Source organism: Perca flavescens, chromosome 16 (genome assembly GCF_004354835.1).
Source record: "Perca flavescens isolate YP-PL-M2 chromosome 16, PFLA_1.0, whole genome shotgun sequence".
In the NCBI taxonomy this organism is placed as follows: Eukaryota; Metazoa; Chordata; class Actinopteri; order Perciformes; family Percidae; genus Perca; species Perca flavescens.
The window spans coordinates 24,696,505-24,768,593 of NC_041346.1; the positions used below are offsets into that span (position 1 = coordinate 24,696,505).

At 40.2% G+C, this 72,089-nt stretch overlaps 2 protein-coding genes and 1 long non-coding RNA gene across 4 annotated transcripts; 2 read left to right on the plus strand and 1 right to left on the minus strand.

Annotated features, from left to right (window-relative positions):
* Positions 1-1,581: 1,581 nt before the first annotated feature.
* hexb (hexosaminidase B (beta polypeptide)) lies at positions 1,582-11,945 on the minus strand. 2 transcript variants are annotated; one of them, XM_028601291.1, is made up of 14 exons: positions 11,607-11,945; positions 11,293-11,444; positions 10,144-10,209; positions 8,657-8,703; positions 8,430-8,540; positions 8,232-8,333; positions 7,398-7,530; positions 7,079-7,259; positions 6,887-6,973; positions 6,722-6,794; positions 5,065-5,245; positions 4,525-4,615; positions 4,313-4,417; positions 1,582-1,921 (listed from the first exon to the last, which is right to left on the minus strand). In XM_028601291.1, exons 1-14 carry the CDS (start codon positions 11,924-11,926, stop codon positions 1,858-1,860), a joined length of 1,713 nt encoding a protein of 570 aa, XP_028457092.1. In that variant the 5' UTR covers positions 11,927-11,945; the 3' UTR covers positions 1,582-1,857. The 2 variants fall into 2 exon arrangements, with proteins under 2 accessions (XP_028457092.1, XP_028457093.1); XM_028601292.1 differs by lacking the exon at positions 5,065-5,245 and adding an exon at positions 5,904-6,078.
* Positions 11,946-17,442: 5,497 nt separating this feature from the next.
* enc1 (ectodermal-neural cortex 1) lies at positions 17,443-30,322 on the plus strand. Its single transcript, XM_028601883.1, has 3 exons — positions 17,443-17,768; positions 22,503-24,318; positions 27,681-30,322. Exon 2 carries the CDS (start codon positions 22,509-22,511, stop codon positions 24,282-24,284), a length of 1,776 nt encoding a protein of 591 aa, XP_028457684.1. The 5' UTR covers positions 17,443-17,768; positions 22,503-22,508; the 3' UTR covers positions 24,285-24,318; positions 27,681-30,322.
* Positions 30,323-32,713: 2,391 nt separating this feature from the next.
* On the plus strand, positions 32,714-41,650 carry LOC114571552 (uncharacterized). The gene is made up of 3 exons (XR_003694666.1): positions 32,714-32,959; positions 33,083-33,137; positions 41,311-41,650. It is a non-coding gene; the product is annotated as an uncharacterized LOC114571552 (long non-coding RNA).
* The last annotated feature ends 30,439 nt before the right edge of the window (positions 41,651-72,089 follow it).

Consider the following 72,089-nt stretch of genomic DNA (forward strand, 5'->3'; position numbering starts at 1 on the left):
AGTATGTCGAAAAAAGCCATAGTATAATATTTTCAAAAAAGTCATAGTATAGTATGTCGATAAAAGTCAAAAAAGTCATATAGCATATCGAAAAAAGTCATAGTATAGCATGTCGTAAAAAGTCATAAAAAGTCATACTATAGTATGTCAAAAAAAGTCATTGTATAGTATGTTGCAAAAAATGTATAGTATGTCGGAAAAAGTCATAACAAATCATAGTATAGATTGTTGAAAGAAGTCATAAAAAAGTCATATTATAGCACGTCGAAAAAAAGTCATAATAGGCCATGTCGAAAAAAGTCATAGTATAGCATGTTGAATAAAGTCATAGTATAGTATGTTGAATAAAGTCATAGTATAGTATGTCGAAGGAAATCATAGTATAGTATGTCGAAAAAAGTCATAGTACAGTATGTTGAAAATAAATAAAAAGTCTTACTTGAAGAGGTACCCTGAACTGTTTGAGGTGGTTTAGTGCCTTGCTCAAGAGCTTCTTGGCAGTGCCGAGATGAGGTGATCTGGCATCTTTTCAGCTACCAATACGCACTCCATATTTTGGTCCATATGGGTACTTGAACCAGCAACCCTCTGGTTCCCAACCCAACACCTTATGGACTGAGCTACTGCTGTCATTGTTCAGTATGCTAAACAATGTTAACAGTATAGTATGTCACAAAAAGTATGTTGAAAAAAATCACAAAAAGCTTATAAATTAAGACATAATATACTATGTTGAAAATAGGCACAAAAAAACCTCATAGTAACATACTATACTACATAGTAAAAAAGTCATAGTTTAGTATATCAAAACAAGTCAAAAAACAGCAACAGAATAGTATGTCGAAGAAAGTCATAGTACATTATGCTAAAAAAATTCATAGTATAGTATGTCAAAAAAGTCAAGTTTAGCATGCTGAAAAAAAATCATAAAAAGTCATAGAATAGTATGTAGAAAAAAGTAATAGTATAGTAAGTCAGAAAAAGTCATAGAATGGTATGTTGAAAAAAAAAGTCATAGCATAGTATGTCGGAAAAGCTCAAAGTATATTTATGCTGAAGAAAGTCGTAGTATAGTAGGTCGAAAAAAGTCATAGTATAATATATTTGAAAAAGTCATAAAAAGCCATAGTATAGTATGTCGATAAAAGTAAAACAAGTCATAGTATAGCATGTCGAAAAGAAATCATAGTATTTCAAAAAAAGTTATAAAAAAACATGGTATAGTATGTTGAAAAAAGTCCTAGTATAGTATGTCGCAAAAGTTATATTATAGTATGTAGAAAAAAAGTCCTAATAAAGTCATAGTATAGTATGTCGCAAAAGTTATATTATAGTATGTAGAAAAAAAGTCATGGTATAGTATGTAGACAAAAGTAATAGCATAGTATGTCAAAAAAAGTCAAAAAAGCTTGTACTATATTATGCTAAAAAAGACAATATACTATGTTGAAAATAAGCACAAAAAGTCGTAGTATAGTATGTCGAAACAAGTCGCAAAACAGTAACAGAATAGTATGTTGAAGAAAGTCAGTACAGTATGCAGTTAAGTTTAGCATGCTTTTTTTCAAATAAACACCAGACTACAGAGAAAACTTTTATTAACAGTTTATTCACAGTCAATTGTACAAACATTCATTAAAAAACGAGTGCATTATAAATTCAAGATTGGTTTGTGACATTAGATGTGATCAAGAGTTCTGTAGAGCAGATTTAAAAAGAATTAACATCAGTCCAGGGACATCTCTACAAAGGCAATATAGCATTTGATTTCTCAGTTTGAAATACAAGCAAGGAATTGATTGTATATGGGATTTGCTTCCCTTTTGGATTCCCATGGCCGGCATTTTTCAGTTGTTTTCAGATACCTTTGTACTCGCGGGGACAGTAGCTGGAAAACAGCGGCTCAGCTGGGATCCCACGCCTTAGATAGGAAAAGATAGTTCAGATGATGAATAGGTTTCATATGAAATTAGTAGCCTTTAACAGGAGTGTGTCTGTTGGATTCCCACAGAAGGATTCACAAATGTATTTCTGATGTACATACTAATATTTCTAAATTAAAATAAATGTAATAGAAATCCACAAATACTCCCGTGGATGTGATAACCATTTTTTTTTAACATTAGTTTTTTATTGCATACTATAACTTTTGACGTTTTTGTCACAAAATGTCAAAACATGACATAAGGAAAAAGGTTTCCACTACATTTAAACCCCTGTGGGCCTATTTGAACTGGATTTTTTTTACTTGACGCTCTCTGCCAGACTGCTGCAGGTCCGATTATTTGAAGGTCCCATGACATGGTGCTCTCTGGATGATTTTATATAGACCTTAGTGGTCCCCTAATACTGTATCTGAAGTCTCTTTTATATAGACTTTAGTGGTCCCCTAATACTGTATCTAAAGTCTCTTTTATATAGACTTTAGTGGTCCCCTAATACTGTATCTAAAGTCTCTTTTATATAGACCTTAGTGGTCCCCTAATACTGTATCTAAAGTCTCTTTTATATAGACCTTAGTGGTCCCCTAATACTGTATCTAAAGTCTCTTTTATATAGACCTTAGTGGTCCCCTAATACTGTATCTAAAGTCTCTTTTATATAGACCTTAGTGGTCCCCTAATACTGTATCTAAAGTCTCTTTTATATAGACCTTAGTGGTCCCCTAATACTGTATCTGAAGTCTCTTTTATATAGACCTTAGTGGTCCCCTGATACTGTATCTGAAGTCTCTTTTATATAGACCTTAGTTGTCCCCTAATACTGTATCTGAAGTCTCTTTTATATAGACCTTAGTGGTCCCCTAATACTGTATCTAAAGTCTCTTTTATATAGACCTTAGTGGTCCCCTAATACTGTATCTAAAGTCTCTTTTATATAGACCTTATTGGTCCCCTAATACTGTATCTAAAGTCTCTTTTATATAGACCTTAGTGGTCCCCTAATACTGTATCTAAAGTCTCTTTTATATAGACCTTAGTGGTCCCCTAATACTGTATCTAAAGTCTCTTTTATATAGACCTTAGTGGTCCCCTAATACTGTATCTGAAGTCTCTTTTATATAGACCTTAGTGGTCCCCTAATACTGTATCTAAAGTCTCTTTTATATAGACCTTAGTGGTCCCCTAATACTGTATCTAAAGTCTCTTTTATATAGACCTTAGTGGTCCCCTAATACTGTATCTAAAGTCTCTTTTATATAGACCTTAGTGGTCCCCTAATACTGTATCTGAAGTCTCTTTTATATAGACCTTAGTGGTCCCCTGATACTGTATCTGAAGTCTCTTTTATATAGACCTTAGTTGTCCCCTAATACTGTATCTGAAGTCTCTTTTATATAGACCTTAGTGGTCCCCTAATACTGTATCTGAAGTCTCTTTTATATAGACCTTAGTGGTCCCCTAATACTGTATCTAAAGTCTCTTTTATATAGGCCTTAGTGGTCCCCTAATACTGTATCTAAAGTCTCTTTTATATAGACCTTAGTGGTCCCCTAATACTGTATCTGAAGTCTCTTTTATATAGGCTTTAGTGGTCCCCTAATACTGTATCTGAAGTCTCTTTTATATAGACCTTAGTGGTCATCTAATACTGTATCTGAAGTCTCTTTTATATAGACCTTAGTGGTCCCCTAATACTGTATCTGAAGTCTCTTTTATATAGACCTTAGTGGTCCCCTAATACTGTATCTAAAGTCTCTTTTATATAGACCTTAGTGGTCCCCTAATACTGTATCTGAAGTCTTTTATATAGACCTTAGTGGTCCCCTAATACTGTATCTGAAGTCTCTTTTATATAGACCTTAGTGGTCCCCTAATACTGTATCTGAAGTCTCTTTTATATAGACCTTAGTGGTCCCCTAATACTTTACACCCATCACCATTTCTAGCCACTGGGGGACCATAGACAGGCTGGGGGAACTCATATTAATGTTAAAAAACCTCATAAAGTGAAATGTTCATGCCATGGGACCTTTAATCAATTGGATCACCCATGACGGAGCTCAGGCCATGTTCCTAAAATATATGCCTACTGGAATCCTCTTTGAAAGAACTGATGATGTGACAGAATCTAAGCTGATGTTTCTTCAAAGTAGCAAGTCCTAGTATAGCATGCCATACAATTGAAATAGAAATGCATAGTATGTCATAAAAAGTTTAAGTATAGTATGTAGTAAAAATCCATAGTATTGTCTTGTCATACAAAATGTCATAGTATAGTATGTCAGAAGAACTCAGTAAATAAGTCATAAAATATGTAGATAAGTGAGATAAACCTGAGATAATGAGATATACAGACTCTAGATACTTACGCCACCATGCGACAACGGTGCACAGACAGTCGGTTAAAAGCGTCACTAATGTCCGTCACTTCCTTGGCACTCCACAGACGCTCTGCCACAGCACTGGCACGGGGCCTGGGAGCGACAGAAGACAAGTAACCAAAACAAAATTATTTACGGGATGTGTCACGGTTCAAAATAAAATCACTGTCTGACAAAGAGTTTATTACAGAATAGCATACCAGAGTCTGGGTGTCAGGTTGGTTGCATCCACATACTCCCCCCACAAACAGGCTTCTCCACCAATCACAAGCTTCTTTTGTTCTTCAGTTCCTGTTTAAAAAAAAAATTTAATATACAATGAGATAGCAGCCCAAGCAACATCCAGGGAATCTACAACTCCACTGGACTAGAGTGATAAATGAAATAAAAAAAAATTGACTTTTTGACTGATCAAATGAATTATAATTACACTGTGATTTTGTCACCTCTGATAGCAAAATATTAAGATAATTTCCCTCTGTTCATTCAACAGGCTTACACATATTTGCACAGGAGTGACTAACAACTTTAACGACATTTCAGATATGTGTCAAGAGTCAAGCAATGCTCTACTAAAATCTGAGTCAGAACAATAAAACAGAATAATATGAGTGAGGCAAAGTCCTATAACCAGTATGTGAATACTGAAAAAAAGCAATAGTGCATAAACAGCAAATTACCCACTGTCAAGAGCAGGGGGAAAAGGTCTTGCTAAATAAATCATTCATGCAGACACGAACCATTGAAATCCTGTGGGTCGGCCTTGTAATGGCCACGCCAGTCCTGGCCGTAGGAGATACGGTTTAGGTACCAGGGAGTGGACAGCAGGGTCTGGTACCCTGCTGATGTAACATTTGCCATCTCACTCTGGTATTGCTCCTGGTTTCCTTTCCAAACGTGGATAAGTGTGTCTGGTTTCAGCTACACAGCACACATACATAAAAGTATCAGTATTAGCAAGAGAAAGAAGAAAAATGGGGGGGGCCCCCTTCTCTTGATTGAAGACGAAAATGTCCGAGCCTTTGATTACTTCAAGTCCATTGAAGACATTTGTCTCTTGTGTTTTTACTTCTGCTTATATTCCATTTTAACTATGTGCAGAGCATTATATCACATAATCTGCATGGTCATATTTTTGTGTCTGGAAATCAGAGGTTCAGTCCACTCTCGTCTTGGTCCAGGTTTATGGAGGACCAAACCAGACTTCGATTTCCCTCGCTGGGGAATTTGAACCCAAGACACCAAAGAAGGGTGTGTACCATCTCACCATGCCACATTGTTTACTCATTTACTAGTATTTAGTTTATTGGTCATTGTATCAAATAAACCAGGTTTGGTCCTCCACAGCGGGGAACTACATCAACCCATGAAAAGAAACAACACGTGAAACCAACAACAAAGCCCCATCTTCACTTCATGTCTACCTGGCACTCACCCCTTGTCACAACTGTGCAGTTTTCAAGCGTAAGCCTGTTGAACAAAAGCCAAAATTCCCGTTTGCCTCAATAAGCAGGCCCAAATCAGAGTTTTCCATATCATGATTCCATATCAGACGCTGTTTTTATGAAGAAAAACTGACCGTCGAAGTCGAGCGGCTCAACCTTGTAGTACTTCTGCCAGTCCTGTGCGTAGCTAATGTAATCTAGGTACCATGGGGCGGAGAGGATGGTGGTGTACCCTGCAGCCGTGACCTTGTTCATCTCCTCATTCGCCCCGCCGCCGATCCACACATGTACTACGGTGTCTGGCTTCAACTGGAATAGTTACAGACCAAGCTACTGCACTTAGGTTAGTTACTACTTGAGGAGTTGGTTTTGTTTAAAGGAATAGTTTGAAATTTTTTGGAAAATGCGTTTATTTGCTTTCTATCTAGGAGTTAGATGAGAAGATTGATACCACTCTCATGTCTGTATGCCAAATTCCATGAGAAGCTAATTAGCTTAGCCTATAGACAGGAAAAGGGGAAAACTATAGCCTATGTCTTTCCAAAGGGAACAAAATCCACCTACCAGCACCTCTAAAACTCACTATTTAACAGGCTATATCTTATCTATATAAAAACTGTGGAACAGTCATCTTTAGAGGTGCTGGTAGGTGGATAGACTCACCGTTTACAGTTTACGGACTTTGCGATAAGCGAATAGGCTGCCGCTGACATATTTAGTGTTTGAACATAAGATTGGAATCTATCTTTTCATCTAACTTTAAACATTAAAGCACATAAGCTTATTTACCAAAATGTCAAAGAATTCATGTAATAACAGAATGAAAAACAAAAAGACTCATAAATGCTGATGAAGCATTTATCAAACCAAACTCTGGGTCTAGTTAGTACATAAAAATCCGGCATTTGAGAGTTAGAGTTAATTATAATATGGAAAAAAAGTCTTTAGTTACCTTGACACCATTATCAAAGACCTCCTGCCAGATTATGTAGCCCTTATGGGTAGTGGTGACGATATCCAAGAGTCTATCAGATCAAAAAAGGCACATATTAGGATTAGAGGTTAAAATGTGAAGTTTCAATGATAGCCAGTTTACTGTTGAACAAGTAAAACACACTTTTGGATATAGAATGATTCCAGTTTCTTGTAGTCGTCTCCGTAGCCTTGCTGATCCATGAACTTCTGAATGTCCGGGTTGGACTTCCTGCAGGGGTAAACGAAAAAGAAAACAGCAGCCGAAATATTAATATTAACCGCTGTCCAATCTTTCACGGTGAGAAGTTTTTCGACATTGTGTACACAGTCTCACCAGCAGGTGAAGTCCACCTCATCACCTCCCAGGTGGACGTAGGCGTCAGGGAACACGGTGCTGATCTCCTTGAAGAACTGACTCATAAAGTCATACGTGGTGTTCAGGATGGGGTTCACTGGTCCGAAGGAGCCGGAGGGTTTGGAGCCAGAGTAACAGGGTGTGAGCAGATCTTTCTGGCCTGAGAGGAAAAGTAGATTTGTCATGCTTTAATGTTTTCAGATATATCCTTGCTGAATGCTGATGTTTTAAAAAAAAAATAAAAAATAAATAAGATTTTTGTAAAAAAATAATACATAAAAAAAACTGCAAAATTCACCTTTCCCCCAAGACTGTGTGTGTCCTGGAGTGTCAAACTCGGGGATAACACGAATGCCTCGCAGGCGGCCAAACTCAATGACCATCTTCACGTCAGCGGGTGTATACACGTGTGTGTATGGGTGGTAAGCTCCCTGTGAACAATTTAATGAATTGTGAAAAATACAATGTCATGATATTAAAAACTTTGCTTGTCTTTGCGGAGATTCACCACCAATAACTAGAGTTTAGAGTCTCTTCCCGAGCCCTAGCCCGAACTTGACCCGCGGGCCGATATTTCCCGCCACTATCCTCGGGCCGGGCCCCTGATCAAGCATTTGTGTTTTTTTAAATCATTACTTTATTAGCCTAATTGGGTGGGGAGAAAGCTATGCCTCTCCAGCTTCTCCCGTAGCTCTGGGTATATGTCCGGCACTGACTTGAGTATGAGGTAAACTGTGCTAAATCGTGTCTCCCCCATCTGTAGCACTATCTTCCATAATCGTGAAACCAGGCCAGATTGTTTCAGATATGTCACGAGTCCTTTAGCAGCAGATACGGTCTCTCCTAAATCCGGCGCTTTGTCAGCCAGTGCGTCGGCATGCAGACCGTGGCGACCGTTTGAATAAACAAACAACGCAGTTTACATGCTTCGTCCTTGTTGCATTAATCATTAAGATAATTCTAAACAGATTTCTGTAGTTCAAACAATTTGGAATTGTAGTTGAGAACATCATTTTTTACGGCCCACGTATTAAAAAATTGTCGGGTTTAAATCGGGCTCATAATTACAGTTAATGTGTCAGGTCGGGCCGGGCTCGGACACAACGTGCACGGACCTAAAAACCTTACTGACCTGCTGGCTCAACTGTGGGAACGTTCGGCTCAGGTAGGGGAAGGATTGATCATCCACGATGTGCCAATGGAAAACATTGAATTTGTTCATCGCCATCGTTTCCTGTATGAATGCACAAAAAGGAAAATAATATTTAAGCAGTAAATAAAATGAAAAATTAGAAAAAATAAATGAATAAAAAAGGTCTTACTGACGCACCAGATTAGCCAAGATCACTTTAAGGGGCAGGAAATGCCGAGAGCTGTCCAGTAAGATGCCTCTATGTGCAAATCTAGGGAAGTCACTGATTGCTGTTGAATTGATGCTTTTCTGAAAAAGATACCAAGTGAAAATCAGCCTGAGTTAAATCCTGGCTCACATACGGTTGCCCCATGATCCTCATTATGAATAAAACATTTAATACAGTCATTTTGTCTTTTACTTACCGCTCCATATTCATCTTCATACACCAACTGGCTGAACGTTTCCAGACCTAAAAATGATGCAAAATAAACACACTGTATGTAATCATGCTGAGTTCTTAGAAGTTTTTTTTTTTTTTTTTTAAATGGTACAATAAAATTGAAAAGGTTACGGTCATTTGATAACGTTCCCTAGGTATGGGAGCAAAGTTCTACAGTAACAAAAACACACTGGACTTTTATGTTGTTGGAGTGACACCAGTTTTGCCACACAACATGTTATGTCACATCAGATTCAGCACTTTATCAACACAACAGCTTTTGATTGCACATATTTAATATACAAATACATGAGACATTCTTTACACCATCATTTTTCATCTGTGATCAAGTGTTTGCGAGGGTCCAGAGTGGAGCTGAGTATAATTATCTGATTGACAGAAAATAGATTTGGGAAATACTCTTATTTTGGGTTCTTGCTGAGAGTTAGCTATCACTCTCATGTCTGTCTGTTAAATATAAAGCTACAGAGAGGAGATATTATCTTAGTTTAGCATAAAAACAAAAAAACTAATTATAAATTGTAAATTTGTAAATTATAGAGTGTGGTCTAGACCTACTCTATCTGTAAAGTGTCTCGAGATAACTCTTGTTATGATTTGATACTATAAATAAAATTGAATTGAACTGAATTAAACAAACAAGATATAATGTGTTAGTGTGGTGGCAAATTTTATTTTAACCATTTGTTTAATGATATTGACCATTTGTTTAAAGATTGTTTTAAACCTCCACATAATCCTGTTCCTTCCTGTAGACTTAAAGGCACCAGTGAGAGAGCTGGCCTTGTAGACTGTGAGCAATAGAATAAGTTATTTTCGCTAAAGAATTGCAGCTCCTCATTTGTTTATTTCTCTCAGATAAAGTGAAGAAGGCTATAACACTGTGTGAAGCGTATCTCTTTCTGTCTCCTGAGATAAGCAGGTGTTTAGTCTAATGTAGGAGACACAGGAGCAGAATGGAAGGTTGTAAAATCATCTGACTGTCTATGGTATTTTTTAGAAAAGTGGCAGCATGCTAAAGATATTTGAAGAGGGGTGGCTTAATGGAGTTTCTTCACTATAAGATGTCTTGATTTTTAGGTTTCTAGTTAGGAAAGACATTTTCAGTTGTGCTGCGTGTACCTTTGAAACCGTTTTCTCCATTTGCAAATGTAAATAAATACTCAAAGACCAAACTTTGGTTTAATTCTCAAACAGTCGTTATTCGTTTTCATTTGATCATTGATATTTCTAAATGCTGCTGCTTCATAGGAAAACTTCCATCACATTAGTTATTGAGCTTTAGGAGGTGCTGGTAGGCAGATTTAGTTACCTTTGCATAAAGCCAGGCTAGCCGATTCCCCTTGTTTCCAGTTTTTATGCTGAACTACACTAAGCGTCTCCTGGCTGTGGTATTAGAATAGTATTGTTTGCTTTGAAACGGTGCAATAATGGGCAAAAAAAGCCTACCATGCAGGGCTCCCCAGACCTTTGGCGCTTTCAGGACAGCATATGGCAGATCCACTGACAGTTCATCTGTGGAAACAAACAGTTGGGAATTGCATGTCAGTGTTGTCAAAGCTTGGCAGGTGGTTATTACTGTACTAAAGTCAGGGTCTTAAACACTCAGGGAGGCTTTAACCAGATGTCTATACTGACCCGTTAATCCAAATTTTCTAAAATCCAGGTAATCTCTAATTCCACTGGTGAGTCATGAGTATAAGCCCTTTCTCTGGTTGTAAAATGTAGTAGGAAGACTCAGATAGATGTGGCGATATCAAAGTATTCAGATGTTTTACTTTGAGTAAAAGTACCAATACAACAAACGTAAAAATACTCTCTTACAAGTAAAAGTCATTAATATTATCAACAAAATGTAATTCAAGCAGGGCTCAACACCAACTTTTCAAAGTCATCCGCTTTTAGTTTGGAAATTGAATATGGTTGCCATTTATAGTCACCTTATATTTTGAGTAATTAAGATACTATGCAGTTATACATCAGCTTAATAATAAAAATGTGACCTAAAATGATAACACCTTAACTACAGTAACCAACAAATTAATTGTAGATTGTGTTTATACCTTGAACTGCAAACAGCAATGGATACATATTATAATTCATCAGCAGAGGCTTTCAGATAACAGCATTGACATACTTTAACTTAAATGACACATTTTAGTTAAAGTATGTAGGCCTGAGTACTGTTAGTTAAATGTGAACAGGTTACAAAATTAGCACCATCCACCAGCGCTTAACTTTATCCACCAAGTTAATGTTGCACCCTGATTGTAAAGTATCAGTTAAAGTATTTGTAATGCAGAAATATAGTCCATGTAGAGATCATTTTAACTACTTTATATAGCCTACAGTTGGGCAGTTTATTCTTTAACAATGCATCATATTTATGTCTGTAAAATCGTAATCTGTAAATTAACTAGTAACTTTAGCGGTCACATTAATGTAAACACCCCATTTTCTTTCTAAAATGTGGTGGAGTAGAAGTATTTAAGTAGCAGAAAATATACTTAGTTACATCCCCCCACTGCACAGAAGCACAACAGTTAATATCATGATTATGTGATTATGTGACATCAATAAGGAAGAGAAGAGACTCACATGACTCGTCAGAAGTCACACTGGGGTAACCGTCACATTCAGAGTCAGGTGATGTGATCCACACCTGCAGTTTTGTCAGCTCAGAGGGGCCTGTTCGCCTGCTTTTTCTCGGCCCCTGCCTTTTAGCGCTGCCAAACATGTACTCATAATACCTGTCGAGAGAGGCAGAGAAGGGAAGACTTGATTGTCATGTAGGTGTGGGGTCCCTGAACGCAGCACGGCGCTGTATTTCCTTATAACAAACCGAAAAAGAAACGGAAAACAAGAGCTCAACAAAAACAAACAAACCAGTTACATAAAATAGAGCTTCTTACCTCCTGTAAGCATCCTGCAGGAGGCTGCAGCTCGGCCCGGCGGATGACTCCTTGGCGTCAACTATGTTAAAGCTGGTTAACTTGAATGAAATGTCTGAGATTTTCACTTTCTGCGGCAGCGGCCACAGAGAGACATATTGTGAAGCCTGAACAGCGCGCACAGTCCCGGCCTCTTCGTCCAATTCATCGATGTAGTTGTGCTGCTGCCCCTGGGAAAAGGCAAGAGCCAGCAACAATAGCGTTAACTTCAGAGCAGCGATCATGTCGGTAGTAGACAGACGGTAAAGTCCCAAGACTGGCGGGCGACCAGCAAGCAGCATAATGTGGAGGGCGGGAGATGGGCGGGGCATCACATGCGGAAGTCTATGCTGTGTAAAGATTTAAAGAGGAACCACAACCGAGCCTACTGCTTAGAGAAATGTAATAATTTCCTTCCTTAAACTCATGAAGTTAAATGCGAAGTGCAAAAGAAGCCAATGCAACAGAAAACAGTACATCTTAAGTTAGCTATATGTAGACCTTTGTTGACATTTGATTGATGTAAAGGCCATACACTATTACTAGCTACTGTCACAACAAAGTTATTTGATCATATTGCCAAAATGTGTTTTATCTTGATGTTATCTGTCGGAAATAAGTAAGTAGGCTAAACGTTCTATTGCACAACACATGCAAAACAATTCTATTTAACAAATTAAAATAAAGTAGGAACGATGCATTTGAAATTTAAAAAGACATGGTAAAATATGTGGTAGATAAACACTTTCAGACACTCTAGGAGAAAGCAAGGTTAAAAAGTTGTATCTTCAGATGTCCTAGAAATAATAAATAATAAAAACACCATGACCATTGGCAAACATGGTTTCCATTAGGGCTGCAGCAACATGCTTCAACACTACTTCAGCAACTGTGCTCAACCTGCTTCTGAGTGTGTAGAGTGGTGTGTGGTTTACAGTTAAAGCTCAGGACAGGATAAACCAGAGAGTCATACAAAACATATGGTACATCACCGTGTCCAAAAGGTTTCAGTTTGGGATATCTGCCTGTATCTGTGCCACAGATCTCAACTGACTTTTCACCAGAGGAGGAACAAAACTACATTTGTACATTACATTTGTGTTACTAGAGTAAACCTGAACCTTTACTTTAGTACAGCGTGTTTACTTACATTTTAGTGACTAACAGTTTATTCCGTTGTGGTGGCAAATTTTATTTTAACCATTTGTTTAATGATATTGACCATTTATTTAAAGATTGTTTTAAACCTCCACATAATCCTGTTCCTTCCTGTAGACTTAAAGGTGCCAGTGAGAGAGCTGGCCTTGTAGACTGTGAGCAATAGCATAAGTTATTTTCGCTAAAGAAATTGCAGCTCCTCATTTGTTTATTTCTCTCAGATAAAGTGAAGAAGGCTATAACACTGTGTGAAGCGTATCTCTTTCTGTCTCCTGAGATAAGCAGGTGTTTAGTCTAATGTAGGAGACACAGGAGCAGAATGGAAGGTTGTAAAATCATCTGACTGTCTATGGTATTTTTTAGAAAAGTGGCAGCATGCTAAAGATATTTGAAGAGGGGTGGCTTAACAAGAGTTTCTTCACTATAAGATGTTTTGATTTTTAGGTTTCTAGTTAGGAAAGACATTTTCAGTTGTGCTGCGTGTACCTTTGAAACTGTGTTTTCTCCATTTGCAAATGTAAATAAATACTCAAAGACCAAACTTTGGTTTAATTCTCAAACGTTATTCGTTTTCATTTGATCATTGATATTTCTAAACGCTGCTGCTTCATAGGAAACTTCCATCACACCGTGCACTATACCTAATCTACAACAAATAGTCATTCTTGACATTTTCCCCACAAGATAGAATAAACAAAATCATGAGATAAATTAAAGCTGAAATAATACTTCAAACTCCAGTTTCATTATTAGAATTGTTATTATTGTTGTTTTTTAATTAAGTTATTGTTTTTTGTTTTGAGTTTATGAAATGTTTTCTTTCCTCGTTTATTTCCTCTTTTTTGTAAATAATTGATGTAAATTTGAAATTGATTTTGGGTATGAGGGAGGGAGTTCACATTCACATTTGGTACACGCGGGGTGGGATTAAATAAATGTATACTTCTTCCCACTCCCCTTTGGATATGTAAACAGATCGTCGAGTGTTCACAAGTTGTCATTATTAATTTATTGTCTTGTTATTTACTGTTATTGATTTGTTTTGTTTTTATTTATTGTCTGCTGTTCTGTTCTTTACATGTTCAAAATAAAATAAATAAATCAATCATCTTACATAAAGTAGAAATATCTTAATGCAATAAAAAGGGACAAAGAAAAATTGGTGTGGTCTTCTACTCTTAAACTAACAAATGCACCATCATATGTCTGTTCATACTGTGTCAATAATATATATACAGTACAGGCCAAAAGTTTGGACACACCTTCTCATTCAATGAGTTTCCTTTATTTTCATGACTATTTACATTGTAGATTCTCACTGAAGGCATCAAAACTATGAATGAACACATATGGAATTATGTACTTAACAAAAAAGTGTGAAATAACTGAAAACATGTCTTATATTTTAGATTCCTCAAAGTAGCCACCCTTTGCTTTTTTGATAGCGCTGCCAACCCTTGGTGTTCTCTCAATGAGCTTCATGAGGTAGTCACCTGAAATGGTTTTCACTTCACAGGTGTGCCTTGTCAGGGTTAATTAGTGGAATTTTTTCCCTTATTAATGGGGTTGGGACCATCAGTGGTGTAGTGCAGAATTCAGGTTGATACACAGCCGACAGCCCTATTGGACAACTGTTAGAATTCCTATTATGGCAAGAACCAATCAGCTAAGTAAAGAGAAACGAGTGGCCATCATTACTTTAACAAATGAAGGTCAGTCACTCTGGAAAATTGCAAAAACTTTGAATGTGTCCCCAAGTGCAGTCGCAAAAACCATCAAGCGCTACAACGAAACTGGCTCACATGAGGACCGCCCCAGACCAAGACTCACCTCTGCTGCTGAGGATAAATTCATCCGAGTCACCAGCCTCAGAAATCGCAAGTTAACAGCAGCTCAGATTAGAGACCAGATGAATGCCACACAGAGTTCTAGCAGCAGACACATCTCTAGAACAACTGTTAAGAGGAGACTGCGCGAATCAGGCCTTCATGGTCAAGTAGCTGCTAGGAAACCACTGCTAAGGAGAGGCAACAAGCAGAAGAGATTTCTTTGGGCCAAGAAACACAAGGAATGGACATTAGACCAGTGGAAATCTGTGCTTTGGTCTGATGAGTCCAAATTTGAGATCTTTGGTTCCAACCGCTGTGTCTTTGTGCGACGCAGAAAAGGTGAACGGATGGATTCTACATGCCTGGTTCCCACCGTGAAGCATGGAGGAGGAGGTGTGATGGTGTGGGGGTGCTTTGCTGGTGACACTGTTGGGGATTTATTCAAAATTGAAGGCATACTGAACCAGCATGGCTACCACAGCATCCTGCAGCGACATGCCATCCCATCCGGTTTGCGTTTAGTTGGACCATCATTTATTTTTCAACAGGACAATGACTCCAAACACACCTCCAGGCTGTGTAAGGGCTATTTGACCAAGAAGGAGAGTGATGGAGTGCTGCGCCAGATGACCTGGCCTCCACAGTCACCGGACCTGAACCCAATCGAGATGGTTTGGGGTGAGCTGGACCGCAGAGTGAAGGCAAAAGGGCCAACAAGTGCTAAGCATCTCTGGGAACTCCTTCAAAACTGTTGGAAAACCATTTCAGGTGACTACCTCTTGAAGCTCATCAAGAGCATGCCAAGAGTGTAGAAGCAGTAATCAGAGCAAAGGGTGGCTACTTTGAAGAAACTAGAATATAAGACATGTTTTCAGTTATTTCACACTTTTTTATTAAGTACATAATTCCACATGTGTTCATTAATAGTTTTGATGCCTTCAGTCAGAATCTACAATGTAAATAGTCATGAAAATAAAGGAAACGCATTGAATGAGAAGGTGTGTCCAAACTTTTGGCCTGTACTGTAATATATATATATATATATGTGTATGTATGTGTGTATATATGTGTATGTGTGTGTGTGTGTGTGTGTGTGTGTGTGTATATATATATATATATATATATATATATATATGTGTGTGTGTGTGTATATATATATATATATATATATATGTATATGTATGTGTGTGTGTGTGTGTGTGTATATGTCCACAAGGTGTCTTTTGTGTCATGTATGAAGCATGTTTTACCATAAAGATTTGTTATGGTCAAATGGGGATTTAGAACATCGGTAACATCACTACGTAGCAAACCATACATTTCTTTATCCGTGAATTACTTTTTGGCAAACAAAAGTAACGTATATTTGTTCATGCATAGCCCCATACAACACAAAATATTTCCTTATTTAGTGAAATACAACGCTTTTTCGTCATTTCTTGTATTGTTTCACCTCAAATGTACAAGCCCAAAATGTGGCAAAGAGAGAGTTTTAATACGGTCAGAAGAAAAGAAAAATATATGAAAAAATATATTGCTATTTTACACATACAGCAGTTGAGTCTGTGAGCCCAAACAATGGGTAAGTTAAGCCAATGTCAATCAGACACAAGGGTTTATAATGAAACTAATTATTTCCTCAGTTCCAGACTTCAGTATTTGACACTCCACTTTGTCCACTAGATGTCTCTCCTGTCATATAAACATAAAGCATTTCCCATTATTTCTTCTTCACAACTAAATACACCTCTCCAAGGAACACTTTGCTTAACATCCTGGACATGAAGCTACAGTTATGGTGTAATTTCTGTCTTCATAAAAACAGTTGATGGGAAAAGAAACCGGATGCGAGTATGTAACGGCTCTAGCCACCACAACACAAGCACACAGAAAAACAAACCAAATAATAACATCATAGCCCTCGAGGGTCCACTGAAGAGTTTAGTCACAGCCAAAAGTCTTGTCAACAAGGACCACAGATGTGACTCACACAAGATGTCCAGGGATATAATTGGACTTCCCGTTCCCAGCTACCCCCAACCAAAAACCACAATGTCTTTATAATCCTATGGATTTATATTGGCCTATAGCAGTCAGTGGTGAGTTTGCTATAACTCAGTCAAACACTATGGTATTTTCTACATGCTATTGTTTTGAAATGTATCACTGTAGTTTTTCTTTTAGTTAAAAGCACAACACAAACAATACATTTAATTTAGGCTACTTTACTATAACTATAACCAACTGTACAGTGGCCAGTGGTCCATCATGTTTTGCAGTATAAAAGCTTCTCTCATTGTTGCATCAGTAACAGTCTGATAGGCTAATAGTAGCCTATATCACTCACAGGGGCCATTTTTTCTGTGGAACAAGTATTTTTACTTTGCTGCCAACCACCTACTTCTAGGAATTTGAATGCAGGTACTTAAGGTATTACTTCCTGCACTACTGCTAAAAGTAACCATTGTCAAATTGGAGAAGAAAGTAGCCTACCATATTTCCCCTCTGAAATATACTGGAGTAAAAGTATAAAGTAGGCTAGTTCAAAATGGAAATACAAAAATACTTCAACCTAAAGAAGACGGTGATGATGATGGTGTGTGTGTGTGTGTATGTGTGTGTGGGTGTGTGTGTGTGGGAGGAAACTCCTGCCTTGGGAGATCTTTTTGCATAGGCCTTCTCTCTCTCTCTCTCTCTCTATCTCTCTCTCTCTCTCTCTCTCTCTCTCTCTCTCTCTCTCTCTCTCTCTCCCCATTTCCTGCGCGCGGTGACGGTCCTCCCCCTCTCTCAGTGTAAACACACCCATTGATTCCAGTGAGAGAGGAGTGGGAGCGCAAGAGCAGGACCGTCACACAGGAGCAGAGCAGCAGCGCTGGAGGAACGCATCCAAACATCTCATCCTCTACACCAAAGCCCGTTTATTTTAAGCGAGGTCTTTGTATAGATACGTATATTGTTTCGGGATTTGCAGACAGTCTTGCGCGTTATCTGAGGAAAACGGCCTCATCCTCACCGATAATCCGCCAGCTTTTCGGGAAATAACCAAGGAGTTGTTTCACACAACCCCGAGCGCAAGGTTCGCATCGTGGCTCTTTCAGAAGTGGCATGTTCGAGGGATACCGCGGACACAATTGAACTCCTGCTTTCACCCAAAGAGGTAAATTTGACAATAAATCACATCCCTAGCCTATATAGAGGTGACATCTATTATAGCTTATTAACAGATCTTTATATTGTAACAGCATCCCTTTCTGATCACCTGCTGATGGAAAACTCCGGCGCAACAGAAAACAGGCTCATGTGGACAAAAGAAATAGTGTTATCATTCCATTATTGTTATCATTCCTTGATTGTGTCGATATTATGTTATCGCTTGGCTATACTCTACCCAGCGCATTGATTGTAGGCTACTATTTCTTTATTTTCATGAGATCTCCTCTCAGTCCTTTGTGGTCTCTTCGGCATCTTGTCCCTGCATACTCATGCATCCTCGAGATGTTTGACATGGTTTTAAAGGTGTGACACGCTCCTCTTGGTGATAAACGCTATTTTTAAGTGGCATGGCTTTGGTTTAAACACAGTAAAAGATCGCTCAGATGTGTGTGGACAGCTGGGGTGAGTGAGACTATAAATTAGAGATTAAGATGGATGCAGATCAATAGCTGCTGGTGTTTCCTCCTGTTTTGCGTCTTGTTTAATTTTTTTTTCTCTCTTCCCAAGTGGCAGACGCACAGAACTGGCCTATATAAGCCTGGTGTTTACTTTTGAAGTCTCTCCCACCATCCCTCTTCCTGAGTCCATGGTTGACTGTGAACACCTGGCAATGATTTTACACAGACTGCAGCCAGCCAGGCCTCTGATATAAAGTCCAGAGGCGGCATGTGCATGCCTTTTTACTGCGTGCTTTGTGAGTGTGGCATGTATGTGCTTTCCTGTTATGTGCCTATGGATCTGTTTTTCTGTAGAGGGGATGAGGATGACAACTCTCACAGCCATCCAGCCAATCACTCACTCTCCCACTGCTGGCATATTTTCTTCCTCTCAGGGCACGTTGGTGTGAATGTACTGACTCTGTAACTGTAACAGAAAATAGCCTGACAAGTTACAATACAATGAGCACATGATGAAAAATAATAACAATACTAGTTATTAATAAGTAATTGGTTTTAGGGCTGCAACTGAATTTAGTTTTCAATTAATCTAGTGATAATTATTTTGATTTAATAAAAAAAATGTAGCCTAAAGAATTGGGGGAAAATGTCCAATCGCGTCTTCAAACTGCTTGATTTATCCAACCAACAGTTCAAAACCTAAAGTTAGTCAGGTTGCTGTGAGACGTGATAAAGAAAAAGCAGCAAATCCTCACATTTGAGAAGCTGAAGCAGAATGTGAAGCATTTTTGAATAAATGACATGACTTATCAATGATCAAAACTATTTGACGGTTTCAGTGAAGTTATGCTCACAATGAATATGCAAATAACCTTCGCGGTGCTAAATAAACAGTCATGTAATAGATAACACCTATTATCACCAGTAGATGTCAAAGTGGATACATCATCTTATTAGTACTAAAAAATATATTGTATTTTTTTCATCATACAAGTTAAGTCACTTCTAAGTCAGTTCTAAAACCACTAGTAAACCAAGTTGTCATAGCGAAAATGTTGTTAGTTAGTTAGTTAGTTAGTATCTTTCATCTGGCAATAATACAAACTTGTAGTGAGGATTAAAAGAAAGCCATGTTTATTCTTATATAGTGCAGATATAAGACTGATAGTCAGTTACAACCAGTGTTCAAATTGATCATTTTGTCCAACTAAATCCAAAAATATTCAATTAACATTCACAGACCAATGTGATTACAATTATATAGTTGCTGATTAATTTCCTGATGATCAACATCTGATAATTGTTTCAGCAAAGAATGTTTTTAAAAATGTGACATTAATATCGGTCAGACAGTTTTAGTAGTATCAGGAATTTCACGGCAACTCGTCACACTGTAACAATGTCTACTGTGAACAACCAAATTGAAGTAATATGGGTTGCACTAACCTAACCTGTTTTTACATGTGTTGGGTTAATGAGCAGATGGACATTTAGTAGCTTGTAGAATATCATTTTAAACTTTGAAACTATCCAATCATAAAACATCCTTACTGGACAGATGTTGAGGACAAGTACATTTGTAACAAAGGGCACATTCACATTTAAATTACATATAGATGAACACAGGTTTTTCAGGACCTGCAGGTTTAGTTGATAATGCAGGCTTTTAATATGCAAATGATGCAAGTATCTGGTTTGCTGCTCTTCTCTTTGTTCAGCTCTCTCTCCTGCAGTCACTGTGTGTATGTGAACTTATTTTTATAAAATACACCTTAAGTGATGCAGAATTGTTTAAAAAAATTTATTCCTGCTATATGAGCAGATAATTATTATACTGCATAATCTGAAAAAATCACAACTGTCAATTTGTTTGATTGATTTCCTGAAGTGTTTTCTGCCTGTCAGCTACTGGAGGTTATGTTTATTAACATGCTAATTATTAGTATCTGCAAAACCTCTCCAATTTAGTGCCGGATTTATTAGGGCCACTTATTCAAATCAAGCCACTTACAACTCCCAATTAGACATTAAACATGAGCTGCAGTGTGTGTGCGCGTGTGTGTGTGTGTGTGTGTGTGTGTGTGTGTGTGTGTGTGTGTGGGAGGTGACATGCGCAGGTGAAAGAACAAGATATTCTCATTATAGAGTAGCTGAGCCAGAGGCTACAAGCTGACGAGTTGCTAGTTTTGTCAGTGCTGGAATGCAATAAATCCTGTTAAACCAAGGTTGGTTTTGTATTTAATCAGGTTGTGATAAATGAGATCTGAATTATTATGATGAAAAAATAACGTATTTCATAATATGTGAGAATACTTTCAAATGGAATACATTCCACAGGTTGTGTTTCCCCCAATGACAGCTGCAACAAAAAAGCCAACCTGGGGGTAGCAACTGGTTTGGGGAGTTAGTTGAACCGGAATTTAATCATGTCCCTGAAACTTATAAGATGTAATACAGTTCTGTTGAAGCCAAAGGCGTGAGTGACACCGTTTCCTGGAAAGCTGCATTGGTCTTTCCTTTGTACTTACAGGGTTCACATCTGATTGTCTATTCATGAAACAGCATTCTTAGGATTTTGAAACAGATGATGCAACTTAAGGATAATGGAAACTCTCCTCTCCGCAGCTGGGTTGCAGAGGAATCATTTATGACACCTGGGAACTTTTGAACTCTATAAGTCTTGAAGTGGTAATTCTCCAAAAAATCTTCGTCTTCAGAGTCAAACTCGCACCAGCTGTAGGTTTGTAAAACACGTTCTCACTGACAGAGAAACAAATGGCAGCTGTGGTCAGCTTGACTTCAGTCTGTTACAATAGATTACAATTGTGACAAGTTTTCATGGTGTAAAAAACAGTATTGTAGTTCCTCCAAAATAATGATAATAGACAAATACAAAATGTCCGTGTCATGTTATCACTCTCTTTTAAGCTGGTTTTCATACATTTCATACAGTCTTGAAAACTTGAACTTGCAGCTGTTTGCTGTCAATGAGAAAAACAACAAACAACCACCTAACTAAAAAGGCATATTGTGGGTATAAATACGCATTGTTGGTCTTAAGGTTTACTCTTTAGATTAAGCAATCTTCTATCACTCCTTAAATCATTTGGAGATACCTAGAAGATAACTTAAAATATCTGTAAATCTGGTCAAAGAATCTGACAGCTGTGGATTAACTAGGTCAGGGAGGGACTCAGTGCCTCTGAAAACAGCGTGTTGGAGGCTCTTGACATATCTGGAAATTGGGTGGAATGAATGTGAGCTCAGAGCGAGGACAGGGCAAGGACAGTGAAGATGGAAGCTGTGACTTTCTGGAGGGGAGTGGAGTAAATTATGTGCATTACCCAGTGGCTTAAAAGAGTCCTGCTGTCTCTTTCTTTTCTCTTTTCTGAAAGAGCTCTGCAAAGGGACTCTTATTTGTAAATCATGGCATCTTTAAAAGAGGGGGATTAGTGCTGCTTGGGGTTGAAGGTAGAAAAGCCTTGTGGTTTCTGTGAAAAGACAATTGTTATCTACTTGACCTTCATAACTCCCAGGCGTATGTTGTTTCGCGACTTGAAATCTCTGGATCTCTTGCTTAATGTCTCTCAATCTCTTGGGAAGGATTGCATCTTTCGTCATGGTATGAATATTAGGGCTGCAAAATGTCATATTCCAGCATCAAAATCACACCACGTGCCTTTACTGTAGTCATGGCTGAGAATTAGGCAAACTATAACACTTTTCAGTAAATTTAGATGGAGGTTAAATGATAGAAGATACATTCTTATAACACTTACATAATCTAATGTCTTCCCTTAACCTGTGTCTGAACAGCAACAGGCTCCCATATTACTGAAAGCTTGCCTCCTCTTTACGGGAAAGTCATTATTATGATGCTCTCAGGTCTCACAAAAAGTTATTCCCATCGCGAATATAATTGACGTGAGGGTTTAATTTAACAGAGGACTTGTCTCTTGTTGTCTCACTGGCACATCAAGGGCAACCATTTATTGAATTTCAAAAATGATTTGAAATTCTTTAGTTGACGCTGTTTACAAAAGCTGATGATTGTGAATTCATAGACTGAAATACACTAATAATCTAAAAACAACAACAACAACATTTATATTTCTACCCCATATGTGCGAATTTAAAGACAAAATTACTTAGACTAACAAATTACTATAACCCGCACCGTGACAAACTAATTTCCTCAGCAAAACATGTAGAACCTTGTGTAATGCACTTTAAATATAAAATGCACTAAAGAGAGATTTGTCTTGTCTTTACTTTTTCAGGATTCAATGAAAATGTCCGTGTGCGTCCATGAGAACCGAAAATCGCGAGCCAGCACTGGCTCGATGAACATCTACCTGTTCCACAAGTCCTCCTATGCCGATAGTGTCCTCATGCACCTCAACTCGCTGCGGCAGCAACAACTTTTCACAGACGTCCTGCTTCATGCAGGTAGCCGCTCCTTCCCCTGCCATCGGGCCGTGCTGGCTGCCTGCAGCCGCTACTTTGAGGCCATGTTCAGCGGCGGGCTGAGGGAGAGCCAGGCCAGTGAGGTCGACTTCCGTGACTCCATCCACCCGGAGGTTTTAGAGCTCCTGCTGGATTATGCGTACTCATCACGTGTGGTCATCAACGAGGAAAACGCAGAGTCACTATTGGAGGCTGGGGACATGCTAGAGTTTCAGGACATCCGGGATGCCTGTGCTGAATTCCTAGAGAGAAACCTTCACCCAACTAACTGCCTCGGCATGCTGTTGCTGTCTGACGCCCACCAGTGCACCAAGCTGTCAGAGCTCTCCTGGGGCATGTGCCTCAGCAACTTTCCCGCTATTTGCAAGACAGAGGACTTCCTCCAACTGCCCAAAGATATGGTGGTGCAGCTTTTGTCACATGAGGAGCTAGAGACAGAAGATGAGAGACTGGTTTATGAAGCTGCCCTTAACTGGATCAACTATGACCTGGACAAGAGACACTGCCACCTTCCAGAGCTCCTGAGAACGGTCCGCCTGGCCTTGCTGCCTGCCATCTTTCTCATGGAGAACGTTTCTACAGAAGAGCTGATCAACGCAAAGCCCAAGAGCAAGGAGCTCGTGGATGAAGCTATCCGCTGTAAGCTTAAGATCCTGCAAAACGATGGCGTCGTTAACAGCCCGTGTGCTCGACCAAGAAAGACCAGCCATGCCTTATTTCTTCTGGGAGGGCAGACTTTCATGTGCGACAAGTTGTACCTGGTGGACCAGAAAGCCAAAGAGATCATCCCCAAAGCAGACATTCCCAGCCCCAGGAAGGAGTTCAGCGCCTGCGCCATCGGATGTAAGGTGTACATCACTGGTGGGAGAGGCTCAGAGAATGGTGTGTCCAAAGATGTGTGGGTCTACGACACCGTCCAAGAGGAATGGTCAAAGGCAGCACCCATGCTCATTGCCAGGTTTGGCCATGGCTCTGCCGAGCTGAAACACTGCCTCTACGTGGTAGGAGGTCACACGGCAGCAACTGGCTGCCTCCCAGCTTCTCCGTCTGTATCGCTCAAACAGGTGGAACAGTTTGACCCAGTGGCAAACAAGTGGACCATGGTGGCTCCTTTGAGAGAGGGTGTGAGCAATGCAGCAGTGGTCAGCGTCAAGCTCAAGCTCTTTGCCTTTGGAGGAACCAGCGTCACCCACGACAAGCTGCCCAAGGTGCAGTGCTACGATCCGCAGGAGAACCGATGGTCTGTGCCCGCGTCCTGCCCGCAGCCGTGGCGCTACACAGCCGCCGCCGTGCTGGGAAACCAGATCTTCGTCATGGGCGGGGATACAGAGTTCTCAGCATGCTCGGCTTACAAGTTCAGCAGTGACACCTACCAGTGGACTAAAGTGGGCGACGTGACGGCCAAGCGGATGAGCTGCCAGGCTGTGGCATCGGGGAACAAACTGTATGTGGTGGGTGGGTACTTTGGCACACAGCGGTGTAAAACTCTTGACTGCTATGACCCCACGCTGGATGCTTGGAACAGCATCACTACTGTGCCATACTCGCTCATTCCCACTGCTTTCGTCAGCACCTGGAAACATCTGCCTGCTTGAGCCTAAAACCCTCTACCTATACCCTTTACATGAGGTACGTTTCATGTCTCTACAGGTCTTAAGAGTACCACTGCATATGTAAAAAAAGTTGTACAATAGATCTGAAGATCTAGGGCTGTGAATTTAGAACAAAATTAGCTTACCAGACCTCTGTAGCGTGCTCCTCATCACCGCATGAGGCTAGCATCTCACTGTTGGTGGTTTGGTTGCATTGTGGGTAATATAGGCGCCAGGTTATGACAAGGAAGAAGAATGGAATGAAATCTCTATTTCTGCTGCATCGATATCGATTTTTATCGCTAGTGAGTCCGACAATGTTATGGGAGGGTAATGCTAAATCGGTGGAGGTATATATAATGATATATTGGCTGATATTCCATTTGCACACTTCACTTTACATAAACATTGTAACATTTTGGCAGAGAAGCTTCAAATCTGGCAAAGATACAGAGCTCTTTTTTCTAAATACTGACAGTGAGTAAGGAAGAAGAGAGGAAGGAGAACAGAGGAGGGAGGGTGGGTGGGCTGGGGGGATTGATAGGGGCTTGTGTGCGTTAGTTAAGTGAGTTATGTGGCTGTGGGGATGGGCCGAAGGACAGAGAGGGTAATTGAAAGAGAATAGGATACTTTTATTGCTCCTGTGGGGGAAATCCTTCTAAGAGGGAAAAGGGGTCTGCCAATTAGGCAAGCCACACACCAGCAGGCTACACCCTGGCGAGGCTAATCCACTCTCAGTCGCCTTCCTTTTGACGAGGTTATGGTCTTTACGCTGGGTGAGAGGGAAGGCAGCGACTCACGCAGTGTCGGAAACCATTCATCACAGGTTGCAAGTAGAGGTGACTGAGAGAAGTGGCAGCAGAGGAAGTGAGGAGGGAGAGTTGCAGGGCTAGAGAGCCGCCCCTCTGCTCAGTCAGACACCCATTATCCTTGATAGGGGTGGTCTCGCTCTGAAAATGTCCCGTTGAACTCTACAGTCTCTAGCCTCCATCTACAGTATATATTCTTTACCTCATTCTAAGCCTGCTCTCCCGCTCTGATGATAAACAGGCCAGACGCATGTGGAGCATGGGTAGTCAGCTGGCAAAGCTGATCTTTCTGCATGCTGCAGGATCACGATCACATCACATCACACAATCGCTACACCCTACACTGATGCCCCCACACATTTCCTTTTCATTTTGCTGTATTTATTGAAATGGCTGGAGGGGCCACAGCTCCCGAGAAAGCCGAGGAGAGAATTAGAGTGACTCCCCAGCTGTCCAGCACAGCACAGTTTCCCATGTGATAATGCCAGGAAGCAGCTCAGAGCAGCTTCACTGCTGCAACACAGTGATGTTCCTCCTCTCCACAGGATGAAATATTTGTTAAGACTTATTATTCCCTTTCTTTTCAGTGACTCATCTCTGAAAAGGAGAGATTAGACTGAAGGTCTGAACTATCTCTAAGCCAATGCAACACAGTGCTCAGTGAAGTGAAATCCTGCCACTAATTTAATACAGAATTTGTTTTTGGTGTGCGCCTGCCTGTCATGGCAACTGACAGTCTCCTCACTGAGCGAGTTAAAAAGACGAAATGTGGAGGAATGGAAAAGAAAGCTGACTGTTTAGGGATAAAAGGGCAAGGAAGTATGTTAGACCTCACAGAAGGAGATTGTAGCTGTGAGAGAAAGACAAAGTTCCCTCTCAGTTTTTCCCTGGGGAACAAGTCTAACTTGTCTAAGATTTATTTTCCTTGGAAAGCTTTTAGTAGGTACTGACAAAGGATGAATGTTGGTGTTTTTAGATATTTAGAAGTTACTTACACACAAAATGTAACAGAAAACAAATGCAGGGTTTCATTGTTTGCTTGAATGATATAATTAATTGAACTGAGATGCAGCTTTATGGCCAGGAAAATGTTTTTAGGCTACGGGAATATAACTACATTACTAATTAATGAATAACCCAAATTGCAGAATATATGTTGTGTCATATCACAAATTAAGAATATGACTAAACTAGGGAGGCACTCAGAGAGCAGAGACCTCCGCCAAGCCATGCCCTTTCTCACAATGTTAATGCAATGTGAATTTTCCCCAGACTGGAACAAATTTTTCCGATTACTCTGACACCACATTAATGCAGCACAAATGCCCTATCTTGCAACAAAAGTGAAAAATAAGTTGTGTATCTGCCCTGTGATTCAGATCCGCTCCAAAACTGAATGGGTTTTTCCTTGGCCCACGGATGCTACACACTTCCACCAAGTTTAATGAAAATCGTGCCAGTAGTTTTCCGTAATCCATGACAGACATACAAACCAACAAAACCTTCCGGGTGGTAATAATAACTAATGTAGCATCACAACAAACAAAGCAGTCTCTACATACATTTTGGTCTAAAGTAACCTGATCAGCTTCATCGGATTTCCAATTCCCATGGCAATGTGGCAGTATCAATGGTTTCCAGTTAACGACGCATGACATGTGCATAGTGGTAGGGGAATCATTTGACATTTTGGGAAATACGCTTATTTGCTTTCTTGCTGAGAAGAATGCCTGAGAGTGGTGTCAATCTTCTCATCTAACTCTCTGCAAGAAAGCGCATAATCATATTTCCCAAAATGTATATCTACCAACCTTTTCCTTAAAAACATTGTATGTCATTTTTACAAAGTGTTAAGTGTCAGAGCATGTAGTTAAGTGCAGTGAATAAGAAGAGATAGAAAAACTACTCTGATTTATAAGTCCATAAATGTATTTCGCTAAATGCGAACTTGAAACAAACTGAAATCCAGTGCAAGACATTTCTCTCCTACCCAAACTGCTACTGGGTAAAAAGTGCTCGTCAAGGTTTACTTATTCCCTCATCACATGTACGTCCTCTGGCAACGACAGCAAAGTAAAGGACCCACATCCAAACAGAGATAGCTGATGATCTTACGTTCACATTAGACACTAAGGGCTGCCAAGTCTGTAACCATCTGTGCCGTACAGATAAGTACATATTAAGTAAAGGCTTTTAAAAACTGAAAAGGTCAGAGTGAAATTCTAAGAGTAAAACACACTTGGATGTGAAAAGTGTAGTAGGCTGAGGGGGAGGTAAGAAGTTTGACAGAGGGCTGTACTGAGGAAACAGAGTAGGTGGATTCACCAAATCTATTAGTCTAGCAGGAGATACAGAGCTAATACATCATCCATACCTTTACAATGTAAAGTAATGAAAGCAGGAATTAAAATTTCAAAAAGGGTTGTGATTGACCCAGCAGCTTTAAATCTGAGCCTTTTTTTCCTAGCGTATTATTTTCTGTTCCTTTATACTTTAAATAATTAAAAAGTCCCCTTTAAACTGTTGAGCGTTGTTTGCTTACAGGCATCTTATTTGCCTGTTTAACAAGTTATTCTTTTCCCTCCCTCAGATTTCCCTGTTTTGCATCATCTACTGGACTCCAACTGTGAAGAAGCACACGTTATCTTCCTCTAAAAGAGACGCAAAGCAGTGATGTACAGACACCCGCATTCATCTTGATGTTGCAAAGATGCAGAAACTGGACAAAAGCTGGATACTTTACTGGAATGATGTCTACTCTCATTTCCAAAAAGGACGCTGAGGCCTAACAGGGCAGTAGCTTACGCAAACAAACCAAACAAACTGCTGCTTGTTTTATGAGGCACAAACTCCAACCTTGTGTACATCTGGCATATGCTTTCATGCTGCCATACGAGGACTGCAAACATATCACACAACCTGCATTTTTCCCATTTAGTCATGACAGGCTTGTGAGAATGTGCATTGATGTTTTTCTCTATGATAAAAAAAAGTTAGAAAAAATATTCTCTTTTCATCGAGGCTGCAGTGTATAGCATGATGGATGTTCTATTTACATTGAGGAAGGGAGAATGCAATTGATTGGTGTGCTATAGGAAAAAAAAAACTCAGTTTAACTTAATATAGCCGATTTATAAAAGGCACAATGAAGGAGCAAATCACTTCTTTCTCTTCTCTAATAAGCTCTTTTGTTTTTTCCCCCTTGTATCTTTTATTTTCTTCTTTCAAAGCCGGGCTTCTAACAGCTCTGACACAGAAACAGACCTTTGAGTGTTCCTCTTATGAAGGCTTTGGCAGTTTGCCGTCACTGAATGCCACGAGGTGTTGACGAACCAACACCAGCTGAGGTTGAGGAGGATGGAGGGGATCTGTGCGTTGCCGGTGGGGGTCGAGGTGCCTCGGGGTCACAAACTTACATGTTTGCTGTTTCGCAGCTACGCATCAACACCCGCTGAACGCCGGTTAACTAACCCACTATACACAGGGGCGGTATTCAGAGTTAGGATCCATCCATCGCTTCAGAAAGAACACTGTCACATTCAGCTGTACACTTAATGCTGTAAAAGACCGGCTGTGCTTCTTTTATTCTGATAAAAGCAGTTGCTCGCTTGCTGAGTCATGGCTGAACCCTTTCTAGAGCATGTCCACTCATAGTGATTCAGTAAAACTGGCATGAACTCTTCTCTGTGGTCACAGAAATCTTGTCACCTTAACCTAAACTGAGAATGAATCAGTTTCGTTTTAAACTTGCTGCAATCTAGGCTTAATTTATATGACAATGATTACTCTGTTCTGTTAATATGTTTAATCCTATTTATTTCTTCTCTGCCTGCATTCTTATGTGAACGTATCTTTCGGGTTATGTCATGCATGGCCAGGTGTTGTGTTTTATCTGATCTCAGTTGGGCTACATTTTGCACAATTCAGTCTTTCCCAGGAGGAACTTTAAATTCTTTCAAAAGAGACAGAGGTTAACCTCTCACAGAGTATTGATGGAAGGGGAAGAATGGCTCGGATTACTGGTGATGTGAAGCATTTCAGGCCACAGGGTCGCTGTCCCGATAAAAAGACTGAATGGTGTTGAAAGAAATTCTATTTTGACCTCTGATAGATTCTCTTCAAGCTCTCACCTGGGTCCAGACCTGTCTTAAATAGACCCGTCAGGGTCCAAACTGTACTAACAAAACATGAAAATCTGAATGATAAAAACAGATAAGGCTGCTGGAACGGTGCGGTATGCGACCCAGTAACTAACCTTGACATGGTTAAGAATGCAACAGTCTTTGCAGCTGTCCTTGGGGCAGCTGGAGGACTGTCACATGTGCTATCTTGGCTCTTCGAGGTGTTAACCCACAGTCTTCTTTACCATTGGGTTGAGAAAGAGTTCCAGAGAATCCAGTAAGCTGTGCATTGATAAGGGCAGAAACCGCAGTGCTTTTCACCGTAGTGTCAATGATGCACCTAAAAAAAGGAAGAAAGAAAACCTTGCAAGTTCTGAAAGACCAAAAAGAGAGAATGTCTTAAACACTTGCATATGAAATCCTTGATAACTCTAATCAGTGTTTTGTCTGTATGTCTGTCTATGTGACCTGAACATTGACGTTTTACAACTGAATATTAATGAAATCATTGAATTTCAATGTGTTTTGGTGGAATATGTATATATTTTTTCAAATGTCCTCCCTTGTGGATTCATGAAACAAATCAAGTCTGTGGGGATCAATTGGTAAACAGCTTTGTAAATTCCTGCTCAGCTCCTTAAGCCACCCACAAGTTCATCCTTTTATTGGCAATTTTAAGGACTTCAGTGGAGAACCTTGGGGCTCCACGACCTCCTCCAAACACTGAACACAAAGCTTTTGGCCCCACCAATCAGATAGGAGCATTTTTTCCCCATAGAACGCAAGTTTCCCTGGCAACAGCGAGTAATGAATTCCCCTTCAATTTGCACCTAATTGCTGAGTGGCATTTCCCATTTCTACTCTTGCCCTCCGCTTTTCCTCTGTTTTGTCTGGATATCCAGCTGGCTCAGATAGGAGCACAGTATCTTGCTTCACATAATGATGTAAATTAGACAGAAAAAAGACACACTGTCAATGTGCATCGGTTTCATTTTTTCTTTGTCATGTAAGAGTTTAATTTCTATTTTTTATGGCATTATTTTGTACGTTTTTTTCACAATGTGAAATTCATGGCTAATAAACATAAGAGTTTTTTCCTCTTGACTGTAAAGCATTGTGTCTTTGTCTTCTTCAGTGTGGAGATCATTTAGAAGGGAAAAGCAGCTTCAGCACAGCATAAGGTGCCTTTTCATGACTGCATGTTTCGCATATTTAGGCAGCTTTGGAGTGAACACAGCAGCCAAAGTGTCCTGAGGTATTTAAGGCAGTATATCATGCGTGTAGCTTTTGTTCTGTGGAGGAGGGACTGAAATCATCTTATCTGTGCCTCTGGCTTCTAAGCTTCCCGCACAAGAACAGGCAAAACAGCCAGATACTTTCCCTTTTCTCTGTCAAGTCACCTTGGCAATGGCAACCTTTATCTGCAAACTGTGGGGGCTGGAGGAGAACATGAAATCTTAAAAAGCACCCCTCTCTCTATTCTCCTCCCTCCCTCCCTGACCTGCCTCCCCTCACACTTCCTGCGCCCCCTCTCATACTTTTCATCAGTGAAATGCATTGCAAAGTGGTTTGCCATATTTGCTCCTGCGTTCGACGCTCCCTGGTTTATAACAAGTCCAACATCCCATTAGTGAGTGACTGCAGAGCACACTGCCACTCGCTGCATTCCTTCAGCTCTCAGGAGTCTTTTCACTGTTTACATTCTTGCCTGACAAGACTGCTGACCGGTGACTTGAGGTTGAGTAACACCAGTTTTACTGGATCCAGACCCTCATGCATTTACAAACAACATACACCCATATACTGGGGAAAGCTTGATATATAAATAAGCTTTCTTTTCTCTGTCACAATATGCGCTGACATGTTGTTATGAGCTGGTGAATATCTTATCTACATCATTTCAAGATAACTTGTCACAAGATGATTTTTCTCAGACACTCTCTGGCTGAGAACCAGCCCAGAAAAAGAGGGGTTAACATTCAAGGTGAACTGTGGGAGCTCTGTGTGTGGGAGGCCCCTCAGTGCCCCTGTGTGATCCAACAGTCCCCCCATTAATCAAGACAGGAAGTTGAATTTCCTGTCCGCCAGGAAGTAGGTCCCCCCCCCCCCCAGAACATACCACTGATGGCTCAACCCTTCAACACTGTGAATCCTTTGGGTGCTGTTAGCTTATGCAGAGCTTGGCTGAACAGACTATGAAGTCTAGTATTTTGTGTGGGCAGTCTGTATGTGTGGCTGACTGTGATAAAAACAATGTACCTACATGTCACCGTCCCCTGGCAACACAGGCATTAGCCGCGACTCAGTCATGCAAGTGTGCACTCACACATTTTCCAATACATTTAAAATTAGTTCCAGATGTCCTTACGCTACACTGTCAGCATCAGTAGATGTCTAATTACAGTTATTCATGATCTAGATTTAGAGGAAATAAAAAGCTAGAAAAGATATAGGAAAAAAAGCAGTCCAGGCATTATTAGCTACCAAGATAAATTACAAAATAGTTTTATTATTTTATTCAACAACTTTTAAAGTAGAGAGCATTATTGGTATCCCTGAAGAAAGATTAAGGTTTTTCACAACAAATCATAGATAAATCTGGTGTTCTATGTTTTTCTTTTCTTTCTCTGTCAACAAATCCAATGAAAGACCAAACCCAGCAATACTTAATGACTTCCTTTCTCTGCCTGTGGCGCTCAGCACATAGCTCATTGGTTCCTACTGAGAATTCAAATATTTGAAATCATCGACACTACGACTTAAATTTATTTTTTTATATTATGACTATTCTCAAAACTTCCTTTGGCCATAATACTTGTACGACACACAGACAATACCTACTAGCAAGATCAGTTTATCTTTGGTTTTTATCTTTTCATAGGATTTGTTGAAGATAAGAATCTAGAATATCTTCACACTGTTTCTTTAATAAATTGAAGTTATCAGTTAGGTGCTTGGCTACTTGTGTTGAATGTGCAGAGCAAAAATTACACATTACTGAAGTATTTTGTCATTAGTTTGCATATAAATAAGATCACACAGATCTGGAAAAGAAGACCATATCCCTGAGGATTTCGGAGGATTTCATCAGCTGGGGGAAGGCGCAGGTAGGTTGATACAATGCTGAAGAAACCTCGTAAGTTTCTGAGCTTTCGACCGCCCACAAAAGAAATGCAGGGTGGAGCTGGTTTAAACCATTCCAGACACACACGCACAGACACTGTGATCATGTCAGGCATGTTTTCGAAATGAGAGAGCCGTCCACTGGGCTGAGCTCGCTCTGACCTCTGAGTTACATCAGCATTCAAGCGGGCAGCTGAGGACCGATGCACCTCAGGCAAGGGGGACTGTGTCAGGGGCCTGTCTATCCCTGTCAGATGTCCTGAAATGAAATTGAAAGCATTGATCTTCTCATGGCAAAGTTAACTTTAACTTTAAATTCAATTTGAAATGTCCTGTCAGTTGTTGATGCTACTTCCTGTTTCTCTCTTTCCTTTCAGAGTTCATTTGAATGTGTTGCTGTGCCTACTTTAAAGAAAGTTTACTGTCCTTTCAAAAGCCCTGCAGCCTGCTTATCTGGACCACAAGGCAGACTCAGGAGATAACACACTGAGGATAAAATAGCATCTGCTGGACTGCTAAAGAAAGAGGCACGCAAGGCTCACATCACACAAGATTTCCTTATCAGAGCTTCCTTCAACCTGCAGTGCAATACAGAGAGATGTCTGGCTGCAGGGATGTTTGGAAGGTGGAATACTTATTTTTGTTTGTTTCCAGTAGCTCAAATTTCTGTTGTATCTTGTAATGTCTTTAAATATGTTTTTTTGTGTGATTTGTGTGACTTCATTAGTCCTCTGTTTATCCTCCACAGCTTGCACCCTTCCCCCTGCCTTATCGTGAGAAGGCTGAATGAAAATGGATGAGAGGTACTTAAGTCTAAGGAGGCCTGCTCGAATGCACAATGGCTCCGCTCTTCTTTTCCTTCTCATTCTTTGCCTGTGCCTTTGTCTCTCACTTGTGTCATTACCTTAGCCTCCTCCTGGGATAATGCAGCTGACCCCATCCTTAAAATTTGTGGCTATCCAGATACCCTGCTGATTGGTTTGCTTTGCAGCCACCAGCTAATTTAATGCTTTAACATCACCTGAAGTGATTTTCCATCAGATGAGGACATTTAGAAAAGCGCTGTAATTAATGGAACACAGGGGAGCAACAAATACGTGACTGACCTTGACAGCGTTGGGAAGAACTCCAAAGACTTTTAAAGGCAACACACTTAAAATTAAACGAATAGTTTGACATTTTGGGAAATATGCTTACTGTATTTGCATTGGAGTTGAATAAAAAAAACATACATGTATCACCGTTGGACAGAGCCAGGCTAGCTGTTTCCCCTTGTTTTTAATCTTTGTGCTAAGCTTAGCTAACTGCCTGCCGGCTGAGGTTTCATATTTATTTAACACGAGAGTGGTAAGAAAGTGTGTTTATGTAGAACAGCAAATACGTTTTGTGGAAAATCTAATGCCACCAGGAATACCCTTTTTATCAACATAATGAGTTGTCACCATTACTAGCAAGTCACACAATGTTGATATGAGGTGTTTATGTAAAATGTAATCTGAAAACTGTCTTACTTTTGATGTAAACTAGTAAATTAAAAGTCGCCATGCTAGCTGCTCTGTGTAGCTGCACTTAAGCACCAGCGAGGCTTTGATCTAAATGCGAAGGTCTGTATGCTAACATGCGCACAATGACAATGCTAACATAGTCTACTGATGTTTAGCAGGTAGGCTACAATGTTCACTATCTTCAGCATCTTAGCTTAAGGTTTTGCATGCTAGCATTTGCTACTTAGCACTAAAGACAAAGTGCCGGAGGTAAGAGGGCAGATGTGTTTTGTTGTAGCTGGCTCAATACCTGCATGTTGCAACCATCCTGCAAACCTACTCTCATTTTTCTGACAGCTGCAGATTTATGAGCCTGTGAATCAAAACACCACTTCACCCTTTAGATATCCTGCAGCTTTATCAGGCTTTCATGTTGATAATATGTGTTTGGGGGTCATTAGTACATACTTATTAAATGCTTAGGGATGCTTTTAAGGCCACTTAGCTTACCTCAGCGATCTTGGGCTTATCTTATTGCTGAAAACCGCAGAAAGATGAAACGCTACGCGGCTTCATAGGTAGATGTAATAACAGTTTGGGGGAGTCACTGCAGGCATGTGTGCTCATAACATTGTTTACGTTCTCTTTGAAATGGGGTTGTTGGGCTTTTTAATCAGTGTGGCTCAAAGGCATTTGCCCTGCAATTTCTGCTGTTTATGGATTTTCACTGGGGTGTGGTTTGGGAAGGAGGGGGGAGGAGGGGGGGGGGGGTTAGGAAAGAGGGACGATGGGGTGAAATTACTCACTTCACTTTAAGGTACCTTAGCTCAAGTGAAGTCTGTTAAACAGTAAACATTAGTCTCTCCTGAAGTGAATGGGAAGCCAAAACAATCAATTAACTTCAGCCTTCTAATTAAGGAAGGGAAGTCACAGGGGAGGTGGTGGATGTAAGTGTGCGTTACTATCTTCTTCCTTGTCAGTTGCCCTTTTCAAACTGACAAAGGGATAATGTGATAGTATGTGAGCATTGACCTATATCATTCTGACATGATGTATGCTTTTAGAAATCCTTCAAAATGATCAGTGGTGGGAGAAGTATTCCGATAATTTCTTCAAGTAAACGTACAAATACAACAATCTATAAATACTCCATTACAAGTAAAAGTTCTGCATTCAAAATCCCACGTAAGTACTGTGAAGGTAGAGAAGACTTAGCAGCAAAATGTATGTATGTAATGTAAAATATCTAAAAAGGATTAGTATTATTTATGACATTATTTGATTGATTTTTAGATTGTTAATACTGATGCATAAATCCGTAAGTAGCATTTTACTGTAGTTGGTTGTTGGAGTTATAAATAGGCTACTTAGATAGTTTAGTCCGGTGATTCCCAAGATGGGGGCCGGGCCCCCTCCAAAGGGTCACAAGTTAAATCAGAGGGGTCGTGAGATGATTAATGGGACAGGAAAAAAGAAGAAAAAGTTCTGCTACAAAAATCGGTGTCTTTTCTCTAGTCTTTGCTTTTTTATTGGATCATTTTATCTATTTAGGCCTCCAACAGCTATTCAAATGAAACCATTACAGGAGTCTCTCTTTAGAGGAACTGCCAACAACTCATAGACATTTGAAATGTGACAAGGGGCCCCCATTAGACAGGTTGAGAAACAATGTGTTTTAGTATATGTTATAATGTGTTTTAATGTAAAATCTTAATCTGAAAAGTAACTGTAGCTGTCAGACAAATGTAGTTGAGTAAATAGTACAATATTTCCCTCTGAAATGCAGTGGAGTGGAAGTAAAAAGCAGCATAAAATGGAAATACTCAAGAACCTCAAAATTGCATTTAAATACAATACTTGAGCAAATGCAGTTAGTTACTTTCTACCACTAATAATAATAAATGTTGACTTCTTACTTTCCTAATTAACATAGATACTGGATTGCTTCGATCTCTCTGAGACACTGCAAATAATGAGAATTCTTTCAAGAGAGAGAGAGATAATCTAACTCTTTATTACCCATCATGCTCAGCAGGATGGCCCTCCCTGATCCCCTGAAACTACCTGTCAGTTAAACTTCTGCTCTGCTTTCACTCTGACAGAAATGTCTGTACAAACAACTCCAGGCTAAGACCTTAATCTGCAAACCAAAACAATAAAAAAAAAACATAGCCCATGTTTACTGAGGCATGCTCACATTGAGGCTGATAAATGAATGTGTGCTGATGTAAGGTAGCCTAGCCGCAGCTAATGAATGAGCGCGACGGGTGTGCAGAACTCCAATTTCTCAGGCATTTTTATGAGCACTTGAAGTCAGACTGTGGTTTGAAGTTGCATTTCTCGCTCTCTTTCATCAATTATGAGAGCCTTCTTAACTAAATGCCTGGCTTAAAGATGGAACCGAGGTGAGGCTGGGATGGCAGTAGGTGGTGAGGGGGGGAGCCCACTGAGTTTGTAATTAGCAGAATGTAGGATGTCTGACAGCTGGTTAGGATTTTGACTGTTTTATCCTTTGCCTGCCTTCCCCCGTGGCAGGTTGTTATCTGTGCCTTAGGGAGATTTCATTGGCTTCCACTGACCCCCCGATGGGGGCTCTGAAGCCGCATCTCAAGCCCTGACAGCGGGGGACCCCTAAACTTTTAGTATTAATCACACAAAAGGATTCCTTTCCTGACTCAGGCATGTGGTCCCCATTGGGGTCTCAGCAAGCATGAGTGAAGATGAAAGCCTCCCTCTCTTTCCTGCTCCGAATGTGTTGTGCACACGCCAACTCTGCTGATGAGTGTCCGCTTTTGTTCTGCAATGGACCACACACACGCACACACACACACACACACACACACACACACACACACACACACACACACACACGCGTACGTACATACATAAACACAGCAAACCACACATGCGCTTGAACACACTTCCAAACGCCCACAGACACATTCAGTTTGCCGCAGTCACTCAGACACCCGGTCCTCAATGTGCTGTGACGACTTTTCAAAAACAGCCAAAGCTCTGCGTCAGAACTGATGCAAAGGGGCTGAGATTTCAGAGGAGCTGTATCACGCAGATTTGCAGAAGGCTTTAGTTACCACATTAAACTTTGGTTCTCCTTACAGATGTTTTCCTCTCTATTTTGCTTCATATGGACCCAATGTTGTCATCCAGGCAGCGCTGCCTGGAAGGCACTAGGATTAGGCAATGGTTAGGGTTAGGGTTAAGGTTAGGGTTAGGTGCCTTGAAGTCGACGGTTGCAGCGCTGCCTTGAAGTCGATGTTGGGGGCTTAAAACACCATTGAGCGCTCTAATCGCTGGTGAAAAAGATATTTAGATGAAGTAAGTCGCTCTTACTCCAGTACGACACATTGCAGAAATTTAAACCTTTCAAGTGATCCTCAGAGGATTGAATTTTCCATTTTCATTAGATTTCCTATTCTTACTTTTGAACATGAATGCTGGGAATTTTCTAAAATGCATGATTTTAATGAATAACACTGGTATAGCAGATGTGGCCCACATATGGAATATGTTAGGGGAAATTACTGGTTAAGCACTGTAAACTACTCTTTGCAAGCAACCTGCATCTGGAAGGTCTACCACAACAATGGAAGAAGAGAGCAAACAGACCCACACTAAGGAAAACACTGGAAATGTGCAACTTCATCAGTTACCAAAGCTTCCTTGAGAATTTTAATGAGGAAATATAATCCATAGAACAATCTCAGTCCATTCAGGATCCTTAAATTGCACAGGATTTTAATTGCTACTGTGTGTGAGACGTTGACCAGTCAGCAAAAGCAGAACAAACTGAACAGTACTGTATCATGTATATTCTTTAAGGTACAGGCAGCTAAATAGCAGAGCAGATCCAAACACAAGCCCTCTAGGTTTAACCACAGTTAAAACATGGTATATCCAGCTCCTCACACTGCATACCAAGCTGCTGGGCAGGACAGGTTAAAAGAAGGTTTAGCCACAGTCCACTTTTCATTAGGGCAGTAATTATAATTGGCCTATGCCAGCTACTTCTCAATCCTCACACTTTGTCATCTTAATCTTTGCTAATCCTCCTTTGTGTTTTCAGAAATTAGTTTGTGAAGTGGGCTCAATCTAGGTCAATCCTTCAGGCACTTTGGAAAGAGTCTGATGGGGTTTGTGCGTGTGTGTGTGTGTGTGTGTGTGTGTGTGTGTGTGTGTTTGAATCCCCTGTGACAGATTTGATGGGAGTTCGCAAGGAGGGAGGACGGAGCAGGGGTGCAGTTGTGGGCACTGAGTTGGGCAAACACCTATTATCGCCATTTTAATTGGAGATTAGCGGGGGGGATTTAGCTGCAGAGTCTGCAGGGAGGCAGACGGCCTTGGGTGCTGGCATCACCCTCTGTGAGCATGACTCTGTGTACCCAATATAAGCCTTTTTATGCTCAATGTAGAAAAAAGGGAAGAGAGTTTATCCGTGAGGGGATGCTGAGAAGACTCTTCTTTTCTTCTTTCTCTGTCTCAAAACTTTGAAAAGATAGAATGAAATGACAATTTCAATTATGGTGCAAAATGAGTTTGCCCTTTGACAAAGTCACAGGCGATATTCTCTCAGTGGATTCCCGAGGCAGTGACGGAAATGGGTCATATTATGAGCAGAAAAATAAGACTGAATTAAAAAATGGCCAGCAGAGAGAGGTGAGAATTAAGCATTTGTGACAATATCTGGGAGAGGGAGAGTGCAATATACATATATTTACATGACACTCGTGCTTTTGACGGACCAGCACATAACCCCCCCGTAAAACCACAACTTGTCACTTTTACACTTTGGTTTTTGTATGTATTTAAACTAAATTGTTATAATGTGTTAAATAATGAGCTCCGGTGTGATGGTAGGCATATTTTGTTACCTTTGGACAGCAGCTACAGTAGCAGTTTCCCAGTTTCTGCTAAGCTAACCTGATGCCGGCACTTGGTTCATATTTACCGTACAGACATGAGAGTGGTATCGATCAATTTATCTTCAACTCTTGCGCATTCATAATAGTGTTAATAAAAGAAGCTATCTCATGAATTCTGCATGTAAAGTCAATGGTTTGTAAATTATAAACCTGCACCACATTCATTTCTCAAGTTTATATTCCAGCCAACAAACCAAAGATTATACAGAACCACTGAACAGCCAATAGTACCGTCTATCTGAGCCTGAGCACACGCAGGCTGAGTCAGCAGCCACAATGCAGGTGCAAACTGATAAGAATTTGTTTTTCTTCTTTTTTTGTTATCTCATAACCACAGGACCTTCGGGTGTTACCTTGTGTCTACTGTCATGTGGTTCCAAGGTGAAAAGTAAATCTTGCGTGTTTAAATCGCTGGAAAGTGCACTTCCATAAAAATGCAGGGACATAACCTTGGCCAGAGTGTGTTGGAATGTGATAACACACATGTCCCTCCGTGCTAATGGCTAATAGGCAGGGGTGCTGAGGGGGATTTAGCATGATATATTGTAGCTTAACAGAGTTAATGTGCTTGAAAGGATCTTTTTATCTTGCTTATTTTGCTCTTTTCCCACAACTGTCTGTCCTTTAGACCTCCCTGCTCATTCCTCACTGTCCTCCCAACGTTCTGTTTCTTAACTCCTGATGTTTGAAATGTTTAAGCCTGTTTTAAGCCAGAAATTGTAGGAAGGTCATGGCATTTCTGTTCATCAGGAGGCCATTTTTAAACACTACTCTAAATTTGTATAATTTAAAGCAAGTATGAGGACATCAATCAATCATCACTCTCATATCTGTACGCTAAATATGAAGCTGCAGCCAACAGATGATTAGCTTAGCTGATCATAAAGACTTGAAACTGGGAAACACCTAGCCCGGCTCTGTCCAAAGGTAACAACATTTTGTGGATCTTCTCTTCTAACTGCTAAAAAGTGTATTTCCCAAATTGTCAAACTATTGCTTTTAATATTGCATATGTTCTTTACATGACAAAGCCTTAAGTAAAACGGATTTCCTCTAAGAAAGGAGAATTGTCTTCACAGCCTCACATGTAAGTTGCAGAGGGATTCAGGTGAATGTTAGTAACTAACGTAAGTATTTTACTAGGTGTGTGGCTTCAGTATAACACCTTACCATGCCCAACAGCATTTAGAAATATGAGCATCTTATTTGAAATGGTTAAGGGCTGGAAGGCAGCAGAAGTAAAAATCTCCTTAGTAGGTACAAAAAGCGTTAGCCCATTGGCAAATCATCTCTCTGGCAGTTTGTGATTTTGTTAACATTTTATTTTGACGCACACCTCGTCTTCAGCGTTTCACAGAAACTAAATATGGATTAAACATAACAAGCACTCATGTTTCTTCCACTATCCATCTTCACTCTGTCCACCTCAAACTGATGTTTCCTTTCTGCATTTACATCCCCTGACCCCCTTTTCAACTTTCAACTCTTCTTGACTTTTGTGTGAGAACAGCAGCAACAGCAGCAGATCTATCAGATCACATGCAGGGAGCACATACAACCCCACTCCTCCCACATGACTAATCAGCTGGAACCGTTTTTTCTTCCCAAAAAGGCTGCACACCAGCCTCTCCCACAGACTGCGAACTCTTGACTCTACCTCACAATAAGCCCCCCATCTGGAATTGACCTACCCAAATGTCCTACATGGGAGTAGGACATTTGTACAAAGTACAAAATGTCACATCTGCATCATCGAACTTTGACAGAGTACCTACTCCACCAACTTAGCATTCCATTCCTACAACATTGTCGGATTCACAAGAGACAGTAAAAAAAAAAAAAAAAAAAAAAAATAGGAATTGATGCTGCAGAAATGGAGACACAATGCTATTCAACTACAAAGAGTTCTGTCCGAGATTCTAAAATCTTTGGATGGATTGGATCTTTGGGTGTTAGATGGTTATTCAGACAGACCAAGCAATTCAAAAAAATCATTTTGGAAACTATATGGCGGGCATTTTTTTTTTATTATTTCACTAAACATAAATTGAAAAATATACATTTCTTTAAAAATCACAAAAACAACAACTAGTTTTTCCAGGGCTTCAAAAATCTCCGTGTTCAAAATAAAAAATGGAGTTGTTTCCATGACAACTGAGCATGCTCCACCTGCTGAGGCAAAGGCCGTGAGATGTGATTGAAAGCTCTAGAAAAAGCGGCACTTCATTAAGCCTCGAGTTTTTTCATGTGTGTGTTTGTTTGTGTGAGTCAAACTACTAACTATTATTTTCAGTGGACATGAATCAACTTTCATGTTCAACAATCCATTGATCAATTGCAAAATAGCAGAGATTAATCCATAAAATAAATAATCGCTGGTAGAAACCCAAAATAATCATATCTTTGTAGAAGTGTTTGTCAATATATTAGTCACCAGTTTGAGTTATTTTCCTTGTTTACATTATTTTTCTTTCCCTTGTATATTTAAAAATTCACCAAAGATTTATTCCCCTCTCCTCTCCTCTCCTCTCCTCTCCTCTCCTCTCCATTAGCCAGCTCTAAGTAATGCTGACCTGCTGACAGAGTCACAACTTTGGCTCCGGTCCAGTCCAAATGAACCCACTTTGGCCCTTGTTCCAGCACGGATGGCTCACTATCTCGGCCTTCACTCAAGGTCACCGTTCAATACTTTACATTTCTGTTTCCTGAGGCGGGTCATGTACTGTGTTTTTTTTTCTTTCTCTCTATCTGACCATAGAGAGAATTGGACTTTTTCAGTGGCATTAAACGTCCTGGGGCTAAAGCCTGAAGCCTGACATTCTTGTGGGTTTCATCTTTAGGTTGTGTAGCCAGTTTAATATGGTATGGCTGTGTGTTGTGCGCATCTGTTATCCCAGAATGCCCCTGGGGCTCTCGGTCACTCTCTGTGAAATGACACTGGAATGTTAATTGACCTAGAAATCACTAGGTGTTTTTCATTTTCAGCTCCAGAGACCTAGAGAGACATAAATAGAGAACATACTGTACCCATACATTCGACTACTTTAAACATGGACAATGAAAAATCAAACTCTTTATCAAATAGAGCATCTGAAACGTGTCTCCAAATAAGTATTTATACAAACAGCTGCACCTCCTCTTAACATGGCAATTTAACATTTAGGCAAATAACCTGTACATAAGCCTGTACATAAATAGAGAAATAATGTAAACACCTGACATGGAAGTTATCTGAATGTCCCCAAAACTGATGGATTGATAGTTAAAGTTATTATTATTGTACAACAATAAGACAATGACAAACCTTGTCACAAAACCCACATGTCAGGAGGAGAAAAGAATGTCTTACAAAGGAGACACAAACTGCATCACGTAGAACTAGACCTGATGCATAATCTGATATCATTTCATCACATCATCTGACGACTCAATATAAAACATGGTGTAGAAAAAGCAAATGACCTCCGTCTGACCTATTTTCAAGTTTTTAGCATACACCATAATTTCATACAACAGTATTGTTCTGTTTACAGATGAGCCAAATGCGCAGAGTACCAATAATCGGAACTTGAATAAATAATTAAACAATGTTTTATGCAAGTTCATCAATTATAATAATATTTATTTTAGTCACAAATACTGCTATAAAGTTGGCTAAATGTGGATGAATCAATGCCAGATGATATTCTATACTTCTGTTATTGTCAACAAATCCCATGAAAAGATGTTAGATTGTTTTGAAAACCACAATAATCTGTGTTGTACTTGTGGCATTCCTGTCACCTTAAAGGGTAACTACCATTTTTTTTTCAACCTATTTTCCTATGTTTTTGTGTCTAAGTGACTGATGGGAACAATAATCTTTGAAATTAGTCCAGTATTAAGCAAGATCGCTGCAGTCGCAAGCGGTGAAATAAGCTACAACGTAAGTTATGGGGCAATTGTGCAGCTTATATTTAGCTTCACAAAAGTGCTTGTTTTGGCACTGACAGGCTCAGATTAATATTCTAAGTGTCTGACAAATTTTGGAAAGGATTTCTAAGGAGGTCGACCTTTCTGTTAAAGATCCTTTTTTTAAACGTAAAAACATCTGCGAAATTGGGTTTGCTAAACCCACCAGACTCCATGTAAATAAACAGTAATTTAAGCATCGTAAAATACACTTCATTCAAAGTCGACAGAAACAAAATAAAACTGTGCAAAACTGTTTTGTGTCATATTCCCACTTTTCCAACCATCACAAACTCTAGTTTTGGTTGAAATAAACACATAGTTTACCGATTTACATGTGAAAATATGTTGGCTCTATACATGCTAAAAGTATTGCTTTTTTAAATGGAGTCTGGTGGGTTTAGTGCTAGGGTCTTCAGAGATGTTTCTGGTTAAACAGAAAGGTCTCAAAGAGGTTTTAAAGGTCTATCTCTGAAGAGATCCTTTCCATAATGTTGTCAGACACTAAGAATATTAATGTGAGCCTGTCAGTGGCGAAATGAGCACTTGTGCTCTATTAACTTACATCGTAGCTTGTTTCGCCGCTGCCGACTGCAGCAATCATACTTAATACTGGACTAATTTCAAAGATTGCTGTTCTCATCAGTCACTTAGACACAAAAACATAGCAAAATAGGGTCCAGGTTGAAAAAAACTTTAGTTACCCTTTAACCATAGTCCTCATTAATCGGCCAGAGTTTAAAATGCCAACACAAAGAAAGCGGAAGGTAACGGACATTCGGTGGGATTTCCGGCGACACCTGAACAATCCCGGAAGTGTAAAGATTGTTGTTCCCCTCAGTCACTTAGACACAAAAACATAGGAAAATAGGCTTGAAAGAATCTGTAGTTACCCTTTAAGTCTTCTCACCAGAAGTGTTTTCCTCTTTTTCTTGTTGATCTATTATTGTGTCCAAGAGGTGCTGCTTTGATTTTATGGTAATTGTTGTTGCTGCAGAGTGTTCTTGTAATGATTGATTGTGGTATAATGCGTCACTGTTATTGTCCTAGCTTTCAGACTGTTTTCAGATTCAGGTTTTAGAGCTTCTTCCTTCAGACTACACCACATTTCTAATACAGCACACTGTGCAGCTCTTGTTAGCACTCAATAACATCTGGTCTATATGGTTAAACACTTGAAAATGCATCACATTGATTTTATTTGTCTGAACATGGTGGGCGTATCACAGGACTGTTGGTACATGACACAAGAATGGGAATTGACCCAAATATCAATGCTAAGCGATTATGACACATGCGCACACATCTGCCAATGTGCTTCAGGCTTCTGTTTTGTCCATAGATGGAAATTCCAGCAGTCACATCTCATGCAAATCAGCTTGTGTAGCTGTTGCTGAGAGGGTCACAGCAGTCCACAGGTTACAGTTTAACCCTGCTTGTTAGAGCAGTCAGCCTGGCAGAAGTGTTAGCCAGCCCACTTCTCTCCTCCCCTATGCAACATTTCCACACCAAAATCCTAACAAGCCTATTGCGATTCAGGAGAAGGCGTTTAATTTGCCCCGGAGCCAACATTTTTTCCAGCATGTGTACACTGTAATGAGATTTCCACTGCATCTCCCCGAGCTGTGAAACCATTCTCATCACATTTGAATAGAGAGCAACTGCTGCAATTCCCCAGAAATAAAACTTTATGGTGAATAACAATAAGTACTGTTGGTTGTCTGCTGGTTTTGCATTATTGTACTGCTCCTGGGTCTCAAGCTTTTGGAAATAAGACTCAGTAACATAATGCATTGTTTATTACTGGTAGTTTTGTGCTGAGGAGAAATAATTGGATAAAATAGCTCACACTGCAGAACTGTGGGCAGGGCAGCTTTTTGTCATTTGTTGTTTATTGGCCTTGTTTGGTCTCGAAACTATCACTAATTCCTGCTCGCGGTTCAATCATCAGTCGTGAAAGACAAACTATACGGACTGCAATGCCTCAATGGCAGAGGAGCAGTAAAAGAAAAAAACTATGATATGGCATTATTATGAAAAGTTTTCAAATATACCAAAAGATAACAGGAATAGGAAAAGGGGTGCCTGTGGGTTAAAGCGCATTATGATGTGCGAAACAAATAATCAATATGGCAGCAGAGTGAGATCCATGAGTTAATAGACATTAACGGTCAGTTGGTACATATAGGATAAGTATATTTCTCCAGTTTAGGCAAGGCAAGTTAATTTTGTTTAGATAGCACATTTCAGCAACAAGGCAATTCAAAGTGCTTTACACAAAACAACTCAAGCATCGAGACAAAGTGCAAAAGAAACACACTACAAAACGGCATTTACAGTAAATACAATTAAAACAGCCATTAAAGGGTCCAGAGAATAGAAAATAAAAACAAGCTAAAATAGAGCAAGCCAGGTATAAAATACAAGGAAATAATTGTTATGTTATGACCAGAATAATGTGATTTGCAATTTTTTCTCAACTGTTTTTTTAATTAATTAAACGTTTTAATGTAACATTTATCAAAACCTAGTCATAATGTCCATGTAAAATTTAATATCCAACATTTATTGTCTGCTGGAGAGTTCAACATTTTTAAGATTCAGTTTAATGTATCATCACAGCAACAAAAGCGAATGCCATGTCTCTAAATCTGTAGCTAAGTGGGGGCATTCAACAAATGAAGAAAATGATTTGACAAACTTAAGGTCCACTAGCTTTTTGACCTTTTAGCCTCAAGAGAACAAAAAGTCATAAATGGACTGTGTTTATATGTAGCGCCTTTCTACCTTACCGGACAAATCGCTTTACAATTTGCCTCTCATTTACACATTCATACGCTAATGGTGGCAGAGCTGCCAACTGGCCTGCCCATTGGGAGTAACTTGGGGTTAAAGGGCCAGATGTACTAACGCCTTTGTGCCCACTTCAGGCGTAACGTGCACGTAAAAGCATGGCGAGGTATGTACAAACAGGCTGCACTGAGGTAAAAGCGCAGACTGCCTGTCGCGGGGACTGAAAATGGCAAATTGCGCTTTTCCGTGTTATGCATATGCATTCATGGGAGGGTGAAGGGGAAAGTGGGAGTTTCCCATAAAAAGATGGGAGGAGAACCGTAAAGTGCACCTAATTATGTATTCCGCGGTATGTACAAAAACCACCCTTGAAAGCGTGCCTCTATTTTGCTGATTACCCAATGAACTGCAGGTTTGGTAAATATGACGTGAGCTGAAGTATCACAGCGTGCACTTTCTGCGGGTTGGCCATGGCGCTGATAACGCCACATTCGCAAATGTACGTACATCCGGCCCTCAGTGTCTTGCTCGAGGACACTTCGACATGCGGATAGGAGGAGCGGGGGAATTGAACGGCAATCTTGAGACTTAAGAACGAACGCCAACCTTGAGATTTAAAGACGACCCGCTCCACCTCCTGAGCCACAGCCTCTTCAAATGTAATATGGATGAAATCATAACAGCGACTGACCTTGCATCTCAACAGATCCATCTCCATGACGAGCAAACTCCACCTGATGAAGAAGTTAAAATGCCCTGGAAAAAGCTTCACTAAGGGGACCTTGAGTTAGGATGGTTTTGTGAAATAACTGGAGAACAACGTCAAAGTTTAGCGTCAGTAATCTTCACAAATTAATTATCAGCATCATGCAAACGGAAAATGTTGTACGGTTTCTTAAGATTCTAAGTAAATAATTGTTAAACGCAAGACAGTTGCAATCTACACTGAAAGCGACCATCTGGCTTTCGCCAAGTAGAAGTAAGGCTTGAGTGTGTCAATTTAAAATAACTAACTCTTTCATCTTGGTTCGACAACCCGTCTTATGTGCTACTTCTTTTCTTGCATAACCCCAATAAACACAGTGATAATCTGTACGCCAACGTGTTGTGATATAAGTCATCATGCAAGTGTTTACTAAGTTGTAATGCTGAAATGCAATCAGCTGTACTGTATAATGTCAGGATTTCGTATTTTATTTGCAATAAACAAGTGTTGAGCTGTCTGATTTTAACAGAAAACATCAGTCAAGGTTAATAGGCTAGTTATTGTGACTACTTTAAAGACTCGGATAAAACTGACTATTGAAAGTAGATTAGGAATATAATGTGCACATCATACACTAATGAGACTGCTGAGAAAGGCACAGAAGATTGAAAAAGATTGTAATAATAATCAGATAATGACACGGTTGAGTGATGGCTAAAATAAACAGTCCGTACTTAAGTAGGATTACAGTTGCACGCAGTAATATTATTAGAAAAACATTTGTCCCAGTCTCTTGCATGCATGCCCAGATGTAAAAGACCATAAAACTCTGAGTCAGAAAGAAAAAGGACTGTGTGGGGGCGTCTAGAGAGAAATGGACCGTAAGAGCTGATGTATTGTCAGAAAAACAGACTCCCCGAGCTGAATTACTCACACCAATACATCAGTAAAAAAAAAAGTAAAGTTTGAAGCACCCCCTCTAAAACCTGACATTACAGCCTTACATCACCCCAGTGTCCAGGGCCCCATCTGTCATAATTACTCACATATGTTTTGGGAAAAGGCCTGGGGCCGTCTTCTAAAGGCACCCAAACATAACCCTATCTCCCTTGATTAATCTCCCACAAAACAGACACACTGCACGATGCTTAACACACACTCTGCCATGACACTTCTGACTGGCCTAGAATGAGGAAAGAGGCCCTCTCACCCACAACCATATGACTCATTCATGATTTTTCAAAGGGGGCTGTGTGTGTGTGTGTGTGTGTGTGTGTGTGTGTGTGTGTGTGTGTGTGTGTGTGTGTGTGTGTGTGTTGTTGTGCAAGGTGTTTGGAATATCATTTTAAAGCTTCTCATATGATGCACTAAAGAATAAGGTGTGAAGAAAACCTCTGACTTCATGTTTTGATGCGACATTGTCAATGGGAGCTTCTGGCACCTGCGGCCTCTTAATTAGAAGAGGTTGAGTGTTTTGTTCGCTGCGCTCAGACCTGAGTGTTCTCTCACCTCTTCTGTCATTGATTCAGCCCTCCTCCTAACCTCTTTACCCCTTTGGTTTTGTTGCTGCCGGTGTCACCCACTGGGGGAATCATCTACTTGTCAGCTCCCTACCGGGCACCCATTTGGGGGACTATAGAAAACAACACAGGGGGATGGTACGCTGGAGTAGCTTTTGCAATTTAGAAAACAATGGAAGGAAGTAGATGAGTATCATTAACGTGTGATCAGTACATTGTTATTCATGTTTTTAGAGTCCTGTGTCTGTTATGGGGTGGATTTTGGCTGTAGGGCCGTTCCTGTTCATTATCTCTGTTAATCATCTTAATGTCTTGTGTTAAATCCTGCCAGCATGCCTTAATACAATGTCCACAGTGATGCGGAACATTTTGAAAATCCTGTTACATTTACAAAGTTTTCCATGCACTCTAGCTTTTGCTGTCAGAAGGTTCCAATCCTTTAATTATTTACGGATTTACTGTTGAGCAAGACTAAAAGTCCATAGCCAGGCCAGCGGCTCTGTGAGGCACAATAGTGCACTGAGCTAAATGCTAACACATCTTAGTTTAGCTTGTTAGCATGCTAATATTTTCTAGTTAGAACAAGGAATTACAGCCAACACTGATGGGAATGCCATTAGTTAACGGATATATATATATATATATATATATATATATATATATATATATATATATATATATTTTAATAGTGGACAAATTAAAAATTTGACCTAATAATGGTGATAGAGGAAAGGTTAAGGGATCACCAAATCATGGTAACATAACTTAAAAGAAATCAGATGGAGCATTCCGATGATTAGACATGTTTTAAGAAGCCAATATAGTTTAGCCAGATTATCTAAACTACTTTGGTGGTAAAAACCAAAGTAAGTGCAGCTAAAATGTCAGTCATAATCCAATGGATCAGAAATGAAGCTGGAAGTTGGTCTGTAAACTGCCGTTAATGTTTACAAACAATAGTTTGGATTATATTTTTATCGTTTTATTTTTCAAATTAGGTCAACGGCATACCATGTTCTGGCTTCATGTTTTTTGGGCCAATAGCCTGCTGGCTCCCCATACACCAATGTCACAAAAAAAAAAAAAATCAACTGATAAGGCTTATGAGACTTTTTCTTTTATTCATTATTGGATGTAATGAATAAAATCGGATACAAAGACTCATTTCAGAGAGTTTGTGATACTCAAAAAATGTATTCATGAGTTCAGAGACATTTCTTTGTAATGATTGTGTATGGGACAAGCGTTTTGGCCACTATACGCCAAAATCGCTCCACATAAGAGTCCTGCGCTTTTCCTGGGAGATTGTCAGCTGAAAGACAGACTTTCTGGTGCGTTCATTTTTGGTTGTGCCACTAAATAAAGCAGTTTAGATAATCAGTTGGTTAATTTACAATTTGTCTGATCATCTGACTGCTCACATGTTCACATTCTTTTGCCATTTGACAAGTACAATGTCATTATTATTGAGAGGAATGATGACCCAAACTAGTTAACCAGAATTACCACTAAAACCACTATCCTCTTGGCAGAAAGATGCAGTCATTCCTGACTTCTGCTAGGTATTTTATTCATGTACTTCCTGATGGATTCTCAAATGGAAGTGAGCTCGGAGTGAGACTACAGCTCTGATTACCTAACCTGCCCATCAGGTGCTGTGGGTGTACGTCAGTGGTTTTCAGTTGTATAGGTGCTGAAGAGTTTCAATTATTCACTGTACCGTACAGTATGTGTCAGGGCTCTGTTTTGTACAAGGAGGAGTTGTGGGTGTTAATATTTGATGTACTCCTTTCTATCTGTGAGCTGGTATGAAGCTGATGGATGCCCCCCGATGTTTGTGTGTGTCAGCGTTATTGATCAAACTAATGTGGGGGAGGGAAAGAAAGAGAGACACTCATTCAGGCCGTCTCGGGTCAGACAAGTTTTTCTTACTTTGTGTTACATCAGTGGTCTGCCAAGGTTCAGTTGTTGACGGACCGATCCGCCAGAGAAATCATGAATAAGTTATTGTAGACCTTGCCTTTCAGCTCTAAGGATTTATCTCTCATTCAGGCCAAGCTTTTTTTTTCAGGCTTACAAATTGAAACAATGAGAACAACAAATAATACATGACATGAAACTTTAATGTTCCCATGGTGAACCTGAGCACATAAACATTGTGGGGCTACCCTACAGCGAGTACAGAACCTACGTTCAGGAGCAATATTAATTTGGGCACAGAGATTTGTTTGTGCCATGTTGCCACTGCATTACGATGATCTACAGTTGGTCCAACATTTTGATCGGGGTAGTCTATAACCACGACGTTCCACTTCCGGGATTGTTCAGGTGTCGCCGGAAATCCCGCCGGATGTCTTTCATTTCGGCCGGATGTCCGCTACCTTCCGCTTTCTTTGTGTTGGCCGATTAATGAGGACTATGGTTAAATGGTAACTACAGTTTTTTTCAACCTGGACCCTATTGTGCTATGTTTTTGTGTCTAAGTGACAGATGAGAACAGCAATCTTTGAAATTAGTCCAGTATTAAGTAAGATTGCTGCAGTCGGCAGCGGCGAAACAAGCTACGATGTAACTTAATAGGGCAAACACGCTCATTTTGCCACTGACAGGCTCACATTAATATTCTAAGTGTCTGACAACATTATGGAAAGGATTTCTAAGGAGGTCGTCCGTTTCTTTTAAAGAGTAAGATCCTTTTTTTAAACTAAAGCCACCAGACTCCATGTAAATAAACAGTAATTTTAGCATTGTAAAATACACTTAATTCAAAGTCGACAGAAACAAAATAAAACTATAAAAAGCCGTTTTGGGTCGTCTTTCCACTTTTCCAACCATCACAAGTCTAGTTTTGGTTAAAATAAACACATAGTTTGGCTCTATACATGCTAAAAGTATTGCTTTTTTAAATGGAGTCTGGTGGGTTTAGCGCTAGCGACCTCAGAGCTGTTTCTGGTTGAACAGAAAGGTCGTAAAAAGAGCTTTTAAAAGGTCTATTTCTGAAGGAATCCTTTCCATAATGTCAGACACTTAGAATATTAATCTGAGCCTGTCAGTGGCAAAACGGGCCCTTTCAACTCCAGGTTGAAAAAAACAGTAGTTACCCTTTAACTGCTCCTCAGATCTCTGCAGACTATATGTCGAATCTGAATTTTCTGTTGCACAATTATAACAACCTTTGAAGGTACACGTTCCACCCAAACAAGTTCCTTCCAGAGGCTATTTTGCAGAGGCGTCGTTGCTCCATCCCGCATATAGCGCCGCCCAAGACGATTGTGATTGGTTAAAAGAAATGCCAATAAACCAGAGCACATTTTTCTCCCATCCCAGAATGCTGTGTGGACTAGACAGACTCTCCTCCACGTGTTGTGATCGGGGCAAAAGCTCTGCTGAACTTGCATCTCCGTATACAGTGTTTGTCCTGTGAACTACAGGCCTGTAATGTCTGTGGTATCAGATGATAGGAGGTTCGTATTTCACCCTGACTGGAATGAACTCCTGACATACTCTGGTGTGACCGAGAGCGACTCTTGTCTGTTAACCTAGTTCAGGTTTCCTCACAGATTTAGTTCAATAACGAGGGAAATCCTTTTTGGGACCTTTGGAGGAAAATCATTTATGACTACTGAGAATAACAGAGTTGTACAAGATGTGTGTGCGCAAAGGAAAAATACATCTTTTCATAAATGTTGGCGTAGCTTTCCTGAAATCATCAGATTTTCATGGCACCGTTAAAATTCCAAGTATAAAACGGGGGGGTTAAAACACAGCATTTTATCAAATCACCTCCACACAGACATTTTCACACATTAGCTTGTGATCCACTGGTGCTGTAACACTGTTTTGCGTCAATACATACCACAGCTGAAGCTTTTTATAAGTAAGTAAAGCACACACACACACACACACACACACACACACACACACACACACACACACACACACACACACACACACACACACACACACACACACACACACACACACACACACACACACACACACACACACACAAGCTTACAGCTGTAAGCGCACACACACCTTTTTCTTGAGGCTAAAAAGTGTAGGTGATTGTTTCTACAAATATGTTTATTCGTAGATGTTTTATTCCCACTTTGGGCTTAAAGGTGCAGGCTGCTTGTGATTTCCAAAAAGAGAAAGAAAACCAAACACAACTGAAAGTTTGAAGTGAAGCTGCATCAAACTAATAAGGGCAGCTCTGGAATAAGGTCACGTACTTCTCCAAATGAGAGTGCCGCAAAAAGCATATGTTATAAGAAAGAGGCAGAGAGGGGGCATGCAAAACAGCCTGTTCTCAAAACCTTAAAGTAGGTGTGCAGACATGGCCTAATAGTATTGTAAGTATTATTCAAAGTCTTCTGGTTTCCTGCTCTGAGCTGGCTGGATGTTTCTTGTAGAAGAGAAAATCTTCCCAGCTGGAGCCCAAAATCCTCTATCCTGCCCATCCACTCCCCAACTGCCTGCCTGCCTGCCCAACAAATATGTGACAGAAACAATCTTATCACTCAGATCTCTGCGTTTTAGCCATATACTCTATAGCTGTGTGCCTGTGAAAGCGTTGTGCGCTACTATTTCACAGACTGTATCTTCTCCAGCTAGGCACTCACAGACCAGGAATGATAGCCGTGAGCTACGTTTGAAATGGTTAAATTCATCTTGAAATTAAAGCTATGCACCAGGTGTCCTATTTTCTCATATACAGGTTTTCCGTCAGGAGCAAAGTGATGGACCGACCGACCAACATTTCCGTCCAACGAGCCGTTATCATGGCAAAAAAATTAAACATTATTACACAGTATTAAATTACCCATTCTGTCTGTTGCCGAATGCAAAATGAATACTTTGACACAGTTTGTCTTGGGCAATAATGGATTATAACCAACACTTTGGATGTGCTCACTTTCAAATAAATTGTTTAAATTATAAACCAACCTGTCAGATTATCTGCCCACAGATCTCAGCAAACTCGGTGAGTAAAGCGTGAGCAAAACCAACAGGACCATGGCAAACACTATGAAAATATGATGCTTAACGGTTAAAATTTTTAATTTAATGCTCATGAAAATTCAAAACCAAACCCCACTACTGTCTGATTAACTGTACCTGCTGGAATTCAACTGCTTGTTCACTTGAAATACAGAAAACATCTTGCTGAGACTTACTGCTGCCTTGGCAAATGCAATCCATCACTCCAAATGAGACCATTATGGTAATTCTTTCAAACATAACATTATAATACCACAATCTTGGTGTGCTCTTTGATCAGACACTTTCTTTTGGTTTACATATTAAGGAGGTGACCAGAGTTGCTTTTTTCCATCTCAAAGATAAGATCAATACTGTCGTTTAAGGACGCTGAGGTCCTCATTCATGTCTTTGTGTCATCCAGGCTAGATTATTGTAATGTGCTTCTGTCCGGTCTGCCAAAGAAAAGTCTGTGGAGTCTGCAGTTGGTTCAGAATGCTGCAGCTCGTGTTCTGACTGGAGCCTCCAGATATGAACATATTACACCAGTGTTAGTTTCTCTCCATTGGCTCCCTGTTCATGCCAGAGCAGACTTTAAGGTGTTGCTGCTAACTTATAAAATATTAAATGGCAGCGCACCGTTGTGTCTCAATGACCTAGTGAAACCCTATGTGCCTGCTCGAGCCCTGCGTTCTCAGGGGACGGGTCTTCTGAGTGTCCCAAGGGTTAAAAAGAAGACAATATGTGAACGGGCCTTTTCCTTCCGCACACCAACATTGTGGAACAGCTTACCTCTGAACATCAGGTAGGCTTGTTCTGTTGAGGTTTTTAAAGGTAAGCTAAAGACCCATCTGTTTACTGTTGTGTATGAGGCCTAATTTCTTTCTATGTTTTTCTGAGAGTCCGAGTGTGTGTTATATTTTAGTCATTGGAACTGTTTTTAAACTGCATTTTCTATGTTCTGTACAGCACTTTGACTTGAAAGCGCTTTATAAATAAATGTATTATTATTATTATTAATCACATTGTAGCTCTCCCAGAATTGAAGATGAAAATATTATTAAGTTATGTTACCTTCACTAGGATTTAGAGCCTCCTTACCATCATCACAATTAATAATGCATGATGGTAAAAAATATTGCAATTAAATGTTAGGAGTAATTAGTTTTTTCTTATTTCAATTGATGGATTACAATTGTCAGTAAGTATCTCAACTCTATGCTTTTTTTCTGAGAACCTTTGACTCTCAGCAGGTGAGGCAAATCTGCAGTACACCAGACAGCAGGAGCCTCTGTCTTTGGTGCACACATCAGTGAGTTTAGACTTTTTATCACTTTACAAAGCCCAGCAGGAACTTTGAGCTTCCTACACTTGTATTTACTTTGTGTTTTTGTGTGCTCATCAGGATTAGAGAATTGAAGCCTATTAAACAAAAAACTACTTAAATGGAACTAGTATGTATTATATTTTATGGTCAGGGAAACAAAGCAGCACTTATAAGATTTAAAGTTTTATATTTTGTGTGCTTGTTCCTGACAACCACCCAACGCCTGTACAAATGGGAACCACACGCCAAAAAAGAGATAAACGGAGAGAAATAAACAGTTAGCGTTAAATTATAAGAAAGTTACAAAACTTAACTAAACGTTGACCCTTCATAATCCAATGTGTGCATGTTTTTATTAGTGTGTCAATGTTGTTTAAGAGAGAAGGAAAGAGAGCTCTTGTGTCTTGGCACTCCATTAAGTTTTAACTCGGGTTAATTCTCATTTCGTGAGGCCAGTCGGAGATAGCACATTCTAATTAAGCTAATTCATCATCTGAGCCTAAACTTCCTCAGGATGAACAGTGGGATTCATCCTCGACTTGGTAGTTATGCTGCTTGAAACCATTTGTTCTAAGTTGTTGTTGTGGTGGTTGGTTGGATCAACGCCTCAGAAGTTGATCACATTGGCCCTCATTTATGAAACGTGCGTACAACCTAAAACAGGTGTACGACGGGCGTACGCCGATTCCTACGCAAAGCTCGGCATTTATCAATTTGGACGTGAGCGTAGGCTGCGATCAAATCTCACGTCTGGTCTGAACTCGTGTACGCAAGTTTTTGAGTCAACGTGGCCTTGCAGTGCAGCATATAATCAGTTTAACAGGAGAAGGAGAAGTCATCAGTTGATCACTTATCAGCAATGGCAGATCTGGCTCTTTTAGAAGACCTCTATGAGCCGGTACAATAGTGCACACGTACGCACACGTGCCACGGTGGAGGGCTCCATCGGATTGTTTAAGGGCAGATGGCTCGCATCAGTGGGGGTGGGGGACCCTATACACGGCAGAAAAAGTCTGCAACATTGTTTTAGCCTGTGGGGTTCTGCACAACATCTCGCAGGGAAACTGGGTGCCATAAATGTAGCGATGGAGGCGATGCCCAGAGAGCAGTGTCCAGAACAGCCCCAACTGAAGGAGACAGGATATTATTATTCCTCGCTTTTAAAAGGTAGCCTATAGTGTTATGTTTGGCAATGATATTCATAGGCTACAGGAAACATGACGATGCCCAACATTTTTATTTATTATTCAGGTTTTCATTTCTATGTCGTGAACGATTTATTTCTGCCATTGACCGAGTTATTTTGGCTTGTTTTCCCAGCCCCTCTGCTGTCAGGAGACAGGGTCGTGGTGGTGGTCCAGCACGGGGGGGCGGAGGACACGCGCTCTCCCTCAGCTGTTGTCTCGTTCTGACTCATGAAAAAAAACACGAGTAAAATAACACTGCATAAACTCCGCTACCGTGTGTTTATTTAAATATAGGTACACCATGTAGGCCTAAGAGATTGCAATAAGCCTATATATTACTATTAGGACTATAGAAAATGCGTCAAGGATGTATAAATTAAATAGGCTAAACTTCAACTGGAGTCCGATTTACTACGGCAACACTGTTGACCGCATCAGTGATCTCTTTCCATTCCGCATTCTTTCTACAGCCTTTAATAACAGTTTTCAGGCTGCCAAAAAGTACACACATTAGTGCAAATGAACCAGAGATATCAGGGTTTCAATCTCCACCTCTGAAAAGGGCCGCTTCTCAGCCGGATTACGTCTCGCCATGTCGTAAATTGTAGGGGCGAGGCCTCAAAACCGAGAATATATTGGGGCGTGATATTTAAATTACGATCGTTTCCAGCCGCCGCATTTATCAATGTACGACCATTCTTACGCTCTGATTGGTGTGATACGAACGTTTCATAAATCACACGTGAAGCCTCTCGTAAGATGATTTCTTCGCTCATATCTGCGCTGGTTTCTACGTTAGGTTGATAAATGAGGGCCAGTGTGTCTGGCCTTCGTCCCCAATTATAGAGTTGGAGTCAGATCGAGAAATTGAAAGAGTTTATTGTAACCTTTTTTTCTACATCCAAGCAGTTAGATTGTGGATGTCGGTGACTCTCCATGTACTAGACACATAAGCAACAGCACACCCTAAATTCAGGGTGCAGATCTCTGTTTCCAGTATCGAAATACTGCACTTTTTGTACACCACCTATCTACCCTTACCGCCACCCTATGACTTATGTGATGTAGAAAAATGTAGCACTTCCTAAAACATTCCCACAGAACATAAGCCAGGCCGCAATTACATTTCTTACATAACCCCCTAAGCACAAATTAGTAGTATGCACACATGTAAGTTTTAGGGAAAAGGTTATGTAGGAAAACACAAACATGCATCTCTGTAACTGTGAAAGATCATACGTATGAAGGCCTAAACCCGGTTCCACTTCCATGCAGCTTGATCTTACAGTAATTCTGTCTCTGATATTTTCGAAATACATTGTCAGATAGTTTTTCAGTAGCCTGGAGTTTCTGTTGCTAAATGAAAAATGGTGGAACATGAGACCTAGGACACCGTATTAAGCTTTGTACATAGTTTGGTCATTTTAAGTGCTTGATCAAACGAATGCCAATGCTGTCATTAAATAGGATATTGATACCATAATGAAGGTTTTAAATGTGGTGTTGTTACCAGTTATTAGTTTTGGGATTCCTTTCCCAAACATCCTGGAGAATCATATCTCCTCTTTTTCTCTCTCTCCATCTTTGTATTCAAGAGGACGTGTAAGTGAAAAAGGATCAGAGCTAAATGGAGGCTTCCCACATTCATCTTTGTCAAGTTTAGTCCCTCCTTCATTTCCTGCCTCTGTATCCCCCCCTCTCCTCGACTCGACCCTCTCACCTCTTTCTTTTGGTCACCTAAAGAATACATAGCAGCGCACTTGGTTAGTTCATCCACATTCCACACAGAGATAAAAAGCTTTGATTAGGTCTGAATTCCTGTGAATTCCTCCTGTCTGTCCCTCAGGTGCAGTATAGAGGTTGGTCTGCTATCTGAGGGCCCCGGCAGGTTTGGACTGCAGACTCCTCCTGACCTGATTGTGTTGGCTGGAAATGGAGCAGATGTCTCCAGATGGTTGACCGTACCTCTCCTCTCTATCTGGGTAAACACAGACAGAGCACATGCACACTGGCCTCACAGAAGCAGTTCAAACACGAAATATAATTGAAGTAAATCCAGGCTGAAGCAATATAGCTGACACACAGAGTGGGCAAGATGGTGCAAATCTTATGTATAGTAAGTGTTGTAACATTTTACAAAAAACTCTTGTGTAATTTTCTTAATTCTAGATGACTAACCCATCACCTCATTCTTGAAACAAAGAAAGTGGTACACTTCTCTTTTCCAGGATTTAAAGACTGAATAAAGCTGCATAAGGTAATTATTACACACTGTTCCTGGGCAGCGGCCACAGGACATATCATCACAAGTAAATAAAACAGCTTAGGGACAGTAAATAACCATACAAGTTACTAATTGCAGAGTATTTCCACATCATCTTTTTAAGTATAATCAACCTGCCATCCCTTAAACTGTTCTTGCGACAGGTATTCTATTACTGTCAACATTTTGTAGGGACCATTTAAAAACCTCTCCCTGTTGGTGTGTTCAAGGACACTCTGACACCTGAGATTTGCAAAGCAGGCTGCAGAGAAGCAGCACATTCATGAGCTGTGCTCTCAAAAACCCAGAAGAGAAACCAGACCAGACGCTTCGAAAAAGATCATGACAAGGTGATTAAGTACTCTTAAAGTCAAACTTAAATTAGAATAAAGTTGTGTATGTATCCTTGGTGTTTATACTACTTTTTCGCTGAAGCGCCGTCTTGTTGGAATCAGTGTCAACATGAGCAAGCAAAGCTAACTATGTCCAAAAGACACTTTATACTATAAAAATATGCACAATAAATGTTTGTTTGCTTTCAAAAAAGTGAGGAGAATTCAAATTTCTGTTTGACTTTAACCAAGGAGGTTTTCTTTTGCCCATCATCATGAACTATCCCTAAATTTAATAAAGTTTGAACTGCTTAAACTTAACCAAATTTTTCACCGTGGAGGTGGCAAATCGGAATCCATTCACACAAATTATTTTAGTAGTTACATCATTTTGGAAAACAATGTTGTCACTAATTTGAAATCGCCCATGTGGACAGCAGAAACACATTGTGATCACACAATTTGATATCATCCCCTCTTAAGTTTATATGACTAAATAATGCTTATTTACACCTCCAGCAGTTATACAGAGCAACATTATCATTAATTTGGAATCTGGCAAATATAAGACACTCTCTTTTAGCTCAGTTTTTGTTCTCTACCAACTCCTGAGAGAAATATCTGGCTCTTTATGTGCTCTGTTATGTTCACAAGCTAGCCAATAACTGCATCTGTCGGCTGTTTGGTGCTGAGCAGGAAGTTCACTGTGGGTTTATCAGAGCTTGATTACTGGAAGGTAAGGTGCCTGCTGCGGCCAAAAATCACGCTATGGGAGCTGTGAGACTGAGAGTGAAGCAAAACAATAAAGTTGCGTACCGGACAGCTAAACAATGAGCTGAAACTCACTATAAAGCTCCATAAAGCCGAGGGGAACTGCAGATTTGGATAATATTTCTCTGTAGGTTAATCACTACTGATGCATTGTTGTTGTAAATCTGTAGTTGCCTTAGGATAGACTTGAAACAATGTGAACATGTCCTTTTCTTGGAATTGTTGCCATGGCCAGGAAGAGAATGGGAATGAACTTATTGGACTGTTTTTAGTTTTCTGCCATTTTGTATTCTGAATGAACTAGCAGCAAACTAAGTGTTTAGGCTGAAAGCAGCTGCTGCACACGTGATAGTATTCCTTGCTACTCACCTTTTCTCACTTTCTCTATGTATAGCTCACAACACCTACATGCAAACACACACACACACACACACACACACACACACACACACAGACAGACAGACAGACAGACGCCAGATCCTCTGTACAGCTCTGCTTGTTTACTGATTGTAAGATGTTACAGAGAACACTTGTGTTTTCTTTCAGATAACTCTGTGCTTTATTAGTATTCAGCCAACGCCTCACTCTGGGAAGATCAAAGTGAGAGGATTATGTTAGAGGTTATTAGATTGAATCACACTTAACAGGTTGTGTTTTTCTGTCGTCTTTGAAGACACAAAGCCTCCTTTAAAGATTTACCCTCCACAGATAAGGCAGTTTTTCACCGTTAACATTTTCAATAACCTTTTGATATCTTATCTCCTTCCAAAAACTAGTGTTTTTTTTTTTAACAGCTCCGCCTTTGTTCTCTGACATCACTCTACATTTCACATTTCACACACTTTTAAAAAAGCGTTCCCACCTACCGCTCTTGGCCAAACCGACTTCCCATCAATAAGAAAGTTTTTTTTTTGTCGTGTTCCTCCTTTCTCTGCAGCTCTGTGGGTGTATGAATCTCCAGTGGCGATAGTTTATAGGCCTCCCCTAAATGATGAGGCCTGTTTTCTACAGGAGAAGCAGATAAGAGCTTAATGCATTACCCTGCAGAGCAGCGTCCACCGCTGGCCCCATAAATCACATCGTGGTTGTACTTGAGTGTTGACTATGTGTTTGCGTGTACTGGGACTGGTGGGGAGGATCACAAAACACATGCATTCATATGCTTGACGATATATCAGAAACACATACGATGCTGTTTGTTCATGTTAAATTGATTTGTACCCCACAGCTTTCTTCATCACAGCATTACTCTCCCTTTGCCAGGTCTTCCTCCACAGCACTGCGGAGGAGAGTCTGGCTAGTCCACGCAACATTCCGGGATGGGAGGAGAAAAACGTGCTCTGGTTCATTGGCATTTCTTTAAACCAATCACAATTGTCTCGGGCGGTGCTAAGCGCCGAGCAGAGCCACGGTGCCGCTGCAAAATAGCCTCGGGAAGGAACTTGTTTTGGTGGAACGTGCTCGTCAAAAGTTGTTTTAGTCATGCAACAGAAAAGTCAGATTGGACTGATGTCTAAATTCCAACACAAAGAAAGCGGAAAGGAACGGACATCTGGCCGAATGAAGGACATCCGGTGGAATTTCCGGAGGCAACAAAGCAATCCAAAGTGGAACATCGAGATTTCTACTGAGAAAAAGATTTGTGTGGCCACCAGAAGCCATAGGAGACAGAGGCAAACCTTGTTGACAGGGCTGACAGCGTGGCCAGAATGGAAATGAACTAACTGGCACCGAGGGAGCTGACATGCATAATCTCTTGTCTTTGCCTAAAGATTTGTAAAGCTAAATGTCATTTTGAAAAACACGACAGCAATTTATACTAAGGTCAAGTTCAGACCGACTTCAGCCCTACGTGAAAAGACTCTGCCTCCTTATTCATTTACAGCAGTGGTGCCAACACAGAGGGCTCCCGCAAAAAAACACTAGGTTGTCTGGCAAAAAAGTTGAACCCAGCTTAACTTCTGATGTTGTCTGGCAAGACGCTGCGGTGGCCAATCAAATACATGCAGACATTCCTGTAAGCTTTTATTACGTTAAATATAACATAAAACACTGTATTTCTACAGTTTACCTCGCAATTGTCACAATGAAATATACAATTATTGCTGTTTTAGAGTAATATAAACCGCTGTGCAGTGTTTTGGCATAGGATAAGCCTTCAAAACTATGTATCGGTTTCTCAAACTGTACTTCCTGGATTGATTTCCATGTCCGTACCAACATAGCTGCTTGCCCCTTACTGTATTTGTTGTTATAGAGATATTTTGCTGATTTAAATCCAGCTCTGTTGTGTGGGCAGTGTGTTTAAATGAACGGTGTGTGGCTTCCGGAAGCACCCAAGGTCAGCCGAGGTCCGCTGAGATCAAGTAAATTTCAGCAGACCCCGGCTGCTTTGAGCTCTGTGCACTGGCACCAGGGAGCGAAGACACACACACCGTTCATCTACTGTTAACACACTGAAAACACAACGATGGCACAGAGCTGGTTTGAAAGGTATCCCTTTGGTAGTGGCTGATAAAGGTTGATAAAACGTTTAGTAGTGCTTGAAATCAGTAATAATCTATTTAAGTGAAGGGTCTGTTTGATTGGCACATCTGCTCCGCTCTGCTCTTGCTTTGTCTTCTCAGCTGGTTATCAGTAAGGACTCCAGGTTTCATAAGGGCTCCATATTCATTACTTATAGTTTTTATAACTGCAGACTTGAAAGCTTATTGCAAAGTCTGGGTTTCCTCTTTAAGTCTGCATGCTAGTCTGTAAGAAGCAAGTTTTTCTTTGGATCTGGTTTCCAATATACAGTAGATAAGCTTCTATACCACCGTAGTTACATCCCCTCCTGCAAACATAGCCACATCTAATTAATGTAGTTTTTTTTTCTATTTTGGCCCTCTGTGTCTATTTCCCCCAAGTGCTTTGGTCCTGTTTAATGTAACTGTCTAAAACTGCTTTGTAAAAATCTGGTTCCAAAGTTGTCCTAATTAACCTTTTAAAACCCTGTGCACATTTGTGATTTCATCATTACATCATTTGTGATGTATATATGTAAGTGTATAAATGTGGAGCACTGCGGTATGACCGATGACAAAGAGTGACTCAATCTGATTTCTCCTGTCCAATAAGAGTCAGCGGTGGTTTGGTGATCCTCAGAGGCAGACATCATTGTTCATCATTGTTTTAGTTTCGTCGTATCTGTTGAACCACCCAGGGCTGGAGTCCAGTATGATTGGGTCGCCTCACTGCTTCATTATGTTGGATTAAGTCAAGTGTCTCCACCCTGGCTGTATGCCATCAGAGGTCAGACTGGGCAGCTTGCCTATGAAAACACAACAGTCTCCCTTCCTCTCTCAGTTACTCTAAACCTCCTCTCCCTGTAGCGCTTGTCCTTGTTAACTAGCATGTGGAGTTTTCACAGATTAGTATCTCAGAAAGAGGCCCCGCTCAATTCAAGTAGGATTGGCTAACCACTTCCATTTATGTATGTGTACATTTTTGTGTGTGTTCTGTGTGTGTGTGTGTGTGTGTGTGTGTGTGTGTGTGTGTGTGTGTGTGTGTGTGGGCGTGCGTGTCAGTCTGGGTTAAATCCATCTGCAATCCCTATCGCCAGCTCCACTCTGTCTTTAAGGAGTGATCTCACCTTCCAGATGTTCTCACAGGGGCCTGTCTCGGCCTCAGACCCAGCCCAACACACACTTCTATTAGTTTGCAGGTAGTGTATTGAATGTATTTACATGCACACTGATAATTTAACTATAAATAATTATATATTATATAACTATATTAAGACAATACCCTGTAAAAAAGCCCAATAATCTGATTATGTTATCAGTGTTAGGCAAATAGAAGCAGTACCCAGTACAGTACATATATAGTCTGATTACATTAGTTTGTTCTGTTTGTGTGCATTTACCTGAGACGCGTCAGTACAAAAGCAACATTTCCATCCAGATCAGCGTGAATGAATTGGGGAAGAAAAAGAAATAAAAACGTATTGGGTTTGCATCAAATCTGCGGTTTTATTTTTTACAATTAACATATTGCTTTTAGATTCTCAACTGTTAAAGAAAAAAAGGTGATATCAATTCTTGTTACTTCCTGCATTTGGTGATAAGAATGAGATATTTCCAGAAAGCTCACACCCTTACTTCCAAAGAAATGTTATGACTCCTCATGTAAAGTTATATGGAATGCATAATGAGGAACTTGTTTTCACAATGTTTTCACTGTCACCTTCACTCTATCCAGTTCCATTGTTAATTTAAAAACAATCTCACGCTTTATCTCAAAGCATCATGCCATTGCTCCATTGAGGAGATATTCATCTTGAGCTTTTTATAGCGAAAGGTATGAGAACCAGCTATCTGGTTGTCATCTGCCCGCTTGACTGGAGACAATCCCTATTTACCTCCAAAAAAGCCTCCAGTCATAACCTTTTCTTAAATCGCCGTGCTTCCTGTTGTAATCATGTTTTCATGCCACTGCCCCTTTAATGCCAATCAGAGCATGAGGAGCAGGGCAAAGTTTCCCTCACGCAACAATCGTACCATTCAAACCTGGAAGTATTAAGCAAACACAGCTTGCAATCTGCAAACCAAAGATCAGTGTATCCACAGTGGCACACGTGATGACGAGAGTGTAATGCATTTGGTGTGACACACAGTTACCTGGCAGCCTCGTGATAAGGTGTCTGTGTTTGTGAGTGTGGGAGCAAAAGTTCTTATCTGCCCACTTTTCCATTACAGGCAGGTGTGTATGTTGATGTATGTTAATGAAAAGTCAGTCAAACTAACAAAATCACTGTTCCACTGGAGAGTCAACACTACAGGCACACATGTACAGACACTCCCAACTCTCTCTACACACAAAGAGCGATGTCTATTATTGCTCGCATCCATTAAGTGGTTTAAGCTCTGCACGCTTGTCACGCCGTCAATTTCTAATGAATTCTCCGTGTGACAAATGGAGGCAATAAAGAGGAAGTAGATGAGAAGAGGAGACTGTGCTGTGTGCAGTCTGAGACGTAATGAAAGCAGGGATATGTATAATGTATATTCCCCTGGCCATGGCCAAAGTCCCCACTCTGTATCATTTTTATGGCACGATCCTTCTGGGATGCCACCGCTCGGGCAAAGGAGAATTCAACTCAGCAACGCCCAAGCTGAGGGATTACATGGGTTCACTTTTTCTTTCTCTTTCTCTCTCTCGCCTCAGATTTCCATCTCTTTTCTCTCCATCACCATGCAACAGTCCCCTCTTTTCACACCATCCCTCCTCTCTCACCTTGTCTATTCCCTCTTTCTACTTTGATTCAGCTCATGTAATCCATTCATCCATTTCTGTTGCACTCTCACAGGGCTTTAAAAGACAGAGCAGGAACACTGTGGTAAGAATACACAAACATACGGGTCTTTCATTAGCCCTCTCAGGAAACCAGGGTCTAACTGTGGACCTCACGTCTGGCCCAGACGGTCCGGGGATTTGTGAGCCAATTGGAAGAGAGTAGGGTCCCCAGACATCACTTCCTTTTCTGCTATCAAGAGTATAAAACCAAATAGGCGGTTAAGATTACTCATTTTTGATCAGAATGATAGGGTAATCAGTATGTTCTGTGTAAAGAATTCTGCTATAAGTTAAATAGAAATGCAAGAAAGCTATACAAAGAGTGACATGAGGAAGATAAACCCACTGTTTAGTCTTTTCCTTTCACTTTTACCTATGTGCTTCTGGGAAGGTAAAAGAAAAACACATAACCCTCAATGCTTGAAATGCCAAAACATCATTAGTGACTTTAGATTTTGGCATTGAAAACAAAATTTGACATTGAAATTAACACCGTGAATGGAAAAAGTAAACAGTGACATTAAAAGACTTTGATTATTTGTGTTTTGTTATTATGTCGCTTGTTGGAGCAGATGATGCAAGGAAAATTTCTGGTGAACAAAAAAGTTTTTTCTTATCTTAAAAAAGTTGTTGCATTGGCTCTGGAAACAAATCCACTTAAAATTGGCAATTAAAAATACAGACTTCCAAAAAAGAATGAATGTAGCACTAGCACACTTCACTTGTTTTTGATTTTTTTCGACAATGCACTTTCAATCTTATTATCATATTTTATTTTTTTTTAATTCTTTTTGCATTCTGATTTGTTTTTCAATACCAATGTTTCCCTTTTTTATTATTATTCAAATGCATAATGTAGAATTATACCAATACTAACAAAGCCATTTGTCCAGTGCATCTCATTTCTGAGGGGTTTTCTTTTTTGTTTGAGGATGAAATGAACATTTCTTGTCCCACTCATTCTTTTTTCTCTTTCCTTTGTCTTCTTGCCTCCACAATGTTCTCTATAGAAGATTTTTTTTACCATTACAGTCTGTATACTGAATGTGTTGCATACCATACGATAACACTTTATTGTCAGTTCACACCGAAATTCATTTTGAGTTCCGCAGCAGCTCCAGCCGCTCCGCTCAAAAGAAGAAATAAAAAGAAAAATACACACAACTATTACACACATAGTACAAAGATGAAGACCTATCAACAGCCATGACCAAGAAACATGTTTCATGATAACCTCAGAGCCAGATCTTTATTGGCAGCAAACTGATTTTGGTTTAACAAAAACATGTGCATAGTGGCAGAAGCAGTAATGTGTGGTTTGACAATTGCATCTTCTTCCTCTTATCTTCTTCTTTCAATCTTAGTATGTGTTAACACTGAGATGTAACACCTTCTATACGAGCTGAGATCTCGTGTCTGTATCAAGGAAACAGGTTCTGACTGATAATGTCTTTGTAAAACCTGTGCCATGAAGAGCCATGGTGATTTATTGAAAATGGGAAGCTCATGTTATGAGTATCTCATAATAGATCTGCAGTACTGTATTAATGCCTTTCAGTGATATTTCAGTTTTAGAGAAGAAATACGTCTGACACATGCTTGGACAAGGATAAAGCATTACCTGAATAAAAATTGCAGCTGATGATATACATTGACACTTGATGTTAGAGTTCTCAGCTGTGGTTCATACTCTGGAGAGCATTGCATAGGGCAGAGGTCCTCAGTCTTTTTTCAGGAAAGGACCACTTACAAGAAAGGGAATATACCCAGGACCCCCTCATGTATGTCCCTTGGAATAATTTGACGTAGCCCTTTTTTATTTTTTTATAACACTTCTATAGTCGTAGTTACTGTATGGTATGTAAAAGGAACACAAGATAAATGTTTTAGAAAGGTATTAGACATGTGTTAACCATACTGCATTCGCAGAGTCTGAGTGTTATAGATTTGTTAGATTAGAAAGTAATCTATGAACTGTTTTAGATTGAAAAAGTAAAAAAAAAAAACTTTTGAGAATCACTGGCATAGGGTAATAAAATGTTGATCATCCTCTAAGCTTTGTCTGGAGAGTGCTCTAAGCCTAAAACTAGGTGATTTTTTTCTGTCAGGGGGATGCGGTTGATATATGAAGTGTTACCAGTAGGCCTCTGTCCCTCCAATCAAATCTCTAATGCTCCGAGCACCGCGGAGGCCCACTAAATCACCTGCCCTGTCCTCCAACTAAAGACTTGAGGCGGCAGCACATTGAGTCGCTGTTTCTTCCTGTACATGCGATGAAATAACCCAGTGAAGTTTACCAAAAATAAATAAATACAGACTCTCAGTATACACATGCATAGATTAACTTCCAAACGTGATGAGCTTGTTGCAGCAGCGGAAATGTAATGTGGGTGGGGGGCAGCCAAAGGTTTACTGTCGTGGGTAAGATTTAGAGAGGTCTGCTCTCATTATGTCAAGCTATACAGCTGCAGGGCTGCTGTTACATTCACTGTAAGGCCAATCGCAGCAAAGCGCTGATCCACGTAGCCTTGGAAGCCAGATGATTGATCAAACAGTGAGAAGCATCTGGACTCCTTGTCCCCTGAGAGCAGTTTCAGTCATTATATAAACATTTAAACCAACTAAAATGACTCCAACATTGGCAGTTTACAATTTTGCATCTCTTAACCTCTGTAAGTATTATGTTTTTGTGAGCTTAGCATGAGAGCAATATTTTCCATCTTTGTGTGACTTCATCTGCAGTGCCTGATTGTATTCAGATTCTTAAAATAGATTATATGTCAGTTGCACAGCTTTAACATGCAAAACCACCAGTATAGTCCTTTAAACTACACTATCTACTGTGTGCAGAGAAGATTTCCCACTAATGGCAGTAACTAACAACAGAATTAACTTTGTGCTGAAACCCTTAACAGTGTCTTAATCAGGGAACTTCTTTGGGGCCCTACATTATGATATAAGCTAATGAGACAGACATTATTCTGAATTAAACACACTTCCTACACTGCAGCTTAATAGCAGCATGTCTCTTTTTCTCTGCTAGTCATGCCGGTAGCTCAGATGCTTAGAATGGCGTGCAGGGATTTAACTATAGCCTTTAATGTCTGTCCACCCGTTGTGGTGACTCATGCTCACATGCCTGAGCTATGCTTGGAATTTAGGTTTCACTTTTGTCTTTGTTTCGAGCCCTTTCTTCCCGGGTCCACCTGATTCACAGCTTGAATGATTAAAGAAAAGCAACTCACCATTCTGAAAAGGAACCACTGCAAGCATTTTTCCATCACTTCTGCCAAAAATAATCTTACACTTAGCAGTAAAGATTCCTATTGACTCTAAGTGTGCATGCTCCACATGGTTTGGCACACTCACACCACGGAAATTGGTGCGAGAACAGTTATTAAATCAAAACATTTTTATTTTTATCACGTACAGTACACCTAGAGGTATCTACTTATTCATATTTCAGTCTGTTTTTTAACACTTTAAGCACAAATGGAGATGGACATCTTAAAAGCTATCCACTGTTGGTAAGAGGAAGATTATGTCTTGTTGAAATTTGGCTCAACTGACATCCTAAAAAGCATGATTACACGCCAAGACTGCACTGACACACATGAGCCGATACTGTATGCCTGTTAACACTTAGTGAATTCACTGTTTTGCACAATGCTGCATAAGGAAAGTTAAATGTATGACCCTTGCGCAGTGTCCTAAGAACTAGGAGAGGTGATACTTCTGCAATACTAGAACTAATGAAATAAACATGAAGAACTCCCACAGGACACTGGAGGCAGTCTGAAGCAACAGCATCTGTTCTTCAGACACACACACACACATACACACACACACACACACACACACACACACACACACACACACACACACACACACACACACACACACACATTAGGGATCTACGATACTGTTTTTTCAAGGCCTATATTAATACGATTATTAGTAGTTAATGAAACCGAAATGCATTTACGGTGAAAATTAAACTCTTAACTCTCAAAATTAAAATTTTGGAATGTCACAAACTCCAACACAAAACTTTGTTTAAATGCTTTAAGCATTTATTTAATAAATTAGAAACTTTCAACATAATACACAGTAAAAGATCGGTAATCAGGCAAATACAGATAATACAGATAATCTGCAAACTGCCAAAAAACGGCCCGATAATCAGACTAAATCTAACACACTCACACCCTCTCACACACACACACATACACGAATACTCATGCAAAAAAACACAAAAATACATAAAAGAGACACACATATGAAACACAACTTCTGTTGCACACAATACTTCCCACTACTCTCTATAGCGATTTTAGTGAACCGTTACTCCAGTTCCTTTTCAACATAAGACAAGTGTAGGAGCCATACATCGGGTTTGATTCGTATTATGAGCTTTCCTCCTTTTTTGCGCTATTGTGTATGTGCACGCGCTTAGTACCGTCGCTGACCACTGTGGGTGTCACCGGAGTGTGGTAACTGTATTAGTGTGTGCGTGCATTCACTTGTGCGGGTTTGACCAGGTGTTGGGATGATGGCTGCAGGGTGAGCACGTGGAGAAACTTTCTGTTGACCGTCACCGTTGGTATCTATTACTGCTACTTAAGTTTAATTTTCCGCAATAACAAGTGTTAACTTACTGTTGGGAGAAATGTGCAGAACAATACTCTTTCCCAAAATGAGGAGCAGGGAAATAGCATGGCAAACTGATCAAATTTCTATACATTTTGTTATGTTGATGTTTGTCTGCTCGAGAGTTTAATGCGGCCGCTTCTAATGGGTCCCACAGGGAAACCGAAGAGGCTCACTACTATCACCTTACTATTGTCACACACTGGAATACAGTTTCAGGCAGAATCTACAGGCTGCTTTCAACAAAGGTGTGCAGACAGACACACACTGCAAATGTATAAATATTTAACCACACACCCATTTAGACATAGGGAGTTAAAACATAAACAAAACCACTGCCCTTTTTTGTGTAGATACAAAACAACCGACAACCCCATTACACAGCGTAGAGAAACATATGAACCAACTCATGAAAAAGGACACTGAGGTAACTTGATCAGAGGCTGAAAGTCAATCAGGAGCATGTCAGCTATAAAAGAAGTCAGGCAATTAGCGGAGGAGGCCAAACCATATAAATTGCTAATTTGCACCACTTACAATAAAACAACTTCTGAATGTTCAACATGGCAAGAGAACAGCTTTGAAACCAAAAAGCAGAATCAGCAAAACAGGTTGTTGTGTTCTAAAATGACCTTTATGAGCATTTTCTGATCCAGCACCTGTTGACAAACCATATGAACTAGAGCTGCAACCAACGATTATTTTCACTGTCGAGAAAATCCGCCGATTGGTTGTTTGGTCTACAAAATGTCAGAAAGTGGTGAAAAATGTCAGTGTTTCCCAAAAGCCCAAGAATACATTCTCAAATGTCTTGTTTTGTCCAAAACTCATAGATACTGTATTTAATTTACTGTCGTAGAGTAGTAAAGAAAGTAGAAAATATTAAAGCATTTAAGAAGCTGGAAAGAGAGAAGGTTTTACTTTTATTTCAAAAAATGACTCAAACCGATTAATTGATTATCAAAATAGTTGGCGATTAATTTAATAGTTGACAACTAATTGATTAATTGATTGTTGTAAGTTTATTTGATTAGGACAATGCACATTAATCAAAATTTCTGTAAATGCGCCAGTGTTAGCCAGTCGGGTAATTTTCAACTGTAGTCCTAGTATGCATGTCCTTATGTTATTTGATTAGTCCTTGCAGCTCTAATATAGCCTGACAAGCCAGACCCACATCAAGATGTTGGGTCTGGGAACTCACCATTGGCAGGGCTCAATCCGAGGGGCGGGATAAACGGTTGTCTTTCAAATTCCCTCTGCACGCAATAGGATAGCGCTACAACCAACCAGAGCAACGCTAGTTGATAGATTAAACTTTTGACGTATCCGGTCGGCAAAACTCCGAACACATCTTCCTTTTTTAAGAATGACTTCAGTGCCGTTCTTTGTTCTTTTCTTAAAGAAAAGCTGAACCCTTAAGTCTTCCAGAGTTGTGGCCAAAGCCGATTCGAAAGACCGCTGTTTGCCAGCAGCAGCAGCCATCTTCTTTGTTTTCAAGTAGCAGGGAATTCACCTTGAACCGTCGCAACTCCTTACGTTAAGCCCGCCCACCGACTCTATACACGATGTGATTGGCCTGACTAGAGTTTGGTTTTTCCAGCTCACAAGCGAACGGAGAGTTGCTAGACTGACCCTGGCTGCAAATTACATTTGCTGCCTAGCAGTCTAGATTTCTAGGCTAGCTCTAATATGAACGCTGATAAAATAAGCATTTTCTGACTTGCAATTGAGCCTAAAAACGCACCACAGCTCCCTTTCATTTTTAGTGTGTGACTTAGTTTTTTCCCCTGAAACTTGTAAAAAAAAATAACAAGCAACTGGAACTGGAGCCTTTGTTGAACGGAGATGACATATACAGGATGTTACCAAATCTTGTTGTTTGCCATGTGGTCCACGTCTGTAGCACTGTTTCTTCATGGTTTATTTTTAAGCTCAAATCCTTCTTCACAAAGTGTTCACATTGTTTTGTCCATCCCCTCTGGTTCTTTAATGAAGCCAGGCTTTCTTCTCCATTGGTCACATCTTACATTAGTCAACTTTCTGTCTAGCTTATAATACAGCCATTGTACATGTCAGGCTCCAAAATGTAATCTACAGCCGGGCGGTAAATGAGACGCCCTTCACAGCTGATTTGACAGGACCATCTATGTGTTGTGCTCGTTCCCTTGAACCTCTCAGCCTTGAGCGGGGGTCGTTCAGCTGGAATGGGTTCGCCAGGACAAGGCCAGAAGTTCAAACAAGCACATCACATCAAACAGTGACTTGTTAAGTGTTCGGAGTGTACAGCTGCACTGAAGATGGTGTTTAATGGAGGGGACTGCCTCCTTCAGCCTCTCACGGTAGGAAAGACCAGTGTAGTACTTGAGATCGGTCTTGGTCCCGAGACCAATTTTAAAAAAAATCTCTGTCTTGTGTCGGAATCGACCGCATTTTTACTCGGTCTTGTCTCGGTCTCAGATGAAGAGGACTTTGGGATTTTATTTCAAGACTGATCAAGACCACAATTGCATTTAAATTATTTGATCGAGGCATTTCTCATACACTTATGGCAATAAAAGAGAATCTTAATCTGTTTTCTGTGGGTGTTTTTTCATGGGAAGGTGGATCTTTCAGATCAATTTGGGGAGCGCCTATGGTTAGCATTTTCCACATTTGATCGTGTCATGCAGTGCGGGACTCTATCGCAATGGTCTGGTCTTGGTCTTGACTCGGTCTCAACCCCTCAAAGTCTCGGTCTGGTCTTGGTCTCGATACACATTGGTCTTGGTGATGACTTGGGTCTCCGTTTAGGTGGTCTTGACTACAACACTGGGACACACACACACACACGTGCACAAACTGCCTTAGCAGAAACGCACCTAACGCAGGTGGGTAAAGGATGAAGAACAAAAGCGCAGGGATAAGGTGCAACTGTGTATGCCGCAGGCTGTTCTTACTGTAAACTTGTTCTGAACGATACTGTCAATCTCTTGGTATACTTTGTCGGCGTGGGCCGTCAGACTATACTCTGTAGGTGGATTAGGCTCTGTTTGAACATAACTTGCCCCCAGGAGAACTGCAATGAAGTGGATTTAGTTAATGAGATCTGTCCATCACCATATCTTAACTCGCTGTACATTCAATTACCGTGCTGCCTGCCTGGCTGCCTGTAATTATTTACTGATCTGGCCGACAGATCTGTCAAGTTCAAATAAGTGAGTGTGTGTGTGTGTGTGTGTGTGTGTGTGTGTGTGTGTGTGTGTGTGTGTGGGGGGTGGGGGTGTAAGTATAGGGGTGGTGGTGGAGGTACGTCGATGGGGGACATCCCTAAAGTTTATTACAAGGGAGGACGGTCATGTGTCATTGGAGTTCATTGTGCCGGCATCCCCGATGACTTTGGCTCTAACGGCAAAAGGAACCGCAGTGATTTAAGCAGGAAGACTTGCTCGCAAATTTACACGAAGAAAGTCATCACCTTTTGCAGGGTGCGGGAAGCGCGCCAATGATTTCATTCCTCTTTGCTGATTTAAAG

Bases quoted from the DNA above. Each gene is read 5' to 3' on its own strand.
- hexb (XM_028601291.1), bottom strand. From the start codon at position 11,926: ATGCTGCTTGCTGGTCGCCCGCCAGTCTTGGGACTTTACCGTCTGTCT. The intron at 8,541-8,656 runs GTAAGTAAAAGA...TATCTTTTTCAG, and splicing joins ATGAAGATGAATATGGAGCG to AAAAGCATCAATTCAACAGC. The intron at 4,616-5,064 runs GTTCGTGTCTGC...TTTTTTAAACAG, and splicing joins CGACCCACAGGATTTCAATG to GAACTGAAGAACAAAAGAAG.
- enc1 (XM_028601883.1), top strand. From the start codon at position 22,509: ATGAAAATGTCCGTGTGCGTCCATGAGAACCGAAAATCGCGAGCCAGC.